Here is a 56,863-nt window from a genome sequence, read left to right as displayed (position 1 = left end):
AGGTCATACGCAAATTGGACGTTATAGATTTTGACCTTTGCTTCAAATTCATATTAATACATCATAAAGCCATATAGGAACTATTATTTTAAACTGATTTTTCATATTTTAATATCAAAATAGATCTTTACAAGTGGAAAGACCTTCAATTGTTCTCTGAACAATTGGTTTTTTAATTAATTTTTTTTTCTTCTGCCTAATTTTTTTTCTTGCGTAGTATTGTTCTTTCATAAGATGTCACTTAGATATTTGGAATATGATATCGTTTAGGTTATACGCTTTAAAAATTTACAACCGCTTAACAAAATACTTGTCGTTGTAAGAGTTATCTCCCCAAACACTGTTTTTCTTGTGGCCACTACTCCTTCACAACCGTAAAAGATTACGACAAATTTATTTTACCAAATTGCTCGTAACATCTTAAGGATTAGGCAATTCATTTAGACCGAAGCTTTCCAAAGACTCCATATAAGAGTTATTTCCCCTTATGCATATGATATATGTAATATGCATTTCTAACTAGTAAACCATAAGTGATAGAAACATAGGGTCTTTTGATTTAAGGTCCTTGGTCCAAAAAAATGAAAATGAGATGAAGGTCAAAGGTCAAGATCATATTTTAAATTTGGATTTTGACTTATATTCACCTATTTTCATATATTGTATGACATAACGACAAATAATTTTTTAAATTTTGGTTAAACGGATGCGCAATAAATGGGAGTGTTTGCCCATCTTACATTTAGAATTACGCGTAAAGTGTTATTACTCATTAACCAAACATATTAAAGACATAGGGTCTTTTGATTAAAGGTCCATGGTTTGTGACCTTAAAATTGAAGTCAAAGTCATAGATTAAAAGTACGTTCTAGATTTTTACCTTTGCTTTAAATTCATATCAATACATCATAAAGCCATAGAAACTGACATTTTAGACTGATTTCTAAAATTTTGTTATAAAAAATATCTTAACTGGTGGAAAGACCTTCAATTGTTCTTTGAACAATTGGTTTTTAATTTCCAGTTATAATTGTTCTTGGTGTTGTTAATTTGCTAGGGCTTCATAATTGACATATCAAAAGTTTTGTATGAGCTATTAAAAAGTCTACAAGATAATGAAAAATCATTCAACGATAAAATTCTTTAAAAATGCTACAGTATAAAATCTAAATTTAGGATAAGTCCATGTCAAGGAATGAATTTTGCGACATGAATCTTAGCAGATTCTTCTTCGGTTTCATCACACCCTATTTGTAAGTGACCTTCTCTGTCAACATTCAGACTCCTTGGACCGTAGACGCCCTCTCGTGCACCTATAAACGTAAGGAAGCTTCCATTCATGGAAAGGATGTGTATTATAAAGGAAGAAAGATCTACAGTTAATACCAGGCCAGCGCTGGTTATTACAATGTCAATAGGACAAAATTCCTCAACTGTGTTGATGTCCTCGTGTCCTTCATACATCCATTTAACTCGCCCTAGCGAGGGGCTAATCTCATACGAAACTATCATTCCACTATTATTGCTGCTTTCATTCTGAATAACACAAATGGTGTCACCATTCATGTTAGACGCAATTTTTTCTGGTGAAAAAATCGCATAAGTGCCTGGATCAAATATAAATTCCTGATTTAAGTCGCTTTTCAAATCAAATATCTCTATACCACTTTCTGTATTGATTGAATCAATAAATCCAACATATAGAATATAATTTCCAAATACATGAACCCCCCTCACCTTCCTCGGTGAAACAACAGATTGAAAATGTTCCTTCCCAGAGTCAGTTAAACTGTATATTACTTCTGAATCATCAATTGAAGCGAGAATATTTCCTTCCATGGTAACTGTGAGATCTAATACAGCCAACTCAAGGCTTTTCACGAATTCACATTTACCTCCCCGGAAAACAAATTGCTTGATAGTATCATCGCAAATGTTAGTCATCATATAAACTCCACTTTCAAGTGTTTTTAAGTTTGAAATTATTGTCTCACTTGTGTTATACACTTCAGTAAGTTCTACAATACGTTCAACCTTCAGGATTTTAAGGTTAATTTTCACTTCAGGTTCCACTTCTGTAAAGATTGCTGTTTGTTCTTTTGGTAATTCATTAAAATTCTTTCCAGGCATTTTTAGATCAATAGTGCCTATTGTGTTCAAAACTGATATTGCCTGACAGGTATTCAATGCTTTATCTACTTCTGACTTTTTTAAATTCAAGTCTTTTTCATATTTCTGTATTTGGTCTTCTTCTTTTGTTATGAATTGATCATCTGATAAATAGATTTCATCAAGTTTCTTGATTAGATTTGCAGCTTGTGCAGTTACGGAATCTTTCATTTCTTTTTCTCTTTCCGTGATTTTTTCTTTAATAGTTGTATAACTATTTAAGTCCCTTTGTTTTCTTTCATGTATAAATCTTCTAATTTCAGCAGATTGTGAAAGATCTAATTCGGCCGAATCTCTGAATTTCTCAAGCTCAGTACATTGAATGTCAAAAACAACTTCAATCTTGGTTGCTCTATGGCCACTGTGTATGTAAAGAATGCAAGATAAACAAATAGGAATTTCGCAGTTTTGGCAATAAAGATAACACTTTTCTTCACAATGACTTGAACAAAAAATGTTCTGAAGATCTAACTTTCGTTTTGCATTTGTAGCCTCCTTTGTCCCCAACAAGTTAAATTCTATAACAGTATGGCACTCCGATCCTTTAAACTTGGGTGTTTGATTGTTTTGCATTCTTCACATAAAATCAAATCACAGTTAATGCATTTCCACTTGATATTATTTGAAAGTTCACAAAAGTTACAAATCGACATATGCTGAGCCATATCGTACCTGTTTCACTGTGATATGAAAAAGATAATAATGATAAACCTTAAAATTAAGAGGTAGTTCAGGGGTTGATATTAAACTTTTTAATTTCACAGTGATAGCAGTCAAGTAATGCATACCTTATAAGTACTCATAAAAAATAGAATATTTCCGCTTTATTGATTTTTTTATAATCATTTCTTTGTTATTGAAGCCTATTATACATTTGCGGAAACTAGGTCTATACCAAGGATTACACTTTAGACTTACGATTATAGGTGACTAAACAAGGGGTCATCTCAAAATACAAAAACAAATCAACAATACAGATACAAAATAACAAATGGTGTCCTCTATAAGAAAAAGATGTAAGCAACACGTTTAAATTTCATGTGTTTGAAGCAATTTTCTGGATTTACCATCAGGACAGCACAAAGCCGAATATTTATAAGGACCGAAGGTGTAGATAGATGTATGATATATATATATTATCAGAAGGAGTAATAGACTTTCCTCGCGAAACAGGGTACTTTCAATGCAATGGTAAGTATACTAAAGCCAGCAAAGATATAGTTCAGAGGATACTCTACAAACTGTTTCATTTGAAATATTTAGGTTGATGTCGTTTTTGTTATGCACGATTTCAACTTTGTATCCGCAACTGTTGCCTTGACGACTTCAATAGATTGCGATTTTTTTTGTAAATTTCATCTCGCCTGCTACTCTTTGGCATTTGTTTTTTATCTATAACAATCAATTGAATAGATTTGTGTATAAGAAAAGAAAAACGTCGCAGTGAGAGATCACGGGCTGTTCCCTTTTCTTGCCGATCAATGCTTTTGAATATGGACATATGGTCGGACCCCCTTTTTATCTTGGGTTGGAATCCCCTTTTGGAAATGGCATGCACGTGTTCTCTGAACAATTAATTTCCAGTTATAATTGTTCTTGGTGTTGTTATTTTGCTAGGGCTTCATAGTTGACATATCAAATGTGATGGTGATGAATTTACTATCTGATAAAAACATTTCATCCAGTTTCTGTATTAGTTTTGCAGCTTCTTCAGTTACCGATTGCTTCATTTCTTATTCCTTGTCTGTGATCTTATCCTTTATAGTAGTATAACTATTCAAGTCGCATTGTTTTTGTTCATGAAGACATCTACTTCTTTAAGCAGATTGTGAAAGATCCAATTCGACTGCAGCTCTGAATTTCTAAAGCTCAGTATACTGATTGTCACAAACAGCTACAATCTTTACTGCTTTATGACCACTGTGTTTTTCAAGAAACCACAATAAACAAAAAGAAATATTACAGTTTTGGCAATAAAGACAACATTTTTCATTACTATGGTTTGAACACAAAATTTTCTGAAGATCTAACTTTCGTTTTGCATTTGTAGCCGCCTTTGTCCCCAACTGGTTAAGTTCAATAACTGTATGACACTCGGATCCTCTAAACTTTGAGTGTTTATTTATTTTGCATTCTTCACAAAAAATCAAATTACAGTTAAGTGTTGACATGAACATGATGAATATCAATAATGTGGTCATTTTTATAAATTTCCTGTTTTCAAAACTTTGAACTTTTCGAAAAACTAAGGATTTTCTTATCCCAGACATAGATTACCTTAGCAGTATTTGGCACAACTTTTTGGAATTTTGAAACCTCAATGCTCTTCAACTTTGTACTTGTTTGGTTTTATAAATATTTTGATATGAGCGTCACTGATGAGTCTTATGTAGACGAAACGCGAGTCTGGCGTACTAAATTATAATCCTGGTACCTTTGATTACTATTTACACCACTGGGTCGATGCCACTACTGGTGGACATTCGTCCCCAAGGGTATTACCAGCCCAGTAGTTAACACTTCGGTGTTGACATGAATATCAATAATGTGGTCATTTTTATAAATTTCCTGTTTTCAAAACTTTGAACTTTTCGAAAAACTAAGGATGTTCTTATCCCGGACATAGATTACCTTAGCCGTATTTGGCACAACTTTTTGGAATTTTGAATCCTCAATGCTCTTCAACTTTGTACTTGTTTGGTTTTATAAATATTTTGATATGAGCGTCACAGATGAGTCTTATGTAGACGAAACGCGAGTCTGGCTTACTAAATTATAATCCTGGTACCTTTGATTACTATTTACACCACTGGGTCGATGCCACTGCTGGTGGACGTTTCGTCCCCGAGGGTATCACCAGCCCAGTAGTTAACACTTCGGTGTTGACATGAATATCAATAATGTGGTCATTTTTATAAATTTCCTGTTTACAAAACTTTGAACTTTTCGAAAAACTAAGGATTTTCTTATCCCAGGCATAGATTACCTTAGCCGTATTTGGCACAACTTTTTGGAATTTTGAATCCTCTTCAACTTTGTACTTGTTTGGTTTTATAAATATTTTGATATGAGCGTCACTGATGAGTCTTATGTAGACGAAACGCGCGTCTGGCGTACCAAATTATAATCCTGATACCTTTGACTACTATTTAGACATTTTCATTTGATTTCATTTGAAAGTTCACAAAAGTTACAAATAGAAATATTCTGAGCCATATCATACATATATGACAATTATTTACGGAAGTAGGACTTAAGGAAGTAATATACTAGCTTACACCAGCTGATGGTATGGTACGCATGTGTACAACTATCAATTGTATAGGTTTGTTTGTTTTTCTAGTTCGACAGGGAATTTTAAAGTATTTATGTTTTTTTTACTTACCAAAAAGTAAAAAAAGTTATAATAATAATTAGATTTATTTTGGTAGGTGAATTTAGTTTTCAGGATAATAAATGGTCTAGATGGTTAAAAAAACCATTGATTACATTTGCACATGATTTATTTGACTTTGTTTGTTTGGATTGACAAAAAAGAAAATGGCGAAATGAGAACATATATAGATTCCAGCATCTTAGTAATTGAATAGTCGATTTATGAGTTTGAATGTCTCTCTCAAACATTTAAATAACTTTTTAGATCAGTCTCGGACCCGGGTTTGATGTTATAGTCGCGACTTTAATTAATTCGCTGATCGGAGATCATCGGAACTTGACGAGTTTTGTTTCATGCATTTTATTCAGGGAAAAACCAAGATATACATTTTAATGGTTTTTTCAAATTTTATTTGCGCCCACTGCACCTCTCACCTCTTTGAATAGATTCAGCAGGAAATTAAAATTTGTCTCAACGTTCATAATGTCTTTACTAAACAAGATTATTGTGTGAATAATTGTTAATTTTCCCCTGTACTAACATATCTAAATTAATTGAACTTAAAGGACCTTACACAAGAATAGATATGTTAAGTTTTCCACAACTGAAGCTAGCTCAAGCAACTTTTGTAATTCTGTTTTGAATAATGTAGACTGTTCCTGTTTGCACCTTACTATGTAGGCATATAATCAAATCACTTACTTTAAGCAAATCAACCACCATGTGTCATCCCAAACCGAGTAAACAAATCTATTTGCAGATGAAATCGAAGACCAACCGGATTAAAATTTCGTGTGAAAAAAAGCAACTTCGTTAAGTACATTGTATAGACGAGTCAAATTGACATGTAAAATATATGTTTTCAAGAATTTTGTCATTTCAAACTTTAATTAATAGACATGCTAGTAATATGTTCTCTTCTTTTGTGCTGTATTATATGTAGCACGATGTCTGCTGAGCTGAAATAAAGGTAGGCGTAATTTGTTCGGATCAAAATCTAAGGTTTCGATCTATCAGTGTGAATGTCCCCCTGGTATTTGTTGTCCCTCTTTTAAGTTACAGAGAAAGTGGAACAACCTCTTAATTCTTTAATAGGAAAGAAAATTCTGATTTCTACTCATAATGACATCATTTCCCGATTTAAATATATATATGTAATGCTTATTTTAACAAACACCTATTATCTTCTTAAATGCTATATTTTTTGCATCTTGTTGTCTTATAAAGCAGTTTCAATAATTATAATTATGTTATTTTTCGATTGATTAATCGTTTGTTAAAAAATGTGGTTTGTGTCGCTTTTGTTAGATTGCAAAGACATTTTCGATCATAATAATTTTGGAAAATTTTGTCTTCGTATGAAACTTCTATTTAATTGGTTTTGCATTCCATTGAAACTTACCACTGTTGCATTATTTTTTTTATATTTCAATCCTGTTTGGACGTTACTTTTTCATAATTTAATAGGTAACGGTTTCCATAGAAATCTTTAATATGGAAGACGACAATATAAAAAATAGAGATCAAATATGGTAAACAGTACGTAAATATAATTTATTATCTATGAATACTATATATCTTCCAAAAGAGGCGTAGTTTGAGAAACAGTCGTAATTACAAAGTGCAATCTTGAATGTAATGGCTGAGACTATTATAAATATACTGATCGGAGCGTGATGATTTTTTTTATGTATTTCATGCTGAAATAACAATGTATAAATTTAATTATGTTTTTCCGATTTTGGTGCGCCTACTGTACAATTCTCTGTTTTGGACTTATACAGTAGGATAGTCTAGCTCGTCTTAAAGTTTATACCAAACAAGATTATTGTGTGAATAACTGATTATTTTCCTGTGACCCTAAAATGTCTTAAATTAATCGTACTTAAAGGACCGTACACAACTATACATATTTTAAGTTTCCCACGATGATAGTCTAGCTCAAGCAGATTTTGTAATTCTGTTTTGAAAAAGTGTAGACTAAATTCCTGTTTGCACCTTACTATAAAGCATATAATCCAATCGATCTGGTCACTTACTTTAAACAAATGAACTATCCTGTGTCACCCCAAACTGACTGAACAAATCTATTTGCAAGTGAAGACGAAGACTAACAGGATCAGAATTTGGCGTGAAAAAAACCCACTTGGTTCGGTAAATAGTATAGACAGGAAAATATTTATAGATACTGTTTCCACGTATAGACGAGTCAAATTGAGATGTTATATTTGTTTTTCAAGAATTTGGTCATATCAAACTTTAAAATTTTTAGACATAACATTTGCTCTATAGTTGTGCTGTATTATACGTGGTACAATGTCTGTTGATGTGACACATATGCAAGTGTGATTTGTTCGGATAAAAATATAAGGTCATAAAAGTGACGTAGAAAGTGGAATCACCTGTTAAATATTGAATAGGAAAGAAAAGCGTTGAAAGATAGCTTTACAATGTTTTCTTTCTGACAATATTCCACGAACTGTTATGTATATTGTTTACTTTTACAAGCTACTGATATCTTCGTAACAGCTTAAATTGAATGTTGGTATCTACTAAAACGTTGGAATCTGATGTTCAGTAGATGTTGTTTGTTGATAAGGTTTATAAGTGTTTCTAGTTTCTCTTTTTCTTAAATAGATGAAATCGTTGGTTTTCGCGTTTGAATGGTTTTACACATGTCATATTCGGGGGCATTATAGCTTACTGTTCGATGTGAGCCAAGTCTCTGCGTAGAAGACCGCACTTTGACCTATTATGGTTTACCTTTACAAATTGCGACTTCGATGAGAGAGTTATCTCATTTGCACTTATACCACATCATCTTATGTCTATTAGCTTTATTTGGCACACTATTGTGGATTTTTTTTTAATTCAGGGTGATATGATGAAAGGATGATAAGATGATACTTTATAATCTCTTAAACCAATTAACAGAGGTACAAAAAAGGAAACATCATATTTAACTTATCGTTTTTCTTATCTCATGAATAGATTACCTTAGATGTATACTAGTCAACAAAAGAAACGATACACGACTATTTTTTTTCAAATTAAAGATGCAGTTTTCCGTTTATAGAACAAATAGTGAAGGTAGTAATATTAAATGACCATGAAAATATAAATCCGTTTTAAAACAAAATTGCTTTCATGACGTCATTCTTTTTTATATAAATTTACATAAAACGACAATCTTAAAAGCAGAAATTCCAACTAATGATGCCAATCTCTCATGTAAAGATAAAAACAATGTTTGCCATCAATTCTTTTTTAAAAATCATACAGTTTCTTCCTTTTTAGTAAAGCAAAGTTCGGCCCCACAAGAAATCATTAAAATGTATACATTATCAATTGATTCACCAAAGAAAGAATGTGTGGAGTGAAATTAAAAAACGATCACAGCTTAAAACTAATTCGAAAGGTTCCAAATTTACAGTGTGTTGTTTCCATATCTGTAGCATTGATTTGAGACCAAATAAAATTTTTTTTTTGCATTTTTTGAGATTTCAAAAAACACTTTTTTTACCAAAATTTAAAAAAAAAAAATATTTCAACCCATTAGTTACAACAAGAACATGAATGACTTGATAAGCATATTGAATATTTAAAAAAAAAATTGAAAATTCATTTAGTAATTAGAAAATTGTGTGTGGATTTTTTATCCATCTTTCCGCAAAAAAATAAATTGCACCCTATAATCGTTTGCACGGAAGTTCCGACAGGTTCTGATTTTCATTATCATATGTGCATACATTGCAAATAAAAGCTTTTTAAAATAGTGCATCTTATTTTGTTTTATGTTTTAAACTTTTTAATAAATTTTATTCCAAAGTCGTGTATAGTTTCTTTTGTTGACTAGTATATTTGGCACAACCCTTTGGAATTGTGTGTCCTTCAACTTTGTACTTGTTTGACTTTATAACTATGTTGATTTGAGCGTCGCTGTTGAATCTGATGTAGATGAAATGCGCATCTAGCGTGTTAAATTATAATCATGGTACCTTTGATTAATCTTGGACAAAACTTTCATATTTAATGGTCATCAATGCTTTTCATCCTCATACTTTTTTGGTCCTTTGAAGTTTTTTTCTGCAGTCACTGGTGAGTCTTTTGTAGACGTATCGCGCTCTTGGCGTGCAGAGTGATTATCCTGGTTTCTAAGATGAGTTTATGTATCAACATACAAGGTAATGCACTGAGTAAATTAATACAAACATTGACAAAACACAAAAATCGAACAAAAAACAAACATAAAAAAAATACCCCAAACAATTGCTTTTGAAATAAACGTTTTATTTGGCCTTTCAACTGTTTCGATTCGAGCACCACTGATGAAATTAATTCACGCATTTTTTTGCGGTCAATTCGAATGTTCAGGGTCAATATCAAAATCCTCAATCGAGGAAATCAACAGAAAAACATTATCAGTCTGATCGATTTGCAACTTTTTTACCTATTAGGAGCAGTGTACCAGGAAGTAAAAGAAACTTTGTCTCTTTTTATTCGTGTGATAAAAGATCCTGTCTGTACTCTGACGCAAGATCTTCTTATTCGGTTAAATACATTGTCTTTAAATAACCATTGGATATCATTTCTAATGGCATAATTGGCATCTGCAATAACATGTTTGTTTTCATTTCCTGTTCTTGGGTAATTTCTTCTGCTCGTGATTTCAATGAAACGGTAACAACAATAACTTTTCTGTCACTTTTGAAATTAACGAAACATGGCAAATGACAGTCTTCACACACAAATCGTTATCTTGATTTTCTAAAATGTTTTGTCAAAACAATAATCTTTTAAGGAAAAAGTTATTGAAAAGCTTTGACAGAATCGGCAAAAGAAATGTCCATTGATGATTTCTTAAAAAAAAAAGAAAGGAAAACGTTTGTGTAATCCAGAGAATTAATATAAAAAGCTAATGATTATATATGTTAAGTTTTAACATACAATTTATCATCTTTATTCCCAGACAGTTAATATATCAGACAATACAATTGAATTAAAACAATTCATATGCTCGAAACATATAAGTGATTCAATAAAATGTGTTCTGTTCAAAAGATTATCTGTCATGAAATGTACCATAAATTGTTTACTACATGTATTATATGCAAATAATTAATGTCTATGATAGATCTGGAGTTATCAATAATCTTGAACAGAGTAAACGTTTCGTCTGTAGAATAAAGACCGCCTCTGGGTGCGGGATTTTATCCTTGCATTGAAGACTCATTAATGGGTTGGCCTTCGGTTGTTTTCGTTTCGATTTCAATTTTATTTAAGTTAGAACGATTAACCATACTTTTTTTTTATTATAAAGTGACAGTATAATTTGTGTGGAGATCGATTTCATCGTTTTTTCTTGAAACATGTCAAAGTTATTTTTCAAATTCCGTCTGTATTATATGTAAAATATCCCTGCAGATTGTATGTTATTGCATATCATATTAACTCAGATTCATATACGTGGTTGAAAGCAGATGATATGTCACTAGCATAAGTGAAACTTCAAGAATCACGTTTTTGCAGATCTTAGACATTTATAGTTTATAATTATGTGTCTTTTTCTAGTGAAAAAATGTGCACATCAATCAGACCTTCCTTTCTCTGTAGTATTTATCCTGTCAGTTACAGAAACAAAACATATAATAGAATAAGGAGTGTTGAATGAACAGAAATCGCCAATATATGAAGGTGGAAATTTGAATCTGTAAGAATTGTATACTACTGTTGCCTTCATTTTCAAGAAGAAATCTGCTAGTAGGGATACACTATGTGTTTGTAATGTATTTAAGTCAGTCTAATAAAATATATACAATAAAAAGCCCATTATTAAAAAAAAAATTATTATAACATTGTCAAGAGAAACATTCGACCAATCTCTCTTTTCTTTCAGATTTTCATACTAATGTAGCCATTTTTGACATTGCTGTATACATGCGCAAAATACCTGTAGTTTTGAAGAGGTTATTTACGTTAATGTTGCCATTATGAATTATTCGTTTGATCCAGAAAAACGGTTTGAACAAATACCTTTCTAAAGAATTGGTTTTTTTTTCTTTTTTTTCTCATGAACCATCAAGTGGACTACAATAATTGTCAATCTTAAGATTTTAATTGAAAAGAACTACGGACGTGAATTCGTGTATTATATGAACTAATTCTAAAAAAAGGTAACCTCATATCAAAGTTTATGAATAATACTTCGTTTTGTAACAAATATTCTTGAAAACTACAACATTAAAACGTAAAATACATTATAAACTATACTACATACTAACTAAGCAAGTTATCGTGATAAGTGCATGTTAATTACATGGATACAACCCCTCCCCCAAACATGTCAATGTGCTACATAGGTATGAGAACAAATTTGAAGTTGTGCCTGATAGTTGTGTCTGATGTTTTCATATATGAAATACAAAATATATTGATTTTATTTTACCATACAACAATCCTCTATGCTGCTTAAACAAGTTAATCATTGAAATGACATCGAACAATGAAAATCAACCTATTAACGATAACAATACGATGACGCGTAGGTCAAATGACATGTGTATTTAAGAAAGCTGCAATTGCTTGAATACTACAACATTGCCCTTAATAAATTGCCTTATGCGATACAACATCGTAACCAACCCAAACCACATTATCTTGCAATACGACATTTGAACTTATCTAGATATGATATCGATTTCTTGAAAACTAAATGTTCACCCCGCATTTCTGAATGTTACTAGTCTTACTTTATTATTTGTTTGAATATCCCTTTGGTGTCGTTCGCCTCTTTTTTTTTTTTATCAAAGTTGTGCACGATGTCGATTTTTCTAGAGTATACTTACATTTTTAGATATGCAATTAAAAATTTAATCGACAACGATTCTATCTTACCTAACAGCACTTTCTAATGCTGCTTAAACAAGAAAACATTTAAAAAATATCAAACATTGAAAAACAAAAATCAATGACGATAAGGTTAACTGGTAAGTACATGTGCTTTTCAGTAAGCCACAATTTTAGAGAATTATACAAATTCTAAACATGTCACGAGGTTTATAATCAGTTATTAGATATTTAATTATACAATAATTTCCTTCATCAGGTGTTTCTAGTGAAAAATTGATAGTTAAAACAATTCATAAACGGAGAGAAACCTGTGACCACGTTGTATATGATTCAATTATAGAGCTGTAATAGAATGCATAAAGTTGTCATTGGTATAGAAAATTTAGTAGACAATTTACTGGTAATGGACAAGTAAGGAATGTCATTCATTAGATTGGAGATATTTCCAGTAATCAAATGATATTAAAAACTAGATTAATATCCTAAAAACCTGTCAAAATCGAAATGACAAGCTGAGCACAATAACCTGAAGTAGAGGTCATAACAATTTGGCAAAGTGTAGAATTAATGATAATGTCCTTGAAAACCGTAACTAAAAAATAGCTAATACTCATTTTCACAAGATATTATTTTATAATATAAAGACTTTTAGTCTTTCTGACAAAAGTATACCTATCTTCGGTATAGTATAGCATAGATCTTATTGTAACTGTATGCGTATGTTTTTTGGACCAAATGTTACATATTTCCTTATATATGCAAATGTTCTTGCTATAAAATCAGGTTTACTCCATCATTTTCTGCGTAAAAAAATGTCTGTACCAAGTCCGGAATATGACAGGTGTTATCCATTAATTTGATTTGTTTGAGTTTTTGATTTTGACATTGATTAGGGACTTTCCGTTTTGAATTTTCCTTGGAGTTCAGTATCGCTGTATTGTTGTATTTTTTTTTTTTATGTGTACAATATTATTTTATGTTAATCATTTTTTTGTTTCGAAGTATTGAACGATGCTATGTGTCCATAAGACACCAAGTTTCAAGTGTGAACACATTTGATAGTAAACTACTATAACTCAAAATTTTAATCAGGTACAGGTCGGACACACATAACGTAAACGTAATGACCCATACTATCGTATTAACATCTATAATAAGTTTCAAGTTTACGTGAACACATTTCAAAGAAAAAAAAACACAACTCTAAAATTTAATAACCGGGTACAGGTCGGACGCATAAACGTAATGACTCCTACTATCGTATTAACTACATTTACTTATTTTTCTATTACTAAATGTTCAACCCAATATTCGGGGTTTTTTTGTACACTGATTTTTATACATCTGATATTGCATATATTCACTGTCACAATATTATTGGTCGGTATTGATCAAGTTTGCTGACGTACTTACATTTTCAACTAAAATCAAATGGGCATTTTATTTAGTGAAATTGCATTTAAGAAAGATTGATTTTAGGTCAGCCAGAATATAATAATTCAATTTAAAACAAAAATGTGAAAACATCAGATAATCTTCTCAAATGTCAAGTATGTTTAACGAAAAGAAGTAGAAATAAATGAGTTCTATTCTGAAGTCATCCAAACACAGTTTCCACTTTTCGTTTTATAATTAATTTCAGTAAATACAAAAAGAGATTGTTTTTGACAACAACCACAAAGGAATCGGAAGGATTCCGTGCCTGGAGATGGTTGCGTGACTTGTTTGATATCAGTCATGTTGATATTCTTTACGCTATGCTAGTAATTCTGAAATGAGTTTTAATTGAATTAAATTTCTCATTGTGCTGCAATCGTTAAGTTTTAAGCAATAACCATGACATTTTATGCCGTTGTTAACAATTACATGGTAATTGTAAAGTTTTAAGAGAATGTAAGGCAATATAAACAATCGTTGCATATATTTTTATTAATTTAATCGGACGCATTAAATTGATGATACCACATTGATTAGGGCAATGTGTCCGTTAAAAAACTATCAGAATATCAGGAAAGGCATTATAGACCGGAACAATCACACATTAATGGATATTCTAATGTAGAATATAAAAAAACTTTATAAGGAAGTTATAAAATAAAGAGTTTCAAGTTGTGAAGTTGAAATCATCCTTTCGAACATTTTACGGACTCGATCGCGAGTCGGTTGACCAATATGTAATGTCTGTTTCAAAAATGAAGACGATTATGTTTCTACAATTTACAATTGTATCCTCCTTTACCCCGAAAGTGACATACCGAATTAGACTTACCACCAGGTTTACACTTTCATAAACAACACGACGGGTGCAGCATATGGAGCAGAATCTGATTACCATGTAGTGTTTTGATAACTGTTGTTTGTAAATTAAAATCTTCTGGGTTTTTTTTTTTACACGATGTTGTCTTTTTTCCCACTGGGAAGTTTGAATGTCCCTTTTTGTATCTTTCGTCTCTCTTTTATAACGGACAAAGGTTTGTGCATATTTAAAAGACAATGTCACTTCTTTGGTTCATCAAATTCTTAAATCTGAATGAAAGTGTTTTAAATCTACCTCAAATGTTTAACAGACATAAGGATTTACATTTTCAAGCTTGGCTTGCATCTTGGCATTAATATTTTAGACTTCTTACATTAAGTGCAAAACTTTACTAGATTTGCATACAGTAGATACTTAAGTAAATCCTTAAATATCTACTGTATGCAGTACCTTCCTCTCGTTAATGTTTAAGGTCATGTGATTTTGGTCTGTTATAATGAAAGTTTGAAATGAATAAAAATTGATATCCATTAGTCTATTTCTTTATCGAGTAGACTTGTCAAAACCTTTCTAAAAGTAGTTGACTCTAGTTGATTGTTTTAAGTTTAGTTATTTGTGTCTTTTAGTTTGATATTGTTGATGATTGTGTTCTCGATTTGTCTCTTGTCTTAAGTCGGTTCAGAGTTTGAAATATGTAATGGACACTTCATTATCTTCGAAGACTCTATCTTTATTGTGTTGACTGCTCTTTGTTTCCTAATAAACACTCCTTTACACCCCGATTTGTGTTTATAAGTTTTCTTTTAGTTCAATACAGGAATTAAATACAGAAAGTTTGACAGAAACCATCAAAGTTCAATTGACTATTATTGAATATCAATATCTGTGTCACAGAAAACCAAGGATACGTTCGACTTGTAGTAACCGCAATTTCATCGGATTTTGTCTAATGCTTAGTCCGTTGCTGTGTGTGTTACATTTTAATGTTGTGTCGTTGTTCTCCTCTCAGATTTAATGCGTTTCCCTCAGTTTTAGTTTGTTACCCCGATTTTGTTTTTTGTCCATAGATTTATGAGTTTTGAACAGCGGTATACTACTGTTGCCTTTATTCATCCTCCTTTCTTTGAATGTGAAATCAACAAAAGCGAATTATTATCAGACGTGTACTTGTATGATCAACACACATTAATTCATCTATGGTTTTCAGTCGGGTTCGTTTGGCTCAATCTCTAGTTGTTGTGTGTAATGTTTTTATTATTGTTGTTTGTCTTTTCTTGTTGTTTTTTTTTGGGGGGGGGCATAGTGTTGTCTCTTCTAATTGGAATTATGAATTTCGATTGCCCACTTAAATTGGTATATTCTCTGTCTTTGTATCCATCCGTCTCACTTTCTGTGGCATTGATCCATACAGGTGACCCGCAGTATATTCTTCGTTTGTTTAGTCCTGCTGTACTATCATAAATTCATTGGAGGTATCCGTTGTTATCCTGTGATTTATTATGTAGTCAGCACTTCTGTTTTGACCTGAACTATCATTAATATTGTCATAATTATAAATGAACTGTTTCCAAACTTTGTATTTTTAAAATACTAAGGCTTTTCTCCCTCAGGAATACATTACCTTAGGCTTAGCTGTATTTGTCAAAACTTTTAGGAATTTGTGTCCTCAATGCAAAGTTTATTTACATAGTGTAATGTATCATCATATTATTTATTTATATATTTCTCTGAGTGTTCTTGTGTTTATTTGTATTGTATTCCTGTCGAGTAATATTGTTATATATGCGGTATATTCAGAATTGCCACGTAAGCGGGAGGTTTGACTAGCAATAACACCAAGTTCACCCACTATTAATCTTACAATGTCCTGTACCAAGACAAAAATATGGCAGTTGCGATCAAATTGTTTCCTTCTTGGTATGTGCATTGGATTTTTGTTGCAGTTAAATGTTTCTGTTGTTAAGTTGTGTTCCTTTATCAGTTGTATATTTCCATCGTTTTTAGTTTGTAATCCGGATTTGTTTTTGATTAATCGATGTATAACTTTTGAAAAGCAGTATATTACTGTTGTTTTCATTTATACATATAATGTTGTAACAACTCTTTTAAATTATTTTACTGTCTTTATTAACAAGAAATTAAACTCCAAACAATATTTGTTTATTTGCAACAGTTCTATCATCACAGAATTAATATAATCTATCACAAGATAACCAAAAAATATATCTTCATGGAACTTACATGGAAGACTATCAGATTAAAGTGGGTTATTCTTACAGAATACGATTTCTGAACTTTTAATGTTTATCTAGAAATCTGCATCAATCTTAAAATATATAAATCTCAATGTAGCTAGAATGACAGAGCAGATTACTTTTTGGCGCCAAAAATATAATTTAACAATTTCTATTAGAAATACCCGTATGTGTAAAAACCACATCAATCTTTCATTACTAAAATCTCGACAGAAAGAATATTGGAACTTGTGAAAAAAATGGTTGCCATAAATTTTAATGGGATATAGTTTATTCTAAAAATACTTGTTATACATTAGTATTGACGTTTCTGATAATCTTCCTTGTAACAAGAAATACGTCCATTACATTGTGACAATAAGAGTTTGGCCAACATAGTATTAACAATAGATAACATTAATTACTTGTTGTCGGGAAATACCCGATGTAGTTTCTGATTGATCAAAACTACCTTAGAAACATAAATGCTTAAGTGAATTTATTTATACTTTAAATCATGTTTAACAAACTTTCTTTTTTTCTTCTTCTAATCACCGGATATAACAAACGCAAATTCAGTATAAAACCATGGTATTTCCCCTTCTATTTTCCAGATAAATGACAACCCATTGCTATCACAAAAACAATTAAAAAGATACTTTTAGATGTTTGTAGAAAACAATTCATAAACTGAAAACACTTAACTATAATTGTTCGAAAGATTTGACTTTTAATTTATATCATGAAACGAAAGAATTTGTTGATTAGACTTCTTGTGAATGAACCAATTCAGAAAATCATCTACCGTTTCACTGTTTTGACTTTCTTGAAAATAACATTTCGATCAAACAGAAACATCCGAAACGATAAGTTTCCTAAAAGAAATATCCTTTCTAAAATGGTTCAATCTTTCTCAAATATAGTCAGAATTGCATTTTATACTGACAGTCAAATACTGAATGTATCTGCTTCGTCTTAAAATTCTAATCAGTTATGCAAAACATCAAACACCCTATTTGTATGGTCAAACAAACCTGTGAAAAAAACATATTTGTATCAGAAAAAAAAATTTCAAAAATATGTTTTATAACATTTCTAAAAAATTTGGTACAGATTAAAATGTGGCTTTGAAAATAGACTTTTAACAACTCAAGTACATATGTACATAAACTTATAAAATAATTATTAACAAAAAAGCCAATACTATTTCAATTCAATTTCCAACCAAGAGACTTGCTCAAACATTTTGCATATTTTAAAACTACCAGTGCTTAATAATCTATAAACAAGATTTATACACTTGTCCAAGTCAGTTAATATTATATGATTTTTGTAATCGATTCAGATTATAAGGATGAATAGTGCTTCTGCAAATTTCACTATATATACACAGACAAGGCTATACTATTATTTTAAATGGATAATTCCATTAAATAAAGTTATGGTCTTGTGTGTTATATATCACCAGAATCCCTTTATATATTTTTTTTTAAAGAAACAACATGTTTATGTGTTTCTTTTTATCGGCTTTCGCGATTTATTTCATTTTCGCGGTATTTTCATGCTTTTAGAGTTTCATGAAGTCTCTTGACCTTGAATAACTTATTGTGATTCTCCTCATCGCTGACTTGATTGTCATAGGGTGCTGTCTTTGTACCATGAAGGATGAGAGTCCATTCAAAGAAAGATCCAGTGTCTACGGCGTTGTTCTTACCCTCAGCCAGAGTTATTTGAAGCTTCCAGCGTCCACGTGCATTTTCAGCCCAAGTGTGTGTTGTCATGAAAGGCCATCTAGTGAAACCGTTCTTATGGTCGTCGTCATTTGGACGTTGGCTTAGGATCATTGAGCTAAAAGAAATAAATATGAAATAATATTTCAATGAAATGTCGACGATTTTTAACAAATGTAGTCACTGGAAAAGTTGCACAATGCGTGTCCATAAAACCTTATGAAAAATTCATGCATTGAATTGCATGACGATCACCTTAACCGATATTTGATGATAAATAAAAAAAAAAAAAAAAAACAAGTTAGTCCTTTAAGCCTTCCTAAGAGCCTCGTTTTCTTAGACTGTAATTTGTGTTGACTTGTATCTACGGATATTAATTCTGCAGAATTTAAAGACTTTAACTTATTTAATTGCTTTGTGATGTATGTAATGCATTGTAGTCCGACTTGCTTCCTCGCAGACATTATAAGGATAGATTCGCAGTTTATTTAGAAGAAACATCCGGTTATTTTATACTTCTTGAGTTATTTGAAAGGAAACGATGTATCAAAAAATTAAACCCTTTGGTAGTATCAGTTAATAAAAAACAAATCGAGACAGACAGAAAGTATATTTGAATAAAGAAGAATATTAACATAGAAATAAAAAAAAATGCGAGAAGATAATTGCTTGTTTAACAAAAATGTAAACTTTACATTAGATAATACACAGATTTTTTAATTCATATGGCATATTATTCTAAAAAGTTATTTGATAGAATAACGATTCTTACAGTCATCTTCCTTCTCTAGTGGAGAGGATTGCAACAAGATATGCCTTTTACAATAATGTTTATAAAAACAAAATCACTGCGGGCAAATGTTTGTACTTGCGGAATATTATGATCAGTTCAAATGCTATTAGGTACATTGTTTTAATGAAACGTTTCATACTCAGTAGTGCCTTTTCAATAACAAAGCTTAATTTCGATATTAATTTTGTTGATAGAGAATACATATTAATGGCATTGGCGTTTTTGTGTGATTTTTTGTTGTTGAGTCGTCACTACTATTATAACTTAAGAAATGGATACGGAATTATAACAGTTGTGTTATCTCTTTTTGGATATCTACGAGTCGACTACTTTGATTAAGCATTTGAAGTAGCCAACTAATCTTTGAAATGTAGAATTTCTCTATTAAACTTTTACCTTAAAATTATATAAAGACGGTTATTTCAGAACGTGGAGTTAATAAATAAACGCATCATGCGTAAGAAAAGACTTACGTGGTGTTCATTGGAGAAGTTATAAACATAACAATGTTGCCTCTGTATGTAGACTTGACAGTGACAAATGCCTGAACATGCTCCAAGTAGTTAACCTCGTTAGATTTACCAGAACAAGCATCTGTATCTATATGCATCTGTATAGGTTGGTTTGTACCAAATTGCCTAAAGAAAGAAAATTATATACAAAGGTATTTGTAAATAAAAACATTACATCATTACTATTTAGTCTATTTGTGATAATATCCATTGGACGTGGCTCGGTACTTATACATCCCGTCATTGTTTTATTGTTCTACGGGGGAAAATGGATTCTTGTCTTTCGTTTTTGCTTATGTGCTCTGTTTTATACATGCCTTTTTGTTTTATTCTTTGATGATATATTTGTTTGTTTTATAGTGATTTTGATTATAACACAATGTCACTGCTGAACCCCTTTTTCGACATTTTTACCTATTACGTTTGTTTGTTTTCTTTACACATGGATGTCAATATGATGGATTTTTATGCGAATTTAATACAAGTGAGAGGATTAGATAGCATTTAAACCAACTTTAATCCACCATTTTCTACAAAAAAAAATAGCTGTATCCAGTCAGGAATATGACAGTTGTTTGTTCAATGGTTTGATGCATATGTGTGAGAGCTTTTGATTTGTCTATTGATCAGGGAATTATCATGTTAATTGTCCTAAGAGTTCGGTATTTTTGTTATTTTACATTTTATCATAACATGTAAAGCAAGAAACTAGTATGAAAGGAACGAAAACCAAAAAGTTGCACATCCACTTTTGTTCATGCTTTTTGAATGGGACGATCTTTATTGTTTATCACACAACACTTGACGATAACGAATACAAAAATATATGTTTTACGGGTTAAAAGTATGAAAATTTTAACAGGAAAAGCGAAATATTTACATTTTCTCTGTAACGCTACCAGCAGTGCAATGAAATCTTTCTGGGAGTGGCTTCCATTTTCTTGATAAATCTACCATTGCACCGGCATCCATTACACCATAACCAAACAGATGGTTGAACTGCAGACCTGCTCCGTTAAACTTCCAATGGTGTTTCAAGTACGGGTCAAACAGACGGTTTCTTTTGGATGAGAGCACAGTTATATGTTGTACATCTCTCCATGTTAATTCTCGGCTAAAATTAAAAATTGTTAGATTAGAAAATAAAAAAAAAAACATTTCAGATCTGTTAACTATCGGAGCTCTGATACGAAAGATAATGTATACTGTTGTTCAGTAGTTATAAATCAGTTACGCGGAATCGAATTAGGGTCACCAAAAAAAAAAAACCCGAGGGAAACACCCGAGGGAAGTGTAGGAGGAAAAAGTAAAATCACAAAAATACTAAACTCCGAGGAAAATTCAAAACGGAAAGTCCCTAATCAAATGGCAAAATCAAAAGATAAAACACATTAAACAATTGGACAACAACTGTCGTATTCCTGACTTAGTATATGCATTTTCAAATGTAGAAAAATGTGGATTGAACTAAATGTACTGATTGCATTTTTTGTTTTGCTGCAACAATAATTTTATCAGAAAACTCTGTCATTTCATGAAGACTGCCCATGTTTGTGTCATTCTTTTAGATAACAAAATCACTTAGTTTAAACCGCTCCTTATTTTTATATCGATTCGTAATATCATCAATTTCAAATGGGAAACAGATCGCATTCAATATATTGAATTGAATTTATAGTAAACTGACAACACTATTCGTTTCGCACTTATAAACAAACTAAAAAGAGGAGAAAACACACAAAATTATAACTTTAAACAATTACGAATTAAAAAAGCTATTCGTGAAATTCTGGAATAAAGCATTTTTTTTTTTAAATTTGTTAACATTGAAATTGACAAAGAACCTCCCTTTACATATAATTAATAAAAAATTAATAAAATATTCTAAATTTGTTTAAAGATTTATTGACTGTCAGCCAATATCGATTATTAGATATGGAAGTAAATACAGAAAGGTGTTTAATTAGTTATAAAATTGAAAATTGTTTCAAATAATGAAGTTAGCATTCATTCATTGTCAACATTAATGAACAATTCATCTAACGATTATGGAAATTTGAGCTTAATTTGTCCTTGGAGATAATCCAATACGCCTACAACAAACAGATAATGTAAACATAAGGGGATAGAAATATTTTTATCAACATACGGTGTTATTGTCTGATCCTACTGAGTATTTGTGTTTGGAAACCAACAATGTTTCTGCGTATTATTCAGCTTAATTGCATGCTATCAAGCTATGGTATTTTTCCGATGGCTATAATCAAACGAAAGTGTCAAAAAGGAAATTAATTCGGATTAACAGGATAGGATACCCAGTCAAAAGCCAAATTACAACAAACAATTTGGAAAATATAACGGTTTATTCATTAAATAGAAAATGCAGAGTCTATGGTGATGACGACTATTATACAAAACATATACAAAGTACTCATAAGGGAATAACCAAAAGTGATGAAAAGATAAAATAATACTAGCTTAATAATAGAAACATTATCATTTTAATATAGCAATTGCTGTTGAACTTAACTGTTCTCAATGAAAAATGCAGTTACTAGGAATTGAAGTCAAATAAATACGTTTGTTAGTGGGATGTGCTAGTCTCATTTTATAACAAACTTAGTAATAGTCATGTTATACTGACAATTTAATCCTAATGTACGTTGAAGTTGACACGGTAGTATTTGCATTCCGGAATTTAGGTTGCTCTAATGTGTACCCTACTTCACTCAATATATCTGAACAGCGTGATTGGACAAAAACTACAGTATCAACTGAACATACTTTACCAAACTAATGGATGGATTAGGTTTAGAAAAATGTGAAATAATTTTACATACAGGTGAACATGAAATTTTGATAATTTTTTGAAATTTTGTATTCACTGCACGATAAAAGACATAAAAGCACGAATGGCCTTAGGTTTTTGCCGATAGCAAAACACTGTAAACGGTCATGATACATATTCAAATTCATTTCTGAAAATTATGATGAACATTCTTCGGTTAACTGTGTATGTAGAATTTTGGGCAGGTAAGAAAGTGGTGAACATTCTTAAAACGCTGTCATTATCCATATGGGTCAGGAAATACTACCGTGCCACATGTAAGACCTACTATAGAGCTTCAAGCTGGCAAACTAGCATGGAATGACAATTTTAACAAAACATGTTGCAATTGCAGAAACCAAATCGTCTAAGTGTTAAAAAAACCCATAAGATTATCAGAATTTTAAGATTTCAAGTAACAGCATTTTCATTTGACAAATGACGAAATGGAAACGTTTTCAATAACCTTATTGATAAAGATATTGATCACAGATGACAGGAAAGTTAATGATATATTTCACAAAAACTGAGATAATGGGTTCACATTTCACTTTTTCTTCTACAAATTATCAATCAACAAATCTACGTCATCACAGATCTCTGATTTAATTACACATAAAAGAAATATCAATAAACTTTTCAGGTGTCAAACAACACGTAATGACAGTGATAGTTCATTATTCTTCTGTCTTTGCTATCAGTACGTAATATCCGCCATCATGTTTATTCTCCGTGAATAATTGTATTAATCACCAGAAACGCTTGGTAGCAGAAATAATAGTCTCTGATGTCCTATAGATCACAAACCAATATCCTTAATACAAATGACGCCTGCCAATTTACGGCAACTAATTGTTATAAATATCAACGGTATTCTAAATATATAATTTTGTATAGAATTGGTCTTTTTAACGACTCACTTCAGGAATGAAGACATCGGTTCACTGTATCAGATAATTTTTTTACGGAAGTCCTGATACAATTAATTTCTTTCTGCAACGTAAGACTTTTTTCAACATACTCAATTCAATTAACATCAGATGAACATTAAATTGTTTAATAAATAACGATAAAATATTTCTTTTTTTTATACAATATTTTTAAAGATAAATACAGTGAAAAAAAATCATTACAGATACCAGGCTTATAACTTGGTTAAATAAATAATGGCTTACTTTGCTTCAATAGCTAAGGCATAAACACCCGCAGCTTCCGGTGCAGCAGCGGAAGTTCCGGAATGGGTCGTGGTACAATTGTTGTACAGGTCTGTTGTTGCCTATGAAGAAACATTTATGACTGATTATTAATAATGGAGAAACCAAAGAATATTTTTTCAAGCATCAGTTAAAAGATCTTAAAACGAAAATCCATATAACCGCTAAACTTATTGTCAAAGAGAAAAGAAATTTTGAAAATCGTTTTGTCTATTTATCAACTGATAGTTATTTATATGTCTAGTGAAACACATTTTCATTAACAGTAGCTTAAAGCAGGAATATATATCTTACCACACCAGCGTCTCTCAGTGTGCTTTTACCGTTGCTGAAGGTTGATGCTAGAGTTGATGAGCATGATTCGTCATATCCGGCCGTTTGACCATCATTAGTTGCAGAGTTGATAGAAACAGTCCACATACTGGCAGCATATCCGTCACAATTACAATCATCATCAGCTCCTCCATCACCGGAAGCCCAGACATATATATTACCTTTGCCATGTCGACCCTATAATATCAAATGTTATATCATCAGTCACAAAGAGTATGACGGTTTAATTCTGAACCAAAAATAAGTGACTAGTTTTATAGAATACAGAATCCTAATAGAAGAAAATAAGCACTGAATATAGGTGTTTATGACATATTCAAATAAAAATCTGCTATGAATTTAATAGCATATCTGGTAAAGAAAATGAAATGAAAATACGAAACTGGAAAACATTGCAAAAAAAGGCCAGGAGTGAAGAGAAAAAAGGTTTTGTTACTTAAACAACAAAGCATGAATAATTATTGATCAATAAGGTAATGTCATTCACTAGATAAGGAGGGGGTCTACATGATAATTACTGTCCCTCCCAAAAACAAAATTAGAAAAAAAGAAAAAGTGAATTAAACATATTGAAAGAGATTTTAATACGGCTTGTTACGTAAAATATCAAAAATTAGCAAAGATGTTTTCCTTCTAGTGAAAAACGGATGAATTCGACATTTAAAACGATCGTTCACATTATTTGGTTAGCTGATACAAAAGGTATCAGATGAACAATGACATGCTTTCGCTGTTTAAGACTATAGAGTCAATAGAAAATTTGCATAATTTGAAAATTTATAGGTTTGGTCCTATTCGCAGTTGGTTTCTAGATTCGCATGGCGGATGTTGTATATAAAAGAGAGACAACAAATTCTAAAGTCGAAAACAAACACTGGGGCAGAAAAAACGCGACACTGGACGCTCGTCATGTCACTTAAATAAAACAAGAGTCGGTTATTCTGTCGACGCACCAGAGATTCGCCTCGTTTGATGTTAATGCAATTCCATCTCTTAATTAGTATAAACAATGGATTAATTTTTGAAAATCGTAAGAAAGTATTCGTGCCTCATATTTATGCACTTTTCAAAAGACAGTTTGCTTTCAGTAAAATACATTGTCTATTGATGTGGAAGAAATCATCTTAAGAAGATCAAAAGAAACAAAAGTATTATGTCATACATCGGTAATCAAAGGTTTGGTATTTCAAACTACAAAAGATGATTTAATATCAGAAGAAGCTGCACAACCACTGTAAACGATTCGATCAAATGATCGCTTAGATGTCAGGCCAAGTAATAAGCAAAATAGCAAAATAAGATATTACGAATAAAAAAGAATAAGATATCAACGTTAGAAATGTACTGCTTGAAGGACATATCGGATATGCAGTAATACATAGTTTCTGAAGCGGTATTCACACTGATAAGTTGTTTCAATGTTATCAGTCAGTTGCATTTATATCATTAATAACACGTACAGAATCAGCATTTTATATGTGCATGTCTAAGCAGCAGCAAATTCTAAAATCTTGAACCATCCACATAAGGGAAACATGTTCCTTATCTTCTAAGAGGCATTCCATGCACATCATCTTAGTGATGGTGAAAATAAAATTTTCCATAGAAATATGACGACAATGAATTTGCCACTTGAAATTAAAATTACCTGATTAATCAAATGCTTAAATTGACAGTTAAAGCTATTATTCATACTAAATGCACGAGACAAGATAAGGGTCTTATCATTGACAAAGTCATATATGACTGAAGAAGGTTTACAATATATCTCTATTGATTTTCTACATTTGAATAGAGTCATTGCAGAACCACTTCATACAGTTCAGATGACAACATCATGGACATATTACACAAACCAACTGGCATAACTAAACAACTTAGATAAAAACGTATGGTGTTAAATGTCGCTATTTTCAATTTATCATGAAAAAACATACCTCGTTTACGCCTTTGACAATTGCCCTCATCGTCATGTTTCTTGGTCCATCTACAGTTTTACCATCATCTGTTGGCCCCCAACTGGCGCTGTATATATCTATGTCATTTGGCATGTGACTCATAGCATTAGCTTCAATAAGATCGGTCATGAAAGGCTGATCTAGCATTCGAAGACCTAAAATGATTTGTTTGATAGTTTGTAGAGGCTGGAGAAAAACTATGCAAACAAAATATTGGGAAAGGTTTGCTTCCCCCAATGATGTATTATTCTTTTATTGCTGGTATAAATTGAGCAAATTTTAACAAATTACGCAATAGGTTTGATCCCTCTTTAGACAATAACATTCAAAACCAAGAAGTAAACAAAGACTCATAAGGCCAAAGGACATTTACATCAACAGTTAAAAATAAATAAGAAACAACACGAACTCCACTAAAAACCGGGAGTGAAATCTGGTGCTCCGGAAGAGTAAGTATTTCCTGCACCGTATACGGCACCCGTCGTGTTATTTCTTTGTTCAGTTCGGTAATGATGGAAGGTTATTATGACTGAGGAAAAATATCAGATATGATTTCTGACACACTTTTGTCATAATGGCAAATCAGCTCATGATGGCGATCGTAAAATTTATTGAGTGATGACCTTAATTTGATTGATTCATAGCCCTGTCTTAGCAACTTTTGAGAAAGCAGTATCCCTTATTCAACAAAATCAACGTACTTTGAGCTAGCTCTAGAGAAACGCATCAATTGAGACACATATACTCCAAATGCTGGTGCCGCTGGGATGTTGCTACACAGAAATGGAAAGTTTAATATAGGAAAATTAAAATCATCGCGTTTGTCATAAATTTTGGTATTCAACCTACCATTAGTAGTCATTTCGAGAAAAAGGTCTAAATATGAAGTAGATTTATCTGTGTCGGTAGTAATTTTAATTTCAAGTTCACTTGGATATATTAAATGTAAGTGATCACTGAACATATTATTAGTAAGAGACAGTACATCATCAATATACCGAAAGGTGAAACTAAAAGACTGTGCTAATTTCTTTTTTCCTTTCTGTACAAGCCCTTGGATAAATTCTGCTTCATAGGAATACAAAAATAAAATCTGCAAGTAGCTGACGAAAGTTTCGGATATGTGCTAATCTAGTATGAGTAAATCCTGAAACTGAGCACAAAACTAAACCAGGACAGAACATCAGGTTTTGTTTATAAACATAAGAAAATGTGATATGATTGACAATGAGACAGCTCTCTACCAGAGACCAAATGACATAGAAGTTAATAAGTATGGATCACCGTATGGCCTTGTTTGTTTTATCTTATTTTATCATGAAGTAATTGGAATATAGATGTTCAATAAGGGATTTTCAAAAATGTTTGATCATCAAATTTGTTGTCCTAATCAAACACTTACCAGCAACTTTGGAATTATAAGCAACACCAACACCGCAGACATTATTATCACGTGCAGCTGCTACTTCACCCGCGCAACGTGTACCATGGCTGAAATATTTAAATTTATATTTTATGTAAAAAAGAAGATGTGGTATGATTTGCAATGAGACAACTCTCACAAAAAGAACAAATGTTTATTTGTATTTTAAATATATTTTTGATAGAATGATATATAAATATATAAATTTTCAGACAATCTGTCTGCAGCCGAATACAAGAAACAGGAATTTTGATATCATAGAACTGTTTTTACATTTCAATTACAATATAAGAAAATACTACTTTGGATTACAAATGATATGGAAATGAAACGAAACGTCTTTGCGGGGGGTCAAAAAATGACAAATGTAATCGGACTCAGAGATGAATTTTGTTTCTTTCAGAGGAAATGAATAATTTATGAGTTGTAAAAATGTCCACCACAAGAATAACATGAATATCTTAGTTCTTAAGCACTATCAACATTGGTATTTCTTCAAATCATTGAACCCATTTAGAGTGAAAATGTAAATCAGTCATAAGCATTTACATGTGGAATCGGAGTTTCTATTGCAGAATTTCTCAATCATTCTATTAAGAAATGAATAATTAGGATTTATAACAAATTGATTTTATGCCAGACGATGTCGCTGATCAAATATTATAAGTTTTAATCTCGCCATTTTATATTCTCATGTTATCAAGTGAAAATATCATAATTAGTCCTGATGTTGTGTAAAAGTTACAGATTTTGGACATGAACATTAATCAGGAGAAATTTTAAGTGGAAACCTACTTTTACGGATTAGATCAATTAACTATTATTATTTCATATGACACAAAAATTTTAAGCGCAAAGCATTTTATTTAATTTTGAAAACCTTTTAAAAGAAAAAGAAAGTTAATTGCTTTTCCAGGTTAATCGCCTTTCCCAGGTTAATAGCAGGATTATTAGTTTAAATTGTTTCATGTTGCTATTTTTCATGTTCACTGCACTGGAATTAAAAGTGATTAATGAAATCTAAATTATATTCCTCAAAATGATTATATAATAACACTACAATCTGTATCAATACTAAAATGCATTAGTTCAATTGATTTAGAATGCACAAGGATTATTTCCGAGAATATTGATGTCAATCATGGACGTGAACTTTAAAACATTATAATACAGAAGTGCAATCCGGGAGACCAAATCGACAAAAAATGATATATCTTTCATCTAAATCATTCTTATAAGAACAATCCTCAGAGCCTAATATGTTCTAAAATATTTAAAGATCACTAGTTAGTAAAATTTGCCATTCTAATCTATTTTGTCTGATTCCCATTACAATATATCCTGAGAAATCGAATTTATTGGGAATATCAAAACAAAGCCTAGTATTAACTTCCTGTTTATGAGATTGTCTTATAAAGATAATGGATTCTTTTACAGAAATCTCATACGGAGAGGACATGAAACTTTATGATCGATGTCATGTTAAAAGGAATTAAACATTGCTTTGCTTTCCGGAATGATTGATACCCAATGAAATTACTGAATGAGAATGTAAAAGAAACATAATGCTATTTGTTCATATTAGGGAAATGAATTCGATAGAGAATTTATTTTCCCTTTTTAATTTCAATGATATTGAGTTTTGTAAGAGGAAATTAATAATTACATGTATAGGTTATATATTAATTTCAGTTCATTTTTCTTGAATATCCCTTTTCGGTATATTTTCGTCTCTATTTAGAGTTATGTCCGTACGTTTTAAACCATATTGCCCTGTTTGACTTTCCATTCCCCAAAATATATTAAAGATTTGAAAAATGGAATTTACTTTTAATTCCAGAATCCAGTATCATGACATCATTTGTTGTGATACCACGACTTCAGTCGCGTGTAAAAACGAAAAAAGGATTACTTTCAAAATAAAGTTAATTAAAATATTTCCAATCTGAACACCTAAAGCGAAACATCAATCGTGTATCATCCGTGGCAAGACAGAGTGTACAAAAAATAGTTGAATATTTAATCGAGTAAAATAGCAAGATAGGAAGAAAAAACAAACTCCAAGGAAAATTTTAAACGGAAAGACTTTCATCAAATGACAAAATCAAAATCTCAAACACATCAAACTTTTGAAAGCAACTTTTTCCCTAAATAATTTATTCCTGACTTACCTATTAAACCATGTGTCTGTATAACGTGGATATGGGTAAGGGTCGTTACTGCTAAAATCATAACTGGCTTTTGCATTCTGTAATCAAAACAAAAACCGAAATATAGTACTATAACCACAAATACATTGTATGCATAGAAAACCAGTTACTCTCTTATGACCGAACACAGCTTCATATTATAATGATGAAGATATAAATAAGAAGACTTAACGTTTACATATGATTATACTATGTAGAAAAAATATCAGAAAAATTTTACTGTAAACGATTCTTATAGTTCTTTTTTTACAAACATTATTCGTTTCAGTTTATCAAATTTTTGCCCATCTTATTACTAATGTCTGTGACATTACAAAAAACAAAATCAATTTACAGCAGTAAACATAAATGTCAACGGTTAGAAAAAGCAATAATTTTGTTACGTATCAAAGGCTGATAACCTTGCTATTGTTGTCATATGGCTAATTCTCATACCCTTACAAAAATGTTTTGCTCAGTGTTTCGGGAATAAACTACACAACTTCGGAATATTTAAGTCCAAAAGTCTATTACCGAAATAATTATTTCCTCTTTACATTAAGGTCTGTGGGGAGACTTATTATTCATTTTGCGTAATATAATCTATCCTCTATTCATGCCGACAATCTTCAACTTACAATCGTTGAAGCTGACATCTAAAGATATCAATTTTCTTCATAAGAGCAATCAATAGGAAACAAAGTGGGAGGAAAAATTACCCTCTATTACTCCCAAGCATACTTACATAGTTATTCTTCAAATCTTCATGTAAATAATCTATACCTGAAACAATCAATCCAGACTTTATTATTGAAAAACAAAAATAGAGTAAATTGTTTACATCAATAATAAAGATACATTTCGAAATGCGAAATGAAATCTACTTGCTAAATTTAGCAAAACTGCACTTTATCAGGGCAAACATAATGGAAATCTATACCCGTATCAATAAAATAACTGCATTACGGAATGTGTTTTATAATATGATATATAGAGATAACCAAGGCGGTTACATATATAGATTTCTTGAATAACTAAACGTTGGGAATTCAAGGTATTTTGTATTCTGTTCAATGTATGCTTTATTTAGTAAGCAAAACAATATGGTCTAAAACGTCTAAGGTGGTGACTGGATTCATTTAATGTTTTCTTCGGTTAGAAAAAAAGTAAAATCACAAAAATACTGAACTCCGAGGAAAATTCAAAACGGAAAGACCAATATCAAATGGCAAAATCAAAAGCTCAAACACATCAAACGAATGGATAACAACTGACATATTCCTGTAGGTACAGGTATTTTTCTTATGTAGAAAATGGTGGATAAAACCTGGTAAATGACATCAACTATAACTTTATCATTTCATACTAATTTAAAAATTAGGATTTCGTTGGTTTATGCTTACAAAATATAATTATAACGGAATATGACTTTTATGATCGTGTTCATGTAACACGTTTAGATAACATTATCATCCTATCATAAACCATTTTGAAACTAGACGCTGACCACTAAATGATATATGAAAGCACCATATACCAGTCCTGACCATATTGTAAACAATCAATATCTCTCATGATAAGGGAAAAATAGATCAATAAGAAATTAATCATACAGTAATTAAAGTTCCATAATGTAATGGCATTACGTTTGTCCATATTAGGTATACAAGACTGATTCCATAAAATAATTACTGTGGGATAAAAGTTCCGATTTAATCTAAAATCATAGTATTGACGACACGATCACAAAGAATACGCTCACAGATTTTCAATACTGATTTGTGATAAAGCAAAATTAAATCGTCATTTTAGTTGCTTACAATCAACGTATGTCATTACATGTTTGTTACTAAGGTTTTAACGGCCATCATAAATGAAAACAAATTCAATTTGCATTGCACCGTGATTGTGGAATGTTCGTTCAAAAGCCGTTATTCAATTTTTATATATATATATATGATACATGTTATTTAGTTATTTAACTAGATGAACGTCGATTGTAAAAAGTAAAACAACATAAATATCGAACTGCGAAGAAAATTTAAAACGAAATGTTTCTGAACATAATCAAATGCCAAAATCAAAAGCTCAATAGATATCAAAGGTACCCGGATTATAATTTCATACACCAGACGCGCGTTTCTTCTACATTAGACTCATCAGTGACAAAATAGTTATAAAGCCAAACAAGTACAAATATTCCAAAAAGTTGTGCCAAATACGGCTAAGGTTATCTATTCCTTGGATAAGAAAATCCTTACTTTTCCGAAAAATTTAAAGTTTTGCAACAGAAAATTTATAAAAATGACCATATAATTGATATTCATGTCAAAACCGAAGTGCTGGCAACTGGTAAGTGTTACCCTCGGGGTTGAAACGTCCAACAGCAGTGGCATCGAACATATCAAACAGCTGCTGTCATAGACCTGATTTGATAAAAACATTTTTTTATGTAGAAAATGGGGGACTGAACCTAGTTTTATTGTTAGCTTTGAAAAAAATCAAATGTCAAAATCAAAAGCTCAGTACAAACCAAACGAATAGACAATAACTCATATTCCTGACTTGATAAAGGCATTTTCTAAATGTAAAAAATGGTTGACTAAACCTGGTTATATAGCTAGCTAAATCTATCGCTTATATGACAGTCGCATAAAATCCCATTATATTGGCAACAATGAGTGATCAAAACAAACAGACATGATAGGTAAAAATGTCAAAAAAGGGGGTTCGCAGTCAACATTGTGTAATAATTCTAATCACTAAACATTGATTGACTGTTGGTGTTTTACTCCCAAACATCAGAAAGTGCCTCTATCGAGCTGTAAAAAAATGAGTTATTGCTAGAATAGACGAGGTGAGTTATCCTTTCATTTTTGGATGAACTGGTGACCTGGACGGTTGTCTTGTGTCACGGTACTTTTCTATCCAAAATTCATGTATTTTGTTTTGATGTTATATTTGTTATTCTCATCGGATTTTGTGTAATGCTACGTTCGTTTCTGTGTGTGTTAATTTTAATGTTGTGTCGTTGTTCTCCTCTTATATTTAATGCGTTTCCCTCATTCCCTCAGTTTTAGTTTGTAACCCGGATTTGTTTTTTTCTATCGATTTATAAGTTTCGAACAGCGGATTTTTATTAAAATGATAAGTTTTTGTTTAATTATTTGGCTATTAATAGTTTCGGCCTGAGAATTGCTACTTACTACTTTTGACTCTTCAACTGAAAAAAGGGAAAAACAAAAATACCTAACTCCAAGGAAAATTTAAAAGTTCTTTATCAAATGGCAAAATCTAAAGCTCAAACAAGTCAAATGTTTCGAAAACATAAGTCATATCCATGACTTTGTACAGGCATTTATGTACCAAGTTCAAACTGATTATTCAACTGTTTATTTGTGCCCCCAATTACTATTGTTTAAATATTTTTTTTACTGAAGTAATACATTTAGTCTTTTTACGATCTACCAATCTATTCAAGTTCTTTAATGATTTATCAGTTCACTCAATTTATTGCTCGATTAATTCATTTCGGTCTTTGAACGTTTACAAAAGAATTGAAAACTGTGGTTTTCACAGGTTAGTAACGCGGTAAATGTTAATGATAATGAAATTTGTTAGAATCAATAAATTATTTAAGATACATAGATTTTATCATAAATATAATTTTACAAAATGATGTTTTTTGTATTTCTTTAATAGAATAAAATATGAATCTAAATTTCTATTTCGAAACGAAGCAGTAATTAATGTTTAATTGTGGTAAAATCACGTGTTTATTGTCTATGTCTTCATACTCAAGTCACATGTAATAAGTTTCATAAACCTTTTTGATGTAGCTTATGGAGTTTGTCATATTACAAAAGCCAAGCTAAATTCAATATGACAGAAATTAAATGGTGCAAAGTTATTGTCCGCTTATTGATGGGAATGTTTCTTTGATTCATCAACAAAATTGAAGATGAAAATTATCAATAATAACTTTTAAAAAAATAACCATTAAACGTTAACTGATGTTGCTTGGTTGCTTAACGCCCCAATACATGTTAAAGGCAACAACCAACCAATAGGCGTCAAAGACGAATCAGAAAACCGTCTTATGGCAAAGTGCTTTAATTTTGAATCAGTACTCGACGACTACTCTTCACGATTCTATTTTGTTTAATTTCCTACATTACATGCCTTTTTTTATGTAAAACATTTACTGAAAGTCAAAACTTAGAATTCTTTAATACTAAGGCTTTTCTACCTCAGAAATAAATTACCTGAGCTAAATTTTGCAAAACTTTTTGGACCTTAAAGCTCTTCAACTTCGTACTTTATTTGTTTTTTTAAACTTTTTTTATACGAGCGTCACTGATGAGTCTTTTGTAGATGAAATGCGCGAGTCTACCTCAAATATAAAATTTCAATCATGGTATCTATGATGAGTTTATTCAGAGGAGACAACCAATTTTCAAGCCTTCTGCTATTGCAGCATGTAAGAACGCATCACACTATCTTAATTTCGATTTGAAAAAACGCCATTGATTTACTCTCTTTCATTCAAGGCATCATTTAAAACAAGCGATTTTAAACTTTATGACTTAAAATGATTGAATGTAAATCGGTTTCACAATCTTTTATTTATAATAATATACAACAAGAAACTGCACGCGATGAAGTATAACCCCACTCGTTTATAATAAAACATCATGCTTTGTGTGTAAAATAAAGTATTGTGTTATATAGGAAGTGACTGTCTAGCAGACCAAATATCCTATTATTCCTTAATTGAAAGGCTTAATAAAATTTAACGAAAGTTGTGGAGGGACAATATAATGGCAGTGTGACGAATACCAAACACGAATTGAGTCGAGATATTACAAGAATGGGGACATATATATGCCATAATCAAAAACCTCAACAGCAATTCACCAGGGCCTTTGAGATAACTTGTTATGCTTAGTTTGAATGAATTTACTAATAATACATAATTTGGATGTAACACGTCTTCTGATTTGCTGACCTTGACGTCATGAACTTTTTCGTAATTTACTCCGGCTTAAAATGGAATTTAGAAATTAAATTATAAGGAATGACTATTATACTTGTTTCTTTCTATTCGAACTAACATTGAAAAAAATATTCAGTGTGCACCTAATTTTTCACATTATTTCTTCATAGACAGAACATAAATCAGTCATTCCTTAAATAACAAAAACAACAAATTTCCTATTCATAACAATAAACATGTACAATATAGATTTTTGATTATGCCATTTTGTCTGTCTTTGTTCAATAGTTATTCGAGTTAATAGTGATTAAGATTATAGCATAGTGTTGACTGCTGCATCCCTATTTTGACCAAATTTGACCTTTTTTGTTTTTGGTCACATATTACTATCAATATAATGAAATTGTATGCGACTGTCATACAAGTGAGAGGTTTAGCTAGCTATGAAACCGGGTTTTTATCCAAAACATTCAACATAAGGAAATGCCTGTACAAAGTCGGGGATGTAACAGTTGTTGAGTTTGAGCTTTTGATTTTGTCATTTGGTTTACGACTTCCCGTTTTGAATTTTCCGTGGTGATCGGTATTTCAGCTATTTCCGCTTACGCGTCGCCAGTAAAATTAATTTGCGACCATCAAATTACCAATTAATGTCGTCGGAGCTTAAAATACAAAACAGTTATCTCCTGATTTGCAATAACTATATAAACTTACCATCGTCCATAATAGCTGTTGTAACATCTTTGCCTGTATATCCCATTGCCCATGCTATTTCTACATTTAAATCTAGTCCTGGTTTACCACCAGACTGGCCAACATTTTTCTGAAATAAACATATGAATATATATAGAGTGATACCCATTGAAGTGCGGACATGAGAAGCGACATGAATGATTCATATATGTTTAATAGTGCCGCTTGGCTAAGCTGCCGTTTTATACCGTTTCACGGTATCAACCATAAAAATAGTTTTCTTGCAAGTGTTCAATTCTGTTTTACTTTTACAAAGACATTTTTGAAAGAATTAATTTTCAATGGTAAGGTAAGTAAAAATTATTTTTACACGTAAATGTAATGGTTATATGCGCAAATCTAATGCACCAGGTAATTTTGATGTAAAAACACCAGAAGTTTCCCCAAGGAATTACCGATTTTAATTCCCAGCTTTGTTTTAAATAGCTCAAGCAATTTTAAAAAACTAAGGAATTTGATTAGACACATGAATGAATGATGCTGTTCAAATCTAGTTATAACCGTTTGGCTTTTCTAGTTCACCATGTAAGACCTCCCAGACAATGCCAAGATAAAATGCTGCTGCTTTGATGTTGTATAAATTTCGAAATTCTAGTGAGGTGTTTATTTTCAGATACGAAATTGCAAATATAATAATCCACTAGCGTTAATTTGATATAAAGGAAGGTCAGAATGACGGAAAGAGAACAAAAGTTGAAAAGGAAGCCATGAACAAATTTTGGCTCCCAAAAAACGCAAATTGTATCTTTTGAAATTTTACAGAATATAGATTACATAATTGCTATTGCATCAAATGCCTTATCAATTTTTAATAACGTTGAAAAACTAAAGCAGACATAATCATATACTTTTGAACTATTTTATATTCTTTTTGGACTTTTATAGCTTACTTTACAGTGACCTGTAGTTTTTGTCATCCTTGTCTTTTGGTCTTAATGGATATTAGTCTCAATGGCAATCATACTACATTTCCTAATTTGAATATTGGAAGAAATTCTTTTCTATATCATAAATATTTTAGGCCTTTTTGTAACAAGGATCAATATTATGTCATACTAAGTAAGTCAAATCGAATGAGAAGACGGAAATTAAATCAAAGTCTACAGAAAGGTTTTTACAAGATAATCAGTGACTTGTAAAACGCAGTAAACACTGAAGTCGAATGCTTATCAAGCCAACTTGAAAAGAAATAATTTGATTACTTGACGCTTGGAAGCCAAGAAACTTGATATTACAAGACTTTGCTTCTCGTATAAGTGTATGTAATTGACATATGAAACAGTATTGATGATTTTCTACAATTACCATACAACATAGGCCAATTTATTTCTATGGCTAAAAACCTTTAAGTTACTTTAAAAGGTCTTGTGATATTTTATTTAGAAATGTTCTTCGATTAGTCATTGCTTCGATAGCAGTTTTCTTTATGAAATTTTGCCACTTAAGAAATTGGTATCTTAGGCTCAATAAAGAAGTTGTGTTAGTTTTCATTTGGTTTGTTTGTCGTTCATTTGCATTTTAGTATTTGTAATCTGAAGTTTCTTTAAAAGGTCTTATGATATTTCATTTAGAAATGTTTTTCGATCAGCTATTGCTCTGACAGCAGTTTTCTTTATGAAATTTATCCCTTTTAGAAATTGTGTTTGTTTTTCGGTTGTTTTTTATCGTTCACTTTTGCATTTTATGGTAAATGACGTTTATTTAGTATTTGTAATATGAAGTGTTTTTGTGGACAAGACTAATTCCACTGATTTCTATCTACATAGATTGAATAACCAATACCATTCCTCTTTGTGTCTTTTAATGAACCTTTCACACTCAATTGTTGCTTAGTACTAGATAAGATAATTGGCAATGGTAATCATCGCTTAGGGGGCCGATTTGATTGATTTTTCTTTTTGAACTGATAATAGAACGGTTTTATGGAAAGGAAGTTGCAATTTATATTTTCTTGCCGATTGTCACCCCTAAATACGCTACCAGAATGCCGTACATTACAAAGTGACAGAATAAACACCGTATCATCATCTTTGATATGATAGCCTGTGTGAATCTTGAAAAGGGCAGAACAATTTAATTATTATTACAATAATTTAATTCAATTTCAGAATTTTCAGATGCTAAAGGGCCAAAATCAACATTAGATAAAATAATTGATAGTATCACCAAACTTCAAAATGCACTGCTAGCAAATTCATTTTCATATCTGGTATCACCTTTAAGTAGAATCAACGTAGATAACCTTTCTAACGGAGTTTAAACGTAGGAGGACAATTTTTACAAGTGACTTAGGCTGGAACATAAATTCAAAAAAGGTTTGACTAAACACAGAGTTATTTTGGAACCTCTCGTATATCATTTATGTAGATGTTTTCGCGTGCATAATGGAATTAATCAGGGATCGGTACACATTTTTCATCGTACATTTCCACTAACAACAGTAAACGCAACGTGTACTGATTACAATTCGCGTGAACTGGAAGACATATTGCAACACTCGAACAGAAACTTTAAAGTAAAGATACTTTCTACGTCATAGTTCGCAAATCTTAACATGCTACTCAATACTATTTTTATCACAAAAACATTAACATTAAATGCAGAAAGCAATTAATAATTCAATAAGTCTTGAGTGTTAGTATTCTAAACAAGTGCTTGGTGTCATTTAAGGTAATAACTTCGTGACATGATAAGATACGAAACGTTATCAAAACACTTGACTTTATAACTGCCAATTAAAAAAACACACAATTTGATGTATTGAAAATAATGTTTTAATGATATAAAACCCACATAGTACAGCAAGCTTTTAAAGGCCAACCAATGACAAATGTAAAATACAATGCAAACAAGAAAAGTGATGTTTGTACAAAACAATTAACAGAAAATAATTACCATATAAAGCAACAAACGAAAACCACTAAACTAAACGCTGCTGACTTGGGTCAGGCACATATCTAATGTGGAATGGTAGATGATACGGTATGATTGCAATTGAGACAACTGTTCAAAAGAAACTTAATTGACACAGAAATTAATATGTTACCACCCTAACCCCAACATTGGTCAGGTGTGCAGCAGAGCACAATAAACCAAATACAAAACAATAAATAAATGGTAAAGGAGATGCCTCAAAATATATATTTCAGACTACATATTTTTAAGGATGGTAGGGTACATACGCTACTGCTTTAGGTCAGTGCATGTTTGGTCGTTTTTAAGGCATAAAATATATAGCAAACGATTATTGCGAATAATATTTCTATCAAAACTGCCCCCTTTTTTTAGTATATAGATTGAAATAGGAATTTGAAAAATATATATCTAGAATACATATTCAACACCATCTGGGATAAACTCATAAACAGCAGTTGAGTATATCAGAGTAAAGTCTTACAACAGGCGCGGATACAAAATTTAAAGTTAGGAGTGGGTGCTCCTGTAAATTAAGAGTTAGAGGACCATATTTTGTCCTCTAATAAAAATGGCTGTAGATTATCCTAATTTGTTGATTTTTAGGGAGGGCGCACGTGATAGCCTACCACCAACCAGAGTATAAAACCGCGGACGTTATAAAAGGGTATGATATTTTTCAATATTAGCAAAATAATATTTGTTAACCATATAAGTATAATTAAGAAAATAGTAAAAAATTATTGGCATTATATAAGGTTACTTCAGTGCACCATTTTCTAATGGCAAATAGTATACTACCAGTATTTGTTCAAACAATTTTTTTGTTTCCCGTATCATTTATTTTTATTCAAAAAATAATTCAAAACAATTCTTCTGAGCTTTCAATAATGTTTGATAATCGCTTTGAAATTTGAGACGTATTCAAAGGATATTCATGTCTTTATCTTTGTACAAATTCTATGTCATTCTTTGCCGTTGTGAAGGCCAATTTGACAGTCTAGCTTTTCGTTTCCAATTTTAACTAAATTGTTTATCCATTTTTTATGACATAGTGTGTTTATTGATCTGGTTCTCTTTTCCTTTTAATTTGTTCTTTAAGTATTTAATCCTAGATAGAGTTGCAATTATATTGCAATCCGGCCTAGAGCTGCAATTATATTGAATCCGGCCTACGCATTTTAAATTTCATTTCCATTGAAGTTTATGAAATACAAAGTAATTATTTTCCAATTAATTCGAAAGTCTTCTTCGATTTTAGCTCTCTTAGTTATGACAGTTAAACAGATTTACGCGTTGTTATGGTACTATACAGTCCATTGTTTTGTAACATTCTACAGATATTACTTTTTTCTGTCTCTGAAATAAAGGTGGTACCTAACACTACAGGGAGATAACTCTGTAATATCAGCTAAACGTTTTAATTACGTTGTGTTAGAAAAAGAATACTAAGCTTCTCAATGATCAAAATTGGTGTTTGTCAAACTACTATATAACCAGTGTAATTTTTCTGATAAAACGGTTGGTTCAAATTTTTTGAAATTTTTATATTTCTGTAAAAGGGTCAAAGTAAATACTTTATCAAAATTTGAAGAAAATTAAACGAGCCAAATTAATTTTAGTTAAAGTGTTAAGTACCACCTTAACAAACTGATCATGTGTTAGTTGGCTACGACTTCAAAACTATAGTTCAAAAGACATGACGTTGTGTACACTAATTTGATCTTTTATTTATGAAATTCTCCAAATTCATAAGCTTGTTTGGTCACATGAAGGACAGAGTTGTTACAATGCTTTCTGGTGAGGATCGCAAGTTCTAACTTCAGTTTAACTTATAAGGTTCTTTTTTTCATATACTTCTATTATATATGCTCAATATGAGTATATTTCATTCTAAATGCTGTTAATAAAACGACTCATTTAAATTCAATTCCTCTATTCTTCATATTTCTCGCTAAAGATTAAATACATGTACAATTCTCTACTAATGTCCGTCAATTGCTTTTTTTATTTCCGCCACTGGCTTTGTTCTTTTCGATGATTAGAAAAAGAAAAAAAAAGTTGCATTCATTTGAACACAAAATATTCTTGGTTTTTTGTCGTAACTCTTGTTGCCATCAGTCTGTTCAGTGTCATTGAGGATGATAAATTGACCAAGAGAGCAGACCATAATCCGTTTATAGCACGACTATGGAATCTTATTCGACAATTTAAGTATGATCGATGATTATTATTACGTGATCTCAGTGAAAACCATTTGTCAAACATTTACAAAAGTCAACCGTGAAGAAAAATGCTTTAGAGTTGCTTGAGAAAAACAATTTTTTTTCCATACCACATGGGAAATAAAAACCAGTAATTTTTATTGGAGTCTTAGGAAACTGACGTGAGACGGAATAACATTAGACATGAAACATTATAAGAGTCGTTGTTTGGGATGTTAGGGTTTAACTTAAACAACTTAAGAAAGATCCGTACCAAATTGCATTGTTGAGGTAAGAATTAGACAGGTGGTGGCCGAATAAAAGAGAAGATATGAAACAAATGCGAAGATACCAAAGGGACATTCAAACTCGTAACTAACTCGAACTTACATCCACTTCATTTGACCTTTGGTGGCCGTAAGTTATCTCATTAGATCATACCACATCTCCTTATGTTCATATTGACATTGTAATGGCAAATACATGAAAAGCAACGGAAAAAAACTAAAAACAGTTCAACACGAACCCGATAAAAAAAAATCGGAAGCGATTTTAGGAGCTCAAGAAGGTAGAATTACGATCCTGTAACGGTACTACTGTGCCCAATACAGAAGCACCAATCATAAAGTATATGTCTTAAAGAAAAGTTACTCTATACATGAAGTCAATTTTCTTCATACACCTTTAAATTACAAAAAGAACTACGATTTAACAATACAGAGATAACTTACCAAATACCATTCTTTTTGAAATAAAGGATCCTGAGGTTCTGCATAGCTATAAGATTTTGAATAGTCCAATAATATGGCTGACTCGGGGTCCTTTAAACGTATTTCTGATACTGGAACCCCTCTTATCTTAGGCTGAAATCCTCGTTTTGCTCTTCTAAATCCAGTTTGCTGTATGGCTCTTTTTACCTTTAAACATAAAAAAAAAAGTTATATCAATGTATAGCAACCATCCTATTTAAAACGAAACAAACAATGTTTTGTCCTCAAAGAGTCTTATGTGATAAATCTATTTGTCGTCTGCAAAGGACTGTCACGTCTGTATTTAAAAGATGGACTTCACAGTGGTTTGAGTGGTATGAGACATGATTTTAAAGTTGAGTTTCACACAATGGACAATAACTTAGAAACCTGACTACATAGCAGCTCTACTATAAATAAAAGACATAAGAGCTATAAATTAAAAGGAATGACGTACTAAAGTTTGTACATTATGCCATACATCAAACAGTAACATGGAATTGTTTCATTTGACGACAAGATTTATTGTAACATGGAATTGTTTCATTTGACGACAAGATTTATTCGTTTTTCAAGAAGGATCGTGTTTAATTAAGATCTGACAAAATATTTATTTCCAAAAAGCAATCCATTCTCACAAATCTTAGTACCAAAGTTTTATAAGCTATCTGTTACAAAATATTTATTTCCAAAAAGCAATCCATTCTCACAAATCTTAGTACCAAAGTTTTATAAGCTATCTGTTACAAAATATTTATTTCCAAAAAGAAATCCATTCTCACAAATCTTAGTACCAAAGTTTTATAAGCTATCTGTTTCTTCTCTCATTCGTAACAATTTATAAATGAAAAACGACATTTGGTTTATGTGCATAGTATATTTACGTATTTAGATAATTGTAAATAAGAAAAAAGTCATCTATTGAACGTCATTGTAATAGAACAGACGTAAATAGTTATTATGTGATAATAGATAAATGGAATAAAAAAATAACGAACGTCCTTTGTACATCAGATCACAATATATAATTGTCTGTTTATCAGAAATATAGAAATCCTACACATGATAAAAAAGACAGGATACAAGATTAATATCCAATTATAATTTTTGATATAGATATATTGAATGTGATAGGCTAGCCGATGGTCTTCATTAAATACGTTGGAGTAAATACCCCACAATAAGAAATACCGTTGAAAGTACGTTATTTGAGTTACGATAAACATAGTTCTCGTGATTCAAGCAACATGTTGGATAAAACAAAATAGTTTAGAAACATAAGGTTTATTTTACTATTGAATAGTGATGTTCAGCTTTTCCCAATATTAAATCGTGCTAAAATTTTGATCTCAGTTCTTCATTGGTTAAAATCCGATTATGACGTCGAATTTTCTTGCTTTCCTCTGAATTTCCTATTGTGACGGCAGGAAAAAAAGGCGACAATGCCTGATGACGTCACATAGAAAGAACACATTTTTTGCAGATCATTCGAAAAGAATACGTTTGCCTACATATTGTTTGAAAATCATTAGAGAAACAGATTCTACCACCAAATCTCGTGTAATACGATATTTATCCACTCTCGACAGTTAAATGTTAAATATTTAAAACGCTCGGCGAGCCTCGCGTTTTAAATTTGAAAATTAAACTGTCTCGAGTGGATAAATATCGTATAACACTCGATGCAGTGGTAGAATCTATATATGTCTGGAATTGGTTATGCATTCTAAAAGTTATGCATTTAATGTTCTTAAATATAGTTAAATCCATCAGATATACTTGCAGCCGAATATTTCGTTTATTTTAACATTTTTTGTTTGTGCTTTCTGTTTTGAATAACACAAATAACGCAATTCTTTTTCATTGTACATATTAAACTGGTAGAACAAAGGAGTATCTTTCTGAGTTTATAGGACAATATTAAGGTTTCTGAAAACATTAAAGTTTAATGAATTACGAGTTAAACCAAAATAATGTCAGAAACAATGGAAATATGAAAAGAAAACATCTGAGGTTATGACAGCAACTTACTAACTAATGTTAATCGGAAATATAGTGAGATCAAGAAAAACATATGACCGTCAGACTATTTAGATAAATATAAATTTGATTAACTCTTCAAGTTTTCGTCATGCTGTTATGTCTAAAAACAAAATATTATACATTGTAAAACACGAAAACCATTTGAATATGAAAATTAACTTACCATAGGATGTGCTTTAAGTTTACGTGTGTGAATTATACTTCTGCGGGATCGTATATGTGGTACAGCTGCGTGTGTAAAGTGGAACTCTCGTTGAGAACCCAACATCTGAAAACGATAAGAGAATATGTAACAATATTCAAAACAACTTTCCTGTAACACAATAAAATGTCTCCATAAATAAAATGTGAAGGAATCTACATATGTAGCTAATAAAGAACTTTATTAGTATTCTAATAACAAGTGTTTTACATAAAATACGAATTATAATAGATGAATAATGTTCAATCCGGCGATGTTTATAATGCTCAATTTTGAGTCACTAATGTCATTTCTGGTGGACTGTTGTTTTCTGAATGTCTCATCGTCAGCTTACAGTTTGTTCTCTTCTGTATTTTTCTTAAGAAGTTTGTTAGGTCAAGATCTTGTAAATAGTAAACAAACGAGAGGGAAGCTTTCTCTTAACCATATTCAGAAGGAACTGTATATAAATTATTACAGGCAATACGTTTTTTTTTTTAATAAAATAGGGAGATGTGGTATGATTTCCAATGAGACAATTATCCACCAGTCGAGAACATATGACGAGTATGAACTAAACGGCAAAGCACGGCCTTCAACAATGAGCAATTGTGACAATGGGAAATTACTCCTCCCTCAAGAAGTAGAACAGGAAAAATTATTTGTATAAAATTGAGAATGGAAATGGGGAATGGGGAATGTGTCAAAGAGACAACAACCCGACCATAGAACAGACAACAGCAGAAGGTCACCAACAGGTCTTCAATGCAGCGAGAAATGGTATGCCTGATTCAAATTTTTATATCTATTTCCTTCGTGGTTGCTGTTGTTGACGCCTAGAAAACAGCTTATATAAGGAACGAACATGTCTGTTGAAAATCCTCAGAGAATCCAGGAATGGCAATTTAATGTTTTATTTCAATAGAGAGATCACGTTCTTTGGCCCAATACATACGAAATTTTGAACTCATTAAGTTAAAGCAAAATGTGTATTGACGTATATTACTTTGTTATCAATTTCATTTTCATATATCTCCAGAGGCTTGTAGATAGATCATATTTGATCTTAGAAATTATGGCAATAGTTAACTTGTTTACTACTTATTTTCAAATGGGATTTGTATTACTATGGTGTCAGTGGTTATCAATATTTAGTAGAAATAGTCGACGTGTGTATGCGTATCATTTCCAAATGGCAGGAACCTCTTCAATCTTATACCATTTTAATAAGACAATCGAAAGTTTCTAATACAGATTTATCTCAGCATCAAGTCTTACTAAGATTTCTTACTGAGATTTATGAATAGAAATCGCCCTAAAGAAATAACCAAGCATACTTAAAATCAACGGAGCTAACCAAAATACATTGATTATAATACTCCGGTTTGTTTTCAGTAGGGAAATTGTCGTCAATCTACGGATTTATTTTCCTTTTCTTAATTGAGTTATGTGATTGATAGTGTTTAGAATCGATCAAAAGATAGATATTCTTAATGTCTTAGAAATATCTCTTAACATTTTCAAGTATTGAAAAGAAAAGAAAAATCAATAAAGTAATACAATCTGAAGGGTTACAAGAATTATTGTATCGATACACGGATCCATAAAACAAATTGTGTAATATTGCAAAACGCAAGATTTTTTGTCTTCTGAATGGCTCAGAGTAGATAAATAATGTATTACAATTTTTCAGGTTATAACATGGTTTGCTAAAGTGTTTAAGAGTTTTTTTAATAATGATAACAAGACTATAAAATGTTATCAATAATTGAGTTTTTTTTTACGTTGAGTATGCATCTTCATTTGCTTTGATGAGTTAATTTCGTAAATCAAGATCAACTAAATGTACACATTTTTTTTCACCATACTTTTAATCTCATCTAAACTGATCCATATAATTGTATATACATCAATATTGGTCATTGGTCAAGTTACGCAGTAGCTACAATATGACGTTGCACACTCTAAAGAATTGTACGTTGTTGCATTGGTTTTGTTTGATATTTGTCTTTCATAACGTTTGCAAAAATACACTTTTTTTTTAAATTTTTACACAGAATGATTAGTTCTTAGAATTGTTAGTTGCACTCTGCCTTTTTTTTTTTAGTATCGTTATAGATCTTTGCTAAAATGTGATCAAGACTAAGTCTTACTATCCATTATGTGCTGATTGTTATCTTTTTCCCAATATGTTTTTTAAAACATTTTTTTCCTTATAATACCGTTTGTATGGTATCTTGCCGATGTGTTCTTATCGGTAAGGTTTCTCAATTTGTCTTCATAATGCCATCTGTTTAGACCGTGTTCCAATATTTACAATGTAAATTAATACCATAATTTTGACTTTGCTCGCGATTCCAGGAAATAGAGGGTCTTCCTGTATTTTCCCCAGTCACAACAGGAAATATCTAACCTCCAAGGCCACAATTGTATATGCAAACTCCATCTTATTTTCTATAAACTGACATATAAATGCAAAAATAAAGCGAGTTGTAGTAACGATCCTGAACGTGAATTTAGCGTATTTTTTAAAGATTCTCCACAATATCATATGTCTGGTTCTGTTTTTTTTTTTTTTTTTTTTTCGATAACTTTACGGTTTTATAGTTTTCCATATTTATTGAAGGTATTAAACTGTTTTCTTAATTCTTTGTTCTGACAATTAACCTTTGCATTAAAAACATGATATCTAAGTGGGAAATACTAGTCAACAGTTTTCATAAGAATCGTCAGTGGCACTCGAATTGAGTCACTGGTAGGCCAACAAAAAGAAACCATATTCAAGGGAAACAAAGTTTCTTCTCGTCTTTTTAGACTAAGAAATATTCAGAAAAAAGTGTGTTTTAAAAAGTTGAGCAGTATTACTTAACTACTGAAATGCTTGCCAACACAATTCTATTCTGACTATTCCGTAGTTAACCTCTATTCTGAATATTCCGTGGTTAACCTTGTCTGTGTTTGGTCATTAATATAAATTAACCGATGTTATTAGCGATTATCAGGATTAATTGCAAGGTTAATGTAAAAATAAATTTATCCTGCAATTAGGTGTCCTACTATACAGATACAGCCCTACAGATATCGCTATGCTGTATCTGTATACTATACAGATATCGCTTTAAAGCTCCGCCCACTGCCGGACTGAGTATTGTTTGAACCTGTGTGACCTCAGAATGTGTATTCCAGTTGCATTCCAATGACGATAACAATAAACTTGAATGTGTATGATTGTGTTACAATGAACCATGTCAATTTCAGCATGCATGTTAAGTGAACGTCAAGTCTGAAGCGTAGGACAACTCGTACACTTCTGTTTCAAATTTAACAATATTTTGTTATTTGTTTTTACTTTTGAAATTAGTTGTTATGTTAAAATAGATAATTATTCACCTTGAGCGATGTATTATTGTTGACCATTCGAGATTCTTTTTTTGCGAACCCGTCTTCAGCGTAATGTGTGATTTTGATATTACTACGCGGGCCTCAAGGGATTACAAATCGAAAATAAATACTAAATATGTTAGTTTTTGTGTCTTTCAAAACACAAACAATATACAGAATTAATTACAGGATAAAGACAATAACTGTAATAGTGTCTTTAAATATCAGCTGTATTTGTACTCGGCTCGAAACAGGTGTAGTAGCTCGCTAAAAGCTCGCACACACCTTGTTTTCTAGCCTCGTACAAATACAGCTGATATTTAAAGACATTAAACAGTTATGAGGGGGAGGACAGGGGTAAGGGAGACAGGGAGAAAGGGGGTAGGAGAAAGGAGAAAGGGGTTGGGAGAAAGGAGAAAGGGGGTAGGAGAAAGGAGAGGAAGGCTGGGAGAAAGGAGAAAAAGTTGGAGAAAGGAGAAAAAATAAAATATCTCTCCTTTTAAAAAATGATCTAATATTTCAAGAAAAAATATTTCAAAAGGAGATGTTTTATTCTTATGGGAGAAAGGAGAATGGGGGTAGGAGAAAGGAGAAGAGGGGTGGGAGAAGGGAGAAGGGTACCCCCCTGTCCTCCCCCTCAGTTATTGTAGATATGTATCCTGTAGACATGTTAAGAAACTCATCAATGATTAAAAATCTTGCACGTTTTGTGATAAATGTAACTAAACATTTTAAGCAGGTTACTCCAACTAACACAATGCACAATATTCTATGGGAGTCTAGTGGCTAGAAATGAATGCTTGACTGTTTCATGCGAATTCATTTCTTACAGTATTAGTCATACGTGTACTCTCAAGCCATACAGATCATTAAACAGGTAACTGTGAGACTGGTAGAAGCAACAACCAATAACAGAAACAAAACTACAATCCTAACAATAAGTATTTTATTAGAACACGAACATTAGATGGAATTTGAGTAGTTATCTGAACATTAACCCACCCCCTCTTTATTTATTTAAGTTTTGGACAAAATCAGATCATATCAAAATAGAAATGCGCTATTTTATTGTTCCGTATCAGAAAATTACATTTACATATTGTTATATTTGTAAGTATAAATAACTGTAGAAACATAAATGTGTTATTTGCTCGCAGACGACAGATCGTCGAAGGTTTGTTTTCTTGTCGCATGTAGGAAATTAGTTTGTTCAGTGATGGCTACATTTACTTTTTCACAACTCCCCAGGAAATTAGAAAGAATATTTCACTACGATATCATCACTACAATCGATTTTCACTTTCAAAAAGCAATTTGTGAAACGATTTTAGTTTAGTGTTAAGTGCTGATTTAAATTTTTGTTATAGGGAAGTATAACACGACAAACTAGCAATTTTGTAAATAAATCTTGAAAATCATTTTAGACTTCGACGGTACAAATTAACGATAGTGTGGGTTATTGTCATAATATGCATTTTAAACTAAAGATTTTCAACAGAGTTGCTACACACTGAAAAAGAGGCTGTGGGTGCCATTAAAAAACTGGAGAATAAGAACGCATGGTATAGACAGATTAGAAAGGTGAACACTGTAGTGTTTTAACTATCTCAATCTAAAATGTGTCTGTTCAATGTGTTTCAATGTCCTCTACATACCATATAAGTATATTGTATATTTCTTTTATTTAGGTGTCATGATACATATGTCCGCTTGGTTCATAGGCGTTCTAAAAGGGTATAATCAAATATTTGTGAAAAACAACACAAAGTCAGAACAATTCCTCATCATTCACGGTAATGTTATTACTATATATTACTTTTTTCCGCTTGCTGTATTCTAAAGACTATGCTTTCTTCACTTTTTTCACGGTATTACTGAAAAATGTTGAGCTATTGTGACACGCCTTTTTCTTCAGATCACATAACAGTCTCGTCTGAATACAATGACCCATGGTTAACTTCTAAGTCATTTGCTCTCTGGTGGAGAGTTGTCTCATTGGTAATAATACAATGTCTGCCTTTTTAAAACAATACAACACATACTTCAGAAATAAATGCACATTTAAACAACCAAAACATTTTGTTTGGTATATATGTGTAATAAAACTAATCAAAATGTCATATAACATTAAGCAGGTTTTTTTTTAATTGAGTTAACTTGATTTCTGGAACTAATTCATATGATATACGTGGTGTGATCTGTATTAATTTCGTCACAGTCTATTAGAATTGTTATAAATCATGTAGGAGGTCTACCTGTGGACAGGTGCACATTACTAATCATCAATATTTATTAGAGATTTTATCACGATTAAGCAAACAATGATAAATACCAATTATGGTCAGTGTGGAAAATAAGTCGATTACGCCAAGCCTTATTGGTATTTTTGTTCAAACCACAAAACAAATTGCTATCTGCCCTGACACTATATTATAACTACTTTTCAGTTACCCAATGCAAACAGTTTTATTCATTTATATTGTTTAAATTTTCATTTTTTAATGACACTATATAATCACTTCTTTTCTAAGCCATTAGAAAAAGTTCTTTTCATTTAAATTGCTAAAATTTTCAATTTTATAAAACATTTGTTGTCCTCCCACGTCATGGCTATTCTGTTGATATGCGGTTACAATTATCTTATCTGTAAACGCTTGCCATTTCCTAATGATGACTTGTTTTAATCTTATTTAAAGAGAAAATACTATTTAATAGCCTACATACAAATATAAAACTAATAAAAAAATTCAGAGGAAATCATTTTTTACAGATAATTTCAAATTATGATTATCGTAATCGGATCAGTGGGTGTTTGTTGTCTGTCGTGCTTACGTATTGTTTTCTTAAATTGGCTTTAAGTTAGTTCGTAATGTGATTTTGTTGAAAATGAATTATAAGCTTTTTTAAATGTGTTTAATGTCCTGAAATATAACATATGTTTTTTTTTAATCTTGAAAACCCCCACCTAAATATATTAAATAATTTAACACGCGGTATAAAGATATTGACAAATATACTGCCAACAAATGTTATTAATATTTAAAAAAAAAACAAAAAAAACATGTACATAGAGCATGGCATAAAAAGGCAAAAGATACCAAAGGTACTTTCAAACTCAAAAATCGAAAACAACCCGACAAAGCCATGACAGCAAACTATCAAAGAGACGACAACAGTATACAAAACACAACATAAAAAGACTAAAATCAGTTCAACACGAATCTCACCAAAAACAGTCATTTTTATTTTATTTATATGAAATAGAGATAAAAAATACAGGAAAATTCCGAAGTACAATTTAAAGAAATAAGTCTACGAAAGACAAACAGATGATAATATTAACAAAAAGAAAGAAAAAACAATGAAATAACACTATATAAATTTGTTATGTCTGAAATCATGTCTTCTTGTTGTTTTTGTTCTTTGTTGTTCTTGTGGGTTATTTGATATAACATTTAAGGATATAATTTGAAATAATAAGCTATGTTATACTAGGATTTTGACGAAACTAAAACCATAAAAGATTAAGAAAGAAAGGACACTTTTTTAAAGATTTGATTTTATTCTGCTAACAAAACTTGATGGAAATTTTCAAATATACTCCGTCAGTATCTTAAAACTACTGATCTATAAAATAAAAGATGATAAGTTAAATTCTAAGCGTATTATTGAAGAAATATTAAGAGAATAAACAACACAAGCATATCTTTGAAATTGATATGTTTTTATTAGATTGCAAGATATTGAAGTAAGAGCACACACATTGATGACGTAAACATACTGTGTGATATATCAGTGCAACCTTATATCAAAGGAACTTTTTTTTTAATTTGAAAATTTAACATACTGTTTAAATATTGACATTCATTTGGATAACGTATTAACTGAAAAACTATTAAAAAAATATTAAATCACCAAAATGATTTAGTTTATTTGCTTTCCGGTTCAGGATATATTAATACTAGACAATATGAGCACATACTTTGTTTTACAAATAGAGTCGTACAAGCACGGTATAGGTTCTTATTTTCTAGAGTCAACCATACTTTGGTATATGTAGATGTAGCTACATATAAGGATTATATATATTTATGTGTAATGACTTATATTTCTTTTTATTTCATCCTGCTATAAGTTTGACAGATTTATGAAAATTTCTTGCAAGAAAAGATATAAACAAATATTCATGAATTTTAAATTTAAATTGTATGTATAATCTTAAAAAAAGCAGAAAAAACGATATGAAGAACATTGAGTTAATCATGATATAAACTTAATTCTGTAAATATCAAATGGTATTTTATGATTACTTTTTATCTATGTATGCGTAGACAAAAAAAAATGTAATGGTAAAATGGGTTCGGCTTTTAAGTACACGGGGGAAAAACAATTAGAATATTGACTTCCAAAGAGAATAAAATGTTGGCAATCTAGATTTGGAATCAAAATGCTTATTTTTTTTTGGAAATATTTGATTGATGCGTTTTATTGCGGATAACCTTTATATTTAAACTGTATGCATTGACCCGAAACTTGAAACTTATCTATGTGTTCGGAATCCACATATTGTTTCGAAAAGCATTTTAAGTACACCAACTAATTTTTTCGAGTCGTAAAGAGTTTTTAGCGCAAACAATCTTACTTATGTAATATCTTACATAAAAAATAGGGTCCGAAATATTTTATAGAATTACTAACTTATTACGAAATAATCGTTTTCAGTGACGGACGAGTCATCGGGAAAACAAAACCGCCCCTAATGAACATTATGAAGTATATGTGTATCTCTATTTAGAAAAGGATATTCAAAAGGAAATTTGAATGAACAAATATCAAATTAAGGTAAACAACATAACAGGCCCTGAGGATAAGGGATAATAAATCGTACATTGAATTTCAGATGAATTCCTAAGAATTTACATGGAAAATATTACAGTTGGGGAACTTTGGAAGACGTTAGATATCATGGATTTTATACATTGTTACAATAATCAATTCAAACATATGTTTGTGTTATGATTATACACAATTTGATTTACAACATAGAACATACCGGCGATACAAAATTGAATCCTGTTCTTTTGGCCACTGCTTTAGCGGCATCGATGCCACCTTCGCCGTCTAGCTCCACTAGCCAGTTGTTTGTAAGTACTTCAGTTCCACATGCTAGATATATGTTGATAACAATTGATACAATAATTGAAGTCCATTTTCCAAGATTTACCATTTCAAGTTGTCCCTAAACCGTTATAAATATTTTTTGTTTTCTTTATTAAAATCCAAACACTTATTTGTTTCTGTTTTATTTGTGTATTTTCAAAGATCAAATAAAAGAATTGAAAATTTAGTCCGTTTCAACATATGATAAACACGATTCCTTGTTTAGATAACCATTTGTGGAATAAATAGAGAATATGGAGGATTCGATCACGTGATTTCTATCTACGTCACAGAAGCATTTTCTAGTTGTGTGCTCATCTCATCAGTTTCTGATAAATCGATGAAAATATGGCGGAGCGAGAAGCCATGATAATACCGCTCCACATGATATGTTTCCATGGAGGAATCAGAAGATATTGATTACATGACAATTGTCTCTCTATTGATTGCTTTCATACTTTCTTGTCAAATTACGATTCATTTGCGGATATGACCAAATAGGTCAATGAGAGTCGAACTATCCATTAACGAATAAATAATTAAACGCAAATTTGCCAAAGTCAGACGAGAAACGTCATCATACAATGTTTTCTATTGAACAACAAATATTTTAGCATGTTATTAAGCTTGCTGCTGTATTACGGTTCAGTACTGTTTGTTTTCAATTATTAATATATATCGTTTATTCATAAGCAATAAAATGAATATAACATGGAATTATTTAATTATTTGAGTTTATGATAGTTATCCTGAAAAATTGCATAAATTGATTAGCTTATTTTACATAATATACATCATATTTTTCTGTAATGACTGGACATCATGGAATAGTCCACGTCAGAAGTGAAATAAAAGGACGCTACAGAATAAAAGTGACTGTGATATGATCATGTGCTGCCTAGATTCTTAAATTCTAGGGTTAAAATTTTGTAAAATCCAAAATTACGGTTTGGTCTATACAGTATGCTAAGAATGATATTTAGATTTCAGTTTGAACTAACTGTTTTTAATCTTGTTTTTTGCTTGCATATTTTTTTTATTTTGATAAGGTAAACAATGAAACATCATTTCATTAACAATTTCCAAAGAAAATTCATCGGAAGTCTGAAAAATCGTATGGGGATTGAAAATTTCGAAGAAAAAATAAAAATGTTTCAGAATGGCTGTTATATTTATTATTAATCATTGAGAGTATAGTTATATAAGGAACCGTCAAGTCTGTATGAAAGCCGCCAAGACTATGCATCAAACTGTCAATACTCTGCATCAAACTGCCAAATCTGCATCAAGGCCGTCAAGTCGTTGCACCAAAGCTGCTACGACTCCACATCAAAGCGTCAAGACTGCATCGGAAGTCGTGAAGTCTCTGCATGAAAGCTGCCAAGACTCCGCATCAAAACATGGATATACGAAGAAAGACTCGTCGAAATTTCAATATTAATATCTTTTTATGTTATAAGTGGGAGATAAAGTCGTTTCTGTGATAATAAATATGAATAAATGAAACAAAGCGTGAACAATTCATGAAACACATGATTGATTATCGAGCTAACAAATGTCAAATTAATAGCAATATATCGAATAAGAGAATTTAATCTCCAATAATCTTGTGTTCAACACATTCTGAATTTCGATACTTTCACAGATCTGTATCACACACATCAATTGCTATCATGACAAACACACCTGTTAATATTTAATAGATATTATACGCCTTTATTTCTATAACTATATAACATATCATAGCTATCATGTCGATTATGTGTATACTTACACAAAGTAAAAAAATCACATTGATTAAAAATAAATCTACTTTCAAAATGGGAAATATCTGCTTTATGAAGACATTTGAATTTATTTAGCGGCTAATTATAAAAGGAGCTCCATCTTATATAGAAAACGTATTTTGTCAAATCTTTTAAGAAGAAAAAAAAAACCTTTAAACAACCACAACTCTAAACACAGCGACCACCACTGAGGAATATAATTAGAAGTTTCCAAATCCTGAATCCACCACCGCGAAGTGTTGTATATCCACTATACACAGTTTGAATCAACTTCCGTTTGTACTAATCTTTCCCTCATTCAAAACCCTGTATGTACCTCTATTAGATTTCACGAAGACCTGAACCCAAATTAAACATTAATCGGCAAATAACAATACAAATCTCGAAGTAAACATCATAAGGTCAGTATGAAACAACATCTTCAAGGCACGACAAATAAAACAGTAATAGAAAAATAAACAATACAAATCTCAAAGTAAACATCAAAAGGTCAGTATGAAACAGCATCTTCAAGGCACGACAAATAAAACAGTAATAGAAAAATAAACAATACAAATCTTAAAGTAAACATCAAAAGGTCAGTATGAAACAGCATCTTCTAGGATCGACAAATAAAACAGTAATAGAAAAATAAACAATACAAATCTCAAAGTAAACATCAAAAGGTCAGTATGAAACAGCATCTTCTAGGATCGACAAATAAATCAGCAATAGAAAAATAAACAATACAAATCTCAAAGTAAACATCAAAAGGTCAGTATGAAACAGTATCTTCTAGGCACGACAAATAAAACAGTAATAGAAAAATAAACAATACAAATCTCAAAGTAAACATCAAAAGGTCAGTATGAAACAGTATCTTCTAGGCACGACAAACAAAACAGTAATAGAAAAATAAACAATACAAATCTCAAAGTAAACATCAAAAGGTCAGTATGAAACAGTATCTTCTAGGATCGACAAATAAAACAGTAATAGAAAAATAAACAATACAAATCTCAAAGTAAACATCAAAAGGTCAGTATGAAACAGCATCTTCTAGGCACGACAAATAAAACAGTAATAGAAAAATAAACAATACAAATCTCAAAGTAAACATCAAAAGGTCAGTATGAAACAGTATCTTCTAGGCACGACAAAGAAAACAGCAATAGAAAAATAAACAATACAAATCTCAAAGTAAACATCAAAAGGTCAGTATGAAACAGTATCTTCTAGGATCGACAAACAAAACAGCAATAGAAAAATAAACAATACAAATCTCGAAGTAAACATCATAAGGTCAGTATGAAACAACATCTTCAAGGCACGACAAATAAAACAGTAATAGAAAAATAAACAATACAAATCTCAAAGTAAACATCAAAAGGTCAGTATGAAACAGCATCTTCAAGGCACGACAAATAAAACAGTAATAGAAAAATAAACAATACAAATCTTAAAGTAAACATCAAAAGGTCAGTATGAAACAGCATCTTCTAGGATCGACAAATAAAACAGTAATAGAAAAATAAACAATACAAATCTCAAAGTAAACATCAAAAGGTCAGTATGAAACAGTAACTTCTAGGATCGACAAATAAATCAGCAATAGAAAAATAAACAATACAAATCTCAAAGTAAACATCAAAAGGTCAGTATGAAACAGTATCTTCTAGGCACGACAAATAAAACAGTAATAGAAAAATAAACAATACAAATCTCAAAGTAAACATCAAAAGGTCAGTATGAAACAGTATCTTCTAGGCACGACAAACAAAACAGTAATAGAAAAATAAACAATACAAATCTCAAAGTAAACATCAAAAGGTCAGTATGAAACAGTATCTTCTAGGATCGACAAATAAAACAGTAATAGAAAAATAAACAATACAAATCTCAAAGTAAACATCAAAAGGTCAGTATGAAACAGCATCTTCTAGGCACGACAAATAAAACAGTAATAGAAAAATAAACAATACAAATCTCAAAGTAAACATCAAAAGGTCAGTATGAAACAGTATCTTCTAGGCACGACAAAGAAAACAGCAATAGAAAAATAAACAATACAAATCTCAAAGTAAACATCAAAAGGTCAGTATGAAACAGTATCTTCTAGGATCGACAAACAAAACAGCAATAGAAAAATAAACAATACAAATCTCAAAGTAAACATCAAAAGGTCAGTATGAAACAGTATCTTCTAGGATCGACAAATAAAACAGTAATAGAAAAATAAACAATACAAATCTCAAAGTAAACATCAAAAGGTCAGTATGAAACAGTATCTTCTAGGCACGACAAAGAAAACAGCAATAGAAAAATAAACAATACAAATCTCAAAGTAAACATCAAAAGGTCAGTATGAAACAGTATCTTCTAGGATCGACAAACAAAACAGTAATAGAAAAATAAACAATACAAATCTCAAAGTAAACATCAAAAGGTCAGTATGAAACAGCATCTTCAAGGCACGACAAATAAAACAGTAATAGAAAAATAAACAATACAAATCTCAAAGTAAACATCAAAAGGTCAGTATGAAACAGTATCTTCTAGGATCGACAAATAAAACAGTAATAGAAAAATAAACAATATAAATCTCAAAGTAAACATCAAAAGGTCAGTATGAAACAGCATCTTCTAGGCACGACAAATAAAACAGTAATAGAAAAATAAACAATACAAATCTCAAAGTAAACATCAAAAGGTCAGTATGAAACAGCATCTTCTAGGCACGACAAATAAAACAGTAATAGAAAAATAAACAATACAAATCTGAAAGTAAACATCAAAAGGTCAGTATGAAACAGTATCTTCTAGGCATGACAAAGAAAACAGTAATAGAAAAAT

The 56,863-nt window shown here is 31.1% G+C and overlaps 2 protein-coding genes across 2 annotated transcripts; both read right to left on the bottom strand.

Annotated features, from left to right (window-relative positions):
* Positions 1–1,188: 1,188 nt before the first annotated feature.
* On the bottom strand, positions 1,189–2,742 carry LOC143066770 (uncharacterized). Its single transcript, XM_076239581.1, has one exon. The coding sequence runs from the start codon at positions 2,740–2,742 to the stop codon at positions 1,189–1,191; it is 1,554 nt and encodes a 517-aa protein (XP_076095696.1).
* Positions 2,743–18,299: 15,557 nt separating this feature from the next.
* LOC143068709 (neuroendocrine convertase 2-like) lies at positions 18,300–52,489 on the bottom strand. The gene is made up of 13 exons (XM_076242971.1): positions 52,138–52,489; positions 43,686–43,790; positions 41,462–41,647; positions 35,575–35,683; positions 30,610–30,647; positions 29,847–29,923; positions 27,655–27,743; positions 26,232–26,407; positions 24,256–24,471; positions 23,923–24,023; positions 20,801–21,034; positions 19,882–20,046; positions 18,300–18,733 (listed from the first exon to the last, which is right to left on the bottom strand). The coding sequence occupies exons 1-13, from the start codon at positions 52,309–52,311 to the stop codon at positions 18,445–18,447; spliced, it is 1,959 nt and encodes a 652-aa protein (XP_076099086.1). The 5' UTR covers positions 52,312–52,489; the 3' UTR covers positions 18,300–18,444.
* Between the last annotated feature and the right edge of the window lie 4,374 nt (positions 52,490–56,863).

Source organism: Mytilus galloprovincialis, chromosome 3 (genome assembly GCF_965363235.1).
Source record: "Mytilus galloprovincialis chromosome 3, xbMytGall1.hap1.1, whole genome shotgun sequence".
NCBI lineage: Eukaryota > Metazoa > Mollusca > Bivalvia > Mytilida > Mytilidae > Mytilus > Mytilus galloprovincialis.
The sequence above is the reverse complement of the archived record's forward strand: the minus strand, read 5'-3'. Positions and strand labels throughout refer to the sequence as shown.

Coding starts and splice junctions, on each gene's coding strand:
- LOC143066770 (XM_076239581.1), bottom strand. CDS start 2,742: ATGCAAAACAATCAAACACCCAAGTTTAAAGGATCGGAGTGCCATACT.
- LOC143068709 (XM_076242971.1), bottom strand. CDS start 52,311: ATGGTAAATCTTGGAAAATGGACTTCAATTATTGTATCAATTGTTATC. Junction 26,408..27,654: donor TTATAATTCCAAAGTTGCTG/GTAAGTGTTTGA, acceptor AAATCATTTTAG/GTCTTCGAATGCTAGATCAG. Junction 24,024..24,255: donor CACTGAGAGACGCTGGTGTG/GTAAGATATATA, acceptor GTTTCTTCATAG/GCAACAACAGACCTGTACAA.